The following is a 72,089-nucleotide window of genomic DNA, read 5'->3' on the forward strand; positions in this document are numbered from 1 at the left end:
TAATTATTCACTGTTATTGCTGGGTAATCTAATACTGATCTTACATTTCCTAGTGATACCTATAACAACAATGGTATATCTGTCAAAACATTCACTAGTTTTATGAGTTTTGTAAAATCCGTCTGAACCAACAGAGGTGATTGGTTGTTTTTCATTCTCAGCTACTCTAGAGCAGTGTTTCTCAACCTTTTTTTCAGTCACAGAACCCTTTAAAAGTATGTGAAATCCTGAGGCACCCCAGTCTAAAATGTAAAAAAGGTAAATGTTACTTACCAATGGGAAACCTGAGCCCAGAACAATGCACACAACCCCCTTGATTAAACGAATTTCACATGGTAAGCCCACTTTGCATAAGTAGTCCCCTCATCACATCAGAGCCCCGTGTCAAACAGAGATCTCCTTATTATATCAGAGCCCCCCTTCACATTTTAGGTCCCCTCATCACATCAGAGTCATCCCACTTCATGTCAAAAGTCCCCATAACATCACAAGTCTATCCCCCATCATGTCAGAGGTCCCTCATAACATCAGGGGGTCCCCCATCACATCAGAGCTTCCCATCACATTAAAGCCCCCCTTCCCCTCATTGCATCAGAAGTCCTCCCATTACATCTTAGTTCCTCATCATATTATTATTATTATACAGGATTTATATAGCGCCAACAGTTTGCGCAGCGCTTTACAACATGAGGGCAGACAGTACATTTACAATACAAATCAATACAGAAGGGATCAGAGGGAAAAAATGAAAATACAGTTGTTAGGTGTGGGTAGGGTAGGCTTCTCTGAAGAGAAGGGTTTTCAGGGATCGTCTTAAAGCTAATAAAGTAGGAGATAAGCAGACAGATTGGGGTAGGGCATTCCATAGGATTGGAGAGGCTTTGGAAAAGTCCTGAAGGCGAGCATGGGAGGAGGTGATGAGGGGGCTAGAGAGCAGGAGGTCTTGAGGGGAACAAAGAGAACGAGTAGGTTGGTACTTAGAGACTAAGCTAGTGATGTAGCTGGGGGTGAAATTGTGGATGGCTTTGTACGTAGTTGTTAGAATTTTGAGCTTAATTCTTTGGCCAAGCGGAAGCCAGTGGAGGGATTGACAGAGAGGAGTGGCAGACACAGAGCGATTGGTAAGGTGGATGATCAAAGATCAAAGGCCCCTGATCACCTCAGATGTCTTCTATCATGTCATAGGTCACTTCTATCAGATTGGAGTCCCTCCTTTACATCAGAGTCACCCCTTCATGTAAGAGGCCCCCCATCAAATCAGAGCCCTCCTATACATCAAAGGGCCCTATCATATTAGAGTCTACCCATCACAGGAAAGTCCCCCATCACCATAGGTTCCCCTATTACAGAGTCCACCAATCACAGAGCCTCCTGGCCACATAGACCTCCTCCATCACAGAGCTCCCACATCAGAATCCTACCTTTTGGCTCTAGCAGAGCAGCAGAGGGTGGGAGATGGAGGGGATCTGAAAGAGGTCAACTTCTGTCTTCTCCTGATTGCTGTGGGTGACCCTGCTTGCTGCCTGCCCTGGATCAGAGACCGGCATTGCCATGGTGTGGATGAGTCGGTTGCTATCATCATAACAACAAATGATGCCATGGGTCCTGGCCCAAGAGCATCATTGGTTATTATGGTGCTGGTGGCCTGCCCACACTCATCATGCCAACTCATAATGCTGATTAAGGGTAATTTGTGTCCTGTGCTCGCAGTACCCCAAGGTGCCAATGCACCCTGGTTAAAAAACACTGCTCTAAAAACTAAAGAAGTGGCTTGATACGCTATGTAATGTCTTCAATACAACAACATGCATTTGAATGTGACTAACAACTACTGGATATACCATGAAAAAAAATAAATGAGAACCTTCACAGACATTTTTCATTTCATTGTATAAATTGTGGGTAGTGGAGTTACCATCATTCCAAATTGTTTACTTTACCTTTGTTTTTTCTTGAGCGGTGGCTGGATAATGAAGGAATCGTGTATTTGCCTAGGGCTCAAATGTAACCATTCTGTATATATGAAGACTTGCTTATAATGTTAAAAATTAAATTCACTATGCATTGATTATTTCAGTGTTGATCATTTATCAATTATTTTTTATTTATGAAGCTTTAACACATCTAACAATAAGGCAAATGTCAATAGATTTAAAAAAAAATAGGGCCTGACTGTGCTGCATCTCCTTCTTTGCATAAAATAGCCATGAAGCTCAGAGACAAAAAAAATATCCGCTCCCAAGATTCTTACCAATTCTGCACTAGGTAGACATTGCTGTCAATCATCAGTATGCAGCAATAGGGTACTTTAAGACTGTCTTGGACTGCCTAATAGCTGATCTTTCAATGCAAGCATGCCAAGCACAAATGATTATTAACCACTTCAGCCCCGGAAGGTTTTACCCCCTTCCTGACCAGAGCACTTTTTACAATTCGGCACTGCGTCGCTTTAACTGCTAATTGCGCGGTCATGCAATGCTGTACCCAAACGAAATTTGCGTCCTTTTCTTCCCACAAATAGAGATTTCTTTTGATGGTATTTGATCACCTCTGCCGTTTTTATTTTTTGTGCTATAAACGGAAAAAGACCGAAAATTTTGAAAAAAAATGATATTTTCTACTTTTTGTTATAAAAAAAATCCAATAAACTCAATTTTAGTCATACATTTAGGCTAAAATGTATTCGGCCACATGTCTTTGGTAAAAAAAAATGTCAATAAGCGTATATTTATTGGTTTGCGCAAAAGTTATAGCGTCTACAAACTAGGGTACATTTTCTGGAATTTACACAGCTTTTATTTTATGACTGCCTATGTCATTTCATGAGGTGCTAAAATGGCAGGGCAGTACAAAACCCCCCCAAATGACCCCATTTTGGAAAGTAGACACCCCAAGGAAATTGCTGAGAGGCATGTTGAACCCATTGAATATTTATTTTTTTTTGTCCCAAGTGATTGAATAATGACAAAAAAAAAAAATTACAAAAAGTTGTCACTAAATGATATATTGCTCACACAGGCCATGCGCATATGTGGAATTGCACCCCAAAATACATTTAGCTGCTTCTCCTGAGTACGGGGATACCACATGTGTGGGACTTTTTGGGAGCCTAGCCGCGTACGGGGCCCCGAAAACCAAGCACCGCCTTCAGGATTTCAAAGGGCATAAATTTTTGATTTCACTCCTCACTACCTATCACAGTTTTGAAGGCCATAAAATGCCAAGATGGCACAAAACCCCCCCAAATGACCCCATTTTGGAAAGTAGACACCCCAAGCTATTTGCTGAGAGGCATGTTGAGTCCATGGAATATTTTATTTTTTGACACAAGTTGCGGGAATGTGACAATTTTTTTTTTTTCTGCACAAAGTTGTCACTAAATGATATATTGCTCACACAGGCCATGGGCATATGTGGAATTGCACCCCAAAATACATTCTGCTGATTCTCCTGAGTACGGGGATACCACATGTGTGGGACTTTTTGGGAGCCTAGCCGCGTACGGGGCCCCGAAAACCCAGCACCGCCTTCAGGATTTCTAAGGGCGTAAAGTTGTGATTTCACTCCTCACTACCTATCACATTTTTGAAGGCCATAAAATTCCCAGATGGCACAAAACCCCCCCAAATGACCCCATTTTGGAAAGTAGACACCCCAAGCTATTTGCTGAGAGGCATGTTGAGTCCATGGAATATTTTATATTTTGACACAAGTTGCGGGAAAGTGACAATTTTTTTTTTTTTTTGCACAAAGTTGTCACAAAATGATATATTGCTCAAACATGCCATGGGCATATGTGGAATTACACCCCAAAATACATTCTGCTGCTTCTCCTGAGTACGGGGATACCACATGTGTGGGACTTTTTGGGAGCCTAGCCGCGTACGGAGCCCCGAAAACCAAGCACCGCCTTCAGGATTTCTAAGGGCATAAATTTTTGATTTCACTCCTCACTACCTATCACAGTTTTGAAGGCCATAAAATGCCAAGATGGCACAAAACCCCCCCAAATGACCCCATTTTGGAAAGTAGACACCCCAAGCTATTTGCTGAGAGGCATGTTGAGTCCATGGAATATTTTATTTTTTGACACAAGTTGCAGGAAAGTGACAATTTTTTTTTTTTTTTTGCACAAAGTTGTCACTAAATGATATATTGCTCACACAGGCCATGGGCATATGTGGAATTGCACCCCAAAATACATTCTGCTGCTTCTCCTGAGTACGGGGATATCACATGTGTGGGACTTTTTGGTAGCCTAGCCGCGTACGGGGCCCCGAAAACCCAGCACCGCCTTCAGGATTTCTAAGGGCGTAAAGTTGTGATTTTTGTGCCCAGATGGCACAAAACCCCCCCAAATGACCCCATTTTGGAAAGTAGGCACCCCAAGCTATTTGCTGAGAGGCATGTTGAGTCCATGGAATATTGTATTTTTTGACACAAGTTGCGGGAAAGTGACAATTTTTTTTTTTTTTTGCACAAAGTTGTCACTAAATGATATATTGCTCAAACATGCCATGGGCATATGTGGAATTACACCCCAAAATACATTCTGCTGCTTCTCCTGAGTACGGGGATACCACATGAGTGGCACTTTTTGGGTGCCTAGCTTCATACGGGGCCCCAAAATCCAATCACCGCCTTCAGGATTTCTAAGAGCGTTAATTTTTGATTTCACTCCTCACTACCCATCACAGTTTTGAAGGCCATAAAATGCCAAGATAGCACAAAACCCCCCAAAATGACCCCATTTTGGAAAGTAGACACCCCAAGCTATTTGCTGAGAGGCATGGTGAGTATTTTGCAGCTCTCATTTGTTTTTGAAAATGAAGAAAGACAAGAAAAACATATTTTTTTTTTCTTTTTTCAAATTTCAAAAGTTTGTGACAAAAAGTGAGGTCTGCAAAATACTCACTATACCTCTCAGCAAATAGCTTGGGGTGTCTACTTTCCAAAATGGGGTCATTTGGGGGGGGGTTGTGCCATCTGGGCATTCCATGGCCTCCGAAACTGTGATAGGCAGTGAAGAGTGAAATCAAAAATTTACGCCCTTAGAAAGCCTGAAGGCGGTGCTTGGTTTTCGGGGTCCCGTACGCGGCTAGGCTCCCAAAAAGTCTCACACATGTGGTATCCCCATACTCAGGAGAAGCAACAGAATGCATTTTGGGGTGTCATTTCACATATTCCCATGGCATGTTTGAGCAATATATCATTTAGTGACAACTTTGTGCAAAAAAAAAAAAAAAAATTGTCTTTTTCCCGCAACTTGTGTCACAATATAAAATATTCCATGGACTCGACATGCCTCTCAGCAAATAGCTTGGGGTGTCTACTTTCCAAAATGGGGTCATTTGGGGGGGGTTTGAAATGTCCTGGCATTTTATGCACAACATTTAGAAGCTTATGTCACACATCACCCACTCTTCTAACCACTTGAAGACAAAGGCCTTTCTGACACTTTTTGTTTACATGAAAAAATTATTTTTTTTTGCAAGAAAATTACTTTGAACCCCCAAACATTATATATTTTTTTAAAGCAAATGCCCTACAGATTAAAATGGTGGGTGTTTCATTTTTTTTTTTCACACAGTATTTGCGCAGCGATTTTTCAAACGCATTTTTTGGGGAAAAAACACACTTTTTAAAATTTTAATGCACTAAAACACACTATATTGCCCAAATGTTTGATGAAATAAAAAAGATGATCGTAGGCCGAGTACATGGATACCAAACATGACATGCTTTAAAATTGCGCACAAACGTGCAATGGCGACAAACTAAATACATTTTTAAAAGCCTTTAAAAGCCTTTACAGGTTACCACTTTAGATTTACAGAGGAGGTCTACTGCTAAAATTACTGCCCTCGATCTGACCTTCGCGGTGATACCTCACATGCATGGGGCAATTGCTGTTTACATTTGACGGCAGACCGACGCTTGCGTTCGCCTTTGCGCGAGAGCAGGGGGGGACAGGGGTGCTTTTTTTTTTTTTTTTTTTTTCTTTATTAATTTTTTAATTTTTTTTCTTATTTTTAAACTGTTCCTTTCATTTTTATTTTTTTTTTATCATTTTTATTGTTACCTCAGGGAATGTAAATATCCCCTATGATAGCAATAGGTAGTGACAGGTACTCTTTTTTGAAAAAATTGGGGTCTATTAGACCCTAGATCTCTCCTCTGCCCTCAAAGCATCTGACCACACCAAGATCGGTGTGATAAAATGCTTTCCCAATTTCCCAATGGCGCTGTTTACATCCGGCGAAATCTAAGTCATGAAATGCTCGTAGCTTCCGGTTTCTTAGGCCATAGAGATGATTGGAGCCATTCTGGTCTCTGATCAGCTCTATGGTCAGCTGGCCGAATCACCGGCTGCATTCTCAGGTTCCCTGTTGGGCCAGGAGAGCCAGAGAAAAACATGGAAGACGGTGGGGGGGAATCCCTCCCACTGTTTGTAAAAGCAGTCTAGAGGCTAATTAACCGCTAGGATTGCTTTTACATGAAAGCCGACCGCTGGCTGAAAAGAATGATACCAAGATGATACCTAAACCTGCAGGCATCATTCTGGTATAACCACTCAAAGTCCAGCAACATACCAGTACGTTGCTGGTCCTTGTATTGTAAACTTTTTTTTCATGCAGCCTGTGGGCTGAACGAAAAAAAGATATTGATCGGTGGGTATGCCCACCATTAGAATATCTCCCTTCATCCACCCACTTCTAATGATGGGCATACATGCACCATTTATATATGCCGAAGCATGGGGGCATCCTCCCGCAAAAGGCAGGAGCAAATTGCTCCTCCACCCACTGCTGCCCCCACGCTTCGGCATATATGCTGAAGTATGTAACTGTGGTGGTGAAATCACCTCCGACAGCGCTGGAGTCATGGCTTTATATATCGTGGGAGCAAAAGCTGTTGCTGTCAAGATAAATAAATCCGCGCTGCAACTGAATGGCGTACCTGCTAAGCAAAGTAACATTACAGTATAACAGTAATACTTACCATACCTGCAAAGCAAATACAAAAAAAAACATAGTAAAAATTTAAACATTTAACGCAACCTGTGCCTACCTAAAATATATATATGCCGAAGCATGGGGGCATCCTCCCGCAAAAGGCAGGAGCAAATTGCTCCTCCACCCACTGCTGCCCCCACGCTTCGGCATATATGCTGAAGTATGTAACTGTGGTGGTGAAATCACCTCCGACAGCGCTGGAGTCACGGCTTTATATATCGTGGGAGCAAACGCTGTTGCTGTCAAGATAAATAAATCCGCGCTGCAACTGAATGGCGTACCTGCTAAGCAAATGATGGTTAACAAAAAAACAAAGTAACATTACAGTATAACAGTAATACTTACCATACCTGCAAAGCAAATACAAAAAAAAACATAGTAAAAAATAAAACATTTAACGCAACCTGTGCCTACCTAAAATATATATATGCCGAAGCATGGGGGCATCCTCCCGCAAAAGGCAGGAGCAAATTGCTCCTCCACCCACTGCTGCCCCCACGCTTCGGCATATATGCTGAAGTATGTAACTGTGGTGGTGAAATCACCTCCGACAGCGCTGGAGTCACGGCTTTATATATCGTGGGAGCAAACGCTGTTGCTGTCAAGATAAATAAATCCGCGCTGCAACTGAATGGCGTACCTGCTAAGCAAATGATGGTTAACAAAAAAACAAAGTAACATTACAGTATAACAGTAATACTTACCATACCTGCAAAGCAAATACAAAAAAAAACATAGTAAAAAATAAAACATTTAACGCAACCTGTGCCTACCTAAAATATATATATGCCGAAGCATGGGGGCATCCTCCCGCAAAAGGCAGGAGCAAATTGCTCCTCCACCCACTGCTGCCCCCACGCTTCGGCATATATGCTGAAGTATGTAACTGTGGTGGTGAAATCACCTCCGACAGCGCTGGAGTCACGGCTTTATATATCGTGGGAGCAAACGCTGTTGCTGTCAAGATAAATAAATCCGCTCTGCAGCTGAATAGCGTACCTGAAAACAAAGTGGTTAACAATAAAAAAACAAAGTATAAAAAAATTGCATACCTATAAAGCAAACATGATAAAAACATAACAATAAAACATTGCAGTATAGAATGCAGAACAATAGAGAGAGAATAGAGAGAGAGAACAATAAAACGACAACTATTTTTGGTTTTTTTATTTTATATTTTTTTTTTATTTTTTTTTTTTTAACACTTTTTTTAGTAACTTTAACTTTTAACTGTAACAGGTTTGGGTCTCTCAAAATGCGATGGCATCTTGGGAGACCCTGTGTTAGTGTGCCTAGTCTGTGCCGTGCTGAACCCTACGCTAATACTCCACTAGTGTATGGTAGCGTTCAAAACATTCACCAATGCATAGACCAGGATTGTCAGGACAGGAGGGACAACAATACCGGGTGTCACGCCTAAATCCGCGCTTGCTGCAGACACGACATCTTTTTTGGGGGGCTCGTTGGGTAGGGGTACTCGGGAGGACATAAGGAAAATGCCTCCCATGCAGCCAGCTTACTGCATCTGGTTGGGGAAGGTGAGGTGGAGCACCGTCTGGATACAGAAGGGCTCTGACGATCTCTTCCTGGAATTTAAGGAAGGATCCAGTCCGTCCTGAAGCTCTGTATAGCACATGAGCATTCAGCAAAGCCAATTGAAATAAATAAACAGACACTTTTTTGTACCAGCGTCTGGCCTTACGGGCAATTAGGTACGGCGCCAACAACTGGTCGTTGAGGTCCACCCCTCCCATATTAAGGTTGTATTCGTGGACACAGAGGGGTTTCTCCACAACACCAGTCGCCGTAGTAATTTGGGTCGTCGTGTCTGCATGAAGGGAGGTAAGAACGAAAACATTCTTATTGTCCCTCCACTTCATAGCGAGCAAATTATTATACTGCAAGCAGGCTCTCTCCCCCAGCCTAAGACGGGACTCTACAAGCCGCTGGGGAAAGCCCTGGCGATTAGGTCGCACGGTGCCACATGCTCCAATCTGATGATCAAACAAGTGACTAAAAAGTGGCACGCTCGTATAATAATTGTCCACGTACAAGTGGTACCCCTTTCCGAATAAGGGTGACACCAAGTCCCACACTATCTTGCCAGCGCTTCCTATGTAGTCAGGGCAGTTTATCGGCTTTACGTGACTATCTTTGCCCTCGTAAACCATAAATCTACATGTATAGCCTGTGGCCCTGTCACAGAGCTTATACATCTTGACCCCGTATCTGGCACGCTTGCTGGGAAGGTACTGTTTGAAGGACAAGCGGCCAGAAAACTTAATCAGGGACTCATCAACGCAGACAACTTGATGGGGAGTAAACAAGTCTGCAAAACACTGGTTGAAGTGGTTTACGAGGGGCCGAATTTTGTAGAGCCGATCGTATGCAGGGTCTCCACGAGGACGACAGAGTTCATTGTCGTTGAAGTGCATGAACCGCAAAATCTGCTCGTATCGTGCCCTGGTCATGGAGGCAGAGAACACGGGCATATGGTGAATTGGGTCAGTGGACCAATATGACCGCAACTCACTCTTTTTGGTTATGCCCATGAGGAGGGAAAGGCCCAGAAAGATCTTAAATTCGGAGACCGTAATTGGTCTCCAATCTCTGGCAAGGGTGGACTGGGGAATAGTGGCGATGTGTTGACCAGCGTACAAATTGCTTTGGTCCACAATAGATCTATAGAGATCTTCGGTGAAAAACAGCGAATAAAAATCCAGTGGCGTAAAGTCAACTGTTTCCACCTGAATTCCGGGTTGGCCAGTGAAAGGGGGAAGTACGGGTGCTGCAGAAGTGGTGGGTTCCCAATTCGGATTGGCGAATGCAGCAGGAAGGGCACTATGGGCACGACGGGCCTGTGTTCATCTTCTTCTTGGTGGCAGCGGGACACTACTTGTGCTTGCCACCTCGCCAGCTTGAACTGCACTTATGGGACTCGCCACGTCACCACGTGATACTGCAGTGCTGGATGTATGACCAGGGTGTACTAGGCCGCTGGTGCTTGCCAGTTCACCAGAAGAAGTAGCGGCGCTAGTACTTCTCTGCTCCATACGAGAGCCCTGCGGTTCTTGCACTTCAAGGACAGAAGAAGTTCGGGGTCTGGTACGCCTGACCCTAGCAGGGACCACAACTCCGTCGTCAGAGCTATCTGTCATGGAGCCGCTGTCCTCTACAGGTTCGTATTCTGAGCCTGAACTTGACAGATGAGTGACTTCCTCTTCACTATCTGTCATACTCAGAAACGTGTAGGCCTCTTCACTAGTGTACCTTCGATTTGCCATTTTGGCCTCTAAATTTAGGGGTACACTAGTGAGACTCACAGGCAAAAAAGCTCCTGACTGTTAGCGATTGATTGAAAACGCTACCAAAAAACTGTTAGCGATCGCAGGGATCAGGCCTGACTCTGCGAACGCTGCAGTTATGTGTGCTTAGTGTTTTGTAAGTGTCAGTTATCGATCGATACTGCACTTGGGTGGGCTGGGCTGGGCTGGGCCGAGGGACAAAACGCAGGTGCTAGCAGGTATCTGGGCTGATCCCGCTAACACTGTGTTTCAGGGAACCCTAAACTGCTGGGGAGTATAGATCTGATCGGATCAGATATCGATCCGTTCAGATACTATAGCACTAAGGGAGGTGTATGCTGCGTGCGTGGGTTTTAGCGGTACTGGCGCTAACCTGACGCTGCCTGGGGCGACGCAGACCTTATCTGACCCTAAAAACGTAACTTATATCACCGCCGGGCAATTAGGGGGTTAAACCTTTATAAGGTAATAAACGGCGGGTGCCCTAAAACTATAATAAACTGTAATAAACTACAAAAAACAAACTAGCTAACCAGCGTCACCCGTAACACTTATACGGTGATCGCTGGTGAAAGGGTTAACTAGGGGGCAATCAAGGGGTTAAAACCTTTAGCAGGTAGTATATGGGGGTCCCTGTCGCTATAAAACACTGACAGCGAACCTATATACTTACCTCCCTAACTAGCGTCACCTGTGTCACTAATACAGCGATCAGAAAAACGATCACTTAGCGACACTGGCGACGGGGGGTAATCAAGGGGTTAACTTTTATTAGGGGGGGTTAGGGGGGTACCCTGGACCTAAGGGGGGGTACCCTAGACCTAAAGGGGGCTAACCTAACTGCCCTAACACTTGTAACTGACACAAACTGACACCAATGCAAAAAAAAAAAAAACTGCTATTGGTGTCAGAGTGACAGGGGGTACAGGGGGGTGATCGGGGGGTGAAAAGTGTGCCTGCGTGTTCTACTGTAAGTGTAGTGTTGGTGCACTTACTTGGATGTCTTCTCTCCTCTGCGCCGGGACGAAAAGACCGGCTCGAGGAGGGATGACATCACTTCCTTTCCCTCTGTTTACATTACAGAGGGAAAGGAAGCGTTTTCATTCGCCGGGAGCGATCGGGAGGGGGTGGCCATCAATGGATGGCCTCCCCCTGACCTTTCATCGCCCGCGAACGAGAGCCGACCGCCTATGGCACCGGGGGGGGGGTCCGATCGGACCCCCCACCCGCGGGAGGCAGATCACGTATGGGTACGTGATTTTGCCTGCCCGTGCCATTCTGCCGCCGTATATGTGCGTTAGGCGGTCGGCAAGTGGTTAAAGATTTATTGATGTATTCTTACTAAGACCTGGAGTTATTGCCCATGGGTTGCCTGTACTCAGGCAGATAGGGATTCAGCTGCATGCACACTGAGTTATTAACTTGTTTGAAAAATAAAAAATAAAATAAATACTAGCAAACAGGGTAATTCCCAGTATGCCTTGCAATCTTGCCAAAGTTGCAGATTTTGCAGGGATTTCAAGTACTGCTTATCTAGTCATGTCAAGTGGGAGCAGGCCCCCAGGGTAGCCCAAGGCCACACTAAAAGAATTTTATCTTTTATGTGATCTGCTAATGGCATGAAGGATCTTTGGTTTGAGAACTGATTAAAGAAAGTCAGGGCTGACCTGCTCAAATGCACTCCAAACCCCCACAAAAATAATCAACATTTCAATGATATTTTGTTTGCATTAAATTAAAATGGTTTCTTCTGACCATAGATGAAACAGAGTTTCTTCTGCCTGGTGTGCACAATAAAGTCAAAGCCAACATAATAGCCCCAGTAGAAGTCTGACGACGAAATGTGCGTAGGGCGGGTTACGAACGCCTTGCAGCACCTCTAACAAAGGGAATTCGCTAACTTTTGGCATGCTTGATTTGTTCATTTGAAATGTGAGTACATTTGTCTATTAAGTTTTAATAAAAGTCCTCCTATGGTTTTACGCGATGGGCATACCTTCTTTCCTTTACATGTAATTACTACACCACAATACGCAAGTAAAGTTTGGGGGATATCCTTGATTGCTGCACAGTGGCAGACACTGTGACCGCGCATACCCCTGCAGGGGAAAGGAGAATCCGGTGAGTGCAAGCATTGTCAGAGCATGCAGACAAGGCACTAATTAAAGAAACCAGCACCTGGATAAGAAGCTTTCCTACAGATATTTGACCCTCAAAGATTGAACACTACAAAATACTCCAAAAAGAATTTGTTTTTTTCATAAACTGAACTTTTCCTATCCAACCAATACTGGTCACAGCACAAGAGTCACTATTTATGATGGATATTTTGCACAATGTTGTATGGATTTGTATGATTTAACACTGGTCACTTTAGTGATGCTACACTATGCACTTTTGTTGAATAATTGAAGCACCTTATGTTGCAATTGTACCTTTAACAGTAAGGACTTGGCACCAGTCACATATTTATTCATTTTTGGCACACACACTTTAGGAATTATAAAGTCATTTTAAAGAGAGGTTTTTTTTTTTTTTTTTTTTTTTTGTCTCCATAAGGGCAGCGCCATACTATTCCTGTTTTCCTTTTTTTTTTTTAACACTTTCCACCTAGATGATATTACATCTATATCCACAACTACTTTATTACTTAACTTAAAGGGCACAATGCACCTTTGTTGAACAATTGGAGCACCAGTTGTTGTATTTTCATTTTGAATAGAAATATTCACCACCAGTCAGTTTTATTCCATTTTTGAACATATACAGGTTTTAGAAGCAATTCTATAAGGATACTAGGCAATACATTCACTACAAAGAAAGAACAAAAAAAAAAAAAAAAAATTTGTCTCCATAAGGGCAGCGCCATACTACTCCTGCTTTTTTACCATTTTTAATACTTTCCACTTAGGTGGTATTGTATGTGTAGAGGCAGCAGCCATATCCATAACTAAAACATTCAATTCATTGCGCGGATTTACCCCATACACCAACATAATAGCTTACATAACAAATTTGTGTCTTTCTATCACATTAAAATGTCTGCTTTTGTCTATGAAAATGAAAGTTAAATATTATAAGGCAACAACAGATGATAGTGGTGGAAAGCTGGTGGCAGGATCTCTGTAACTGAGTAGATTACTAGCAGTGTTGTTTTAAACATTGCGCTATTGAGCTAACCCTGTGCTGCAAGTTTTACAGTAGGTAAGTTTAGAAACCTGTTTACTGTTTTTCAGTATCTCAAAATCATCAAAGAAATGTAGCTCTGACCCCCGAAGGAGCTGCTGATTTATTTGGGTCTGTACTCTGCTTTATACCCCTTTGAATATCTCAGTCCCCCTGACACAGCTGTGGTATAATAGTGTGCAGTCAGAACGAAATCACAAAGGCAAGTTCACAATACTCAATATAGTATACCTGTCTGTAGTTACCTTACCCTCCTCTCGGCTGATGATGAAGAGGAAAACAACACTCACACAGTTGTACTTAAATAATAACCGTATTTACTGTAGTTGTATTAGAAGGGTTAAACTACAATGATTGTACTGTCAGACCAACATAGTCTGACAGACAACTAAACTTTACAAAGGTACAATAAAGGTGTATAATGTCTGAAGTAATATATGAGAGGTATAACAAAGTAAATAGGATACCGTCAGAGTGAGTGTATCTAACTCTAAGCACTGTCCTATTTCCTGCGCACTTAAAGCTATACTAAATCAAATGCTTACTTGATTTAGTATAATAAAAAACTAGTGAGCTCCCTCCTATAATATCACACCACCCTGATATAGAAAAATAACCCAAGGCCTTATGTGTTACTTAACAGTCCTTCTTTATCTTCTTTTCTTCTGCTAGCAACAAGGTAATTTTGTAATCCAAGGATTAATGATTCCTTAACCTGATATATAAAGCAAAGTCCTGATGCAGCAGAGCTAAAAATAACTTTGATGCAGTGACTTAGTGTTGAAACCTCTTGACTTTGCTTGTGGGACTACAGGTCCCAGCAACTATGTCTTGTGTACACGTGTGTATAAAAGTGCGTCAAGGAACTTGTGGGCAACAGCCCTCTCACCCAACCAGAACAGTGATGTCAGAAGACTCCTTTCTGATGTACAGGGTTCTGTCTCTACAGTATCTCAGTTCGTTTGCTGCGGCCACGCCGTCACACTGTACCACTTCACAGACGACCGGGAGTCTTTGGTTACCTCCTTCAAGGGTCTCTGGAACGATCACACTGCTGCTCCAGCAGGCTGTGATGTAAGGCCGGATCAAAGACTGCTTCACAGACGACCGGGATTCCTCGGTTACCTCCCCCAAGGGTCTCTGGAACGATCACACTGCTGCTCCAGCAGGCTGTGATGTAAGGCCGGATCAAAGACTGCTTCACAGACGACCGGGATTCCTCGGTTACCTCCCCCAAGGGTCTCTGGAACGATCACACTGCTGCTTCAGCATGCTGTGATGTAAGGCAGGATCGCTGGCTGCTGTTCCGCTCCGCACAGGGTAGGCCGCAACTCTGTGGAACACGCACACCCACAGAGCCCTGCTGGCAGGCCACGCGTCCCAGGAACAAGAGACCTAAGATGGCCACTCCCAGCCTTTTTATAGGCTTCCCACAATGCAGTTCTGTTCCCTGAGGATTGTGGGAGTCACTGTGCATTGTGGGCAGGTCAAGTTAATGTCCAAATGTAAACAAACAGAAATACTTCCATGTCAAACTCCTATTCAGTAAAAATAAACTAAAGATCCAGTCCTTTTGTACTTTGGCCGCTAGATGGCGCCAGAGGATAAGATATAACATTAACATTAAGTTACATCAAAAATGTGTCCCCCTTACAGAAAGTTGTTAATAATTTTCTTTTTGTTGGTAATGCATTAATACCTGTTGATTTTGAATCCCTAAAAGTTGTCATCTGATTGATTAGCAAAAAATAACTTAGAAGCACAAAGTGTTAACCAACATATTGGGAATTAAGGCAAGGTGGCTTAGTAAAGATAGTGGACATTTGGCAATGCGTAAAAAAAAATTATTTGGCTTGAGACTTTTGAAAACGTCACTTTAGATTTGGCAGATGCGCAATTGGAAGCCATTACAATGGTTACAAAACCAATGTATGTGTACAAATGACCGCACATTTATTACGTTTGCTACTGATAAATAGAGAAGCTATTGATAGGGAAAATGAAATAGCCATTTTATTTATCAAACATTTATTTCTGATTAAGCAGATATATTGGATGTATAGGTTTGTCAGAAGTCGTATTGTGTAACAGCTGTATTGCGTGTTAAAATGTTATTTACACCTCCAGCTGGGAAGATAGCTATCTCGGCCTTTGAAGACCTGGCCCCCAAAGAGCCACTGGAAGTGACAAGCTTATGTGAACAACTTTTCCGCATCTCAATAAGTTCCACCAGAGACACATATGAAACTTCAAAGGAAGTCAGATAGCTAGGTCCCACCCGGAGGCTGCTCTCTAATTAGGCAAATTAGGTGGTCGCCTAAGACCTCGCACTCACGGGGGCCTCGCAGCCACCTAATTTGTCTAATTGAAGAGCTGCCTCTGTAGCAGAGCTCCCTGCTCTATCGCACTGACTGCTATGTTTCGCATGCCCTGTCCTTGGCCTCGGCCAGCTCCTCCTGGTTCCTGTCTCCTGCCTAATGCAGCCCCGCTCAGCTCAGTATCCTCCCCAGCCAGAGTCCCGCCCCCCCCAAGTCGGCTGCATACATTCCTTTCTGCAGTGCTCTGGAGATGCTCTGTACACTTCCCCCGTGCAAAGGAAGTTTAAGTACACATGTGCAGCAGCCCTATGAGAACCAGAGGACACTGCAGACTTGTCTGCCAGCCCCCACCTCCTCCCCTCATCATACACACATCTCTCTGGCCTCGGAGATATGCTGTTGCTGATCGCTGCTGGAGGGAGCCCAGGCAACCATGGATAAGTGCCCTGAAGCTTGGTTATAGTGAGTGAGCTGACCCCATATCCCCCACACACCATCCCATACCCCACTTCTCCTCCCCTGGGGACAGGGCCCCCACCATCTTCCCTGGGGACACGGCCCCCACCATCTCCCCTGGGGACAGGGCCCCCACCATCTCCCCCTGGGTACAGTGCCCCCACAATCTTCGCCGGGGACAGGGCCCCCACAATTTTCCCCCCGGGGACAGTGCCCCCACCATCTCCCCTGGGCACGGGGACTCCTTCTCACTTGGGGACTTGGATGCCTTCTTCTCTGAAGACAGGGCCCTGATCTCCCTTGAGGACAGGGCCCTGATCTCCCTTGAGGACAGGGTCCCCACCATCTTCCTTGGGGACAGGGTCCCCACCATCTCCCCTGGCAACAGGGACCCCTTCTTCTCTGGGGACAGGGCCCCCGCCATCTTCAATGTGGATGGGAACCCCATCTCCCCTGGGGATAGGGATCCCTTTCCACTTGGGGGAAGGGACCCCTTCTCACTTGGAGATAAGGACCCCTTCTCCCCTGGGGATAGAGACCCGATCTCCCTTGAGGACAGGCCCCCATCATCTCCCCTGGAGACAGGCCTCCCCATCATCTCCCCTGGGGAAAGGGCCTCCCAATCATCTCCCCTGGGGACAGCCCCCCCATAATCTCCCCTGGGGATGGGGCCTCCATCATCTCCCCTGGCAACAGGAACCCCTTCTTCTCTGGAGACAGGGCCAACACCATCTTCCCTGGGAATGGAGACCTCATCTTTCCTGGGGACTCCATCTCCCCTGCGGACAAGGACCCCTTCTCACTTGGGGACAGGGCCCCCATCATCTCCCCTGGGGACAGGGCCCCATCATCTCCCATGGGGAAAGGGACCCCATCTCACCTGGTGATGGGGACCTCATCTCACCTAGGGACCCTATCTTCCCTGGGCATCAGGACCCCATCTCCCCTAAAGACAGGAACCCCACCTCTAGACCATGCTGGCTGGCAGGGCTGGTGTCAGCCACCCTAGGGTGCCAGGATGGGGGTGGGGGCAGTAAAATCCAAAGAAGAGATTAATTCCTTTATATACAGCCACCCCCGCCGCTCCTCCTATCCAGCTTTCTTCCACTGTCCCCTGTTTGACCCCCCTCATTCCCCGCAGCTCTACTGGGTTCCCCCTCTCCTGCTGGCTGCTGCGGGGGATCTGTCAGGATGGAGAATGGGGAATGGGCCAGTAAATGTGCCATTTTCCAGCCCCTTCTTTTTCTGAATGGAGAGTCAGTGACCTGTACAAATCACTGACTCTGTCCATTCATAACTGTTACATAGTAAACTGTGTTTTCTGTGCTTCAGTTTAGGATTTGACAGGAAATTCTGTACAGAGCTACTGTATTCCTGTCTATTCATTCTGTGCAGCTGAGGTTGCAGAGATGGAGATTGAGGGGTATGTCTTCAGTCTCCTTCTCTGTCTCAAAGGTGGAACATCAGAGGTCTCTTTAGAACCCTGATATCTCATCAAAGCCCCCCAACAGGGTTCCTAAAAAACTTTAAAACATAATAAAAAAAAATTGTAAAAATAATAAATAAAAACTACCGATACCAGTGGCGGAACTACAGGGTTCACAAAGGTCATATTTGTGACTTAGCCCTGGAGTTCCACCACCGGGCTCGAAGAGAAGGGGCCCAGCGGGGGTCAGGGGGGCTCTTCATGGTTTCTTGCACAGGGGCCCTGAAGGTTCTAGATATGCTACTGATGGAAAGCACAGTGCAATCATCACCATTCTCTGTATATTAGCGCTCTGTGTACAAATCTCAGAGTGATCACCTCCTTCTTATATGGAGATCCTAAACAGTCAGGTTTGCTCAGTCCTCTGCCAGTGTCCCAGTGTGCCTGCCTGTGATTGACAGCCCGGGTCCCCCTGACCCCCCCCCCCACCCCACCCTCATCCCTGGCCACCCTCATCCCTGGCCACCCAGGGCTTTACTGTGATGGTCGGAAGGTCCCAGCTCAGTCTAGTGCCGATCCTCAGCCATGGTGGGCAAGGTGCTCTTCATTTTGCAATGGTACTACTCATGATCGGCTCCTCTCACGGCTATCCCCCACCAGGAGCTCTTCCACTGCAGGGAGTCCCAGGGGGATCTGCTGCTGCCTGACAGGGATGATGAGACCTCTGAGGTGGTGAAACTTGCAAACCCCCTTCTCTTCTATGAGGCCTAGTACAAGGAGCTCTATGTGAGTACAGCACTGATAGAGACAGAGCACTGACATCAGCACTAAGAGAGACAGAGCACTGACACCAGCACTAAGAGAGACAGAGCACTGACACAGCACTAAGAGACACAGAACACTGACACCAGCACTAAGAGAGACAGAGCACTGACACCAGCACTAATGCCCCATACACACGAACGGAATGTCCTACAGAAAAAGTCAGACGGGAGCTTTTCTTATATTTCGATCGTGTGTATGCCTTATCGGACTTTTTACGTCAAAAATTCTGACGGACCTAGAAAGAGAACATGTTCTAAATATTTTCGACGGAACCAATTCCTATCGGGAAAACCGCTCGTCTGTATGCTGTTCCGATGTACCAAAAATGAAGCATGCTCTGAAGCAAGTACGAGACGGAAGCTATTGGCTACTGGCTATTGAACTTCCTTTGTCTAGTCCCGTCGTACATGTTGTATTTCACCGCGTTCTTGACGGTCAGACTTTGGTGTGATCAGTGGAATTCCGTCAGAACTCCATCGGAAAAACCTTCGGACGGGAAAAACGGTCGTGTGTACAGGGCATAAGAGAGACAGAGCACTGACACCCACTAAGATAGAGAACGATGACTCCACCACCGAGACAGAAAGCACTGACTCCAGCACATGACACCAGCACTGAGATAGAGAGCACTGACTCCAGCACTGAGAGCATGTCAGCACTGACACTGGCGTTGAGATAGAGGACACCAAGGACTCCAGCACCAAGACAGAGTGCACTAAGAAAGAGTGCCATAACACAGAGATAGAGCACCCTGACACCAGCGTGAGATAGAGGACACTGACACGAGCTCCAAGACACACTGTACTGAGATAGAGTGCCCCAACACCAGCACTGAGAGCAAATGGATGCCAGCGTTGATATAGAGGACACTGACACCAGCACTTTAAGGTTCTTAAAAAGGAGGTCCAGCCTGGGTAAAAAAAAATAAAAGTCAGCAGCTACAAACACTGTAGCTGCTGACTTTTAATATTAGGGCACTTACCTGTCCAGGTAGCACGCAATGTCAGCACCCCAGCCGATCTTTGGATCGACTCCTGGGTGCTGGCGCCGCCATTCCTAGTAAAGGTACCAGGCAGTGAAACCTTTTGGGCTTCACAGAAACCAGCATGACAACTATGCAAGCAGATTCCCTTGGCGAGTGACTCATGCTCACCTGAGGCACAGGGTCTAAGCACTAACTGGTCTTCACCTGAGCCCCTGATGGTAGAGATGAATTTCACTGCCTGGTCCTCTGAAAGTTTGCATTTCAAGGCTGTAATTATGCAGGCCAGGAAGTCCCAATTCCTTAGCCTTAGCTCAAAATACTATCAGCTCTGTATATGTTAATTTCTTGAGGAACCCCTAAAGAAAAATGTATATCCAAGGAGCACATGGAAGAGCGACACATGTCAAACAAAAAACAGGTCGAGGCCCTCAGGGTTGCCCCACAAGGAGGTAAGCAAGCCAAAGTGCAGTAGCAGATGTAGTAGGTAGGGATCAAGCAGAAGCAAAGTTGGTAAACAAGCCAAAGGTCAGTATCAAGTGTTTACAGGTTGGGATCAAGTGAAGGCATAGTGGAGGAACGAGCCAAAGGTCATTAACAAATGGTTGCAGGTGGGGATTAAGCAGAAGTGTAGTTGAGAAACAAGCTAAAGGTCAGTAATGAATGGTAATGCAGATGCAGATGGCAGCAGGAATGTAAGGAGCAAGATTTTGGCTGGAGAAGTTCACAATAATCTGGCAAACAGGACATGCAAAGGTATGGTTTAAATAAGAAGGAGGGAGGAGTAAAGAGTTCAAGGTTCACCAGAAATTAGATAAAAGGTTAGTTTGTCCAAGGGGGTCAGTCAGGGTGCTGCCCAGTATTTCAGGTGGCACAGCAAGAAGCCAGATGTGACAGAGGTCCTGGGTTCAGATCCAGGTCCTGACATTTACTCACAGAGACCTGGAGAACCCCCTGTGACATACAGTACACCAAGGTCTGAAAGTGCCAAAATGCTGAGCTCAGTGCACAAAAGTGGCATATTAGGCTAGCTGTTCAATCTTTTGTCCAGTGGGGTTCAGGTACAGCATCGAAAACTGTTGCTGAGGATATGCTGTTCTGGATAGCTCCTGTATAGGGGCTAGCTTGAGCAACATTTAGAATTTTTGATCTAAAAATCTACAGAGTTCCTTTGTTAGTAGAAGAAAAAGTAAGAAGAAGAACAAGGGGCGTGTCCGGGATGGCAAAGGGAGCAGATGTGTGAGATCTGAGCTCCCACAGATCGACTTTAAAATCCTTTCTTCTGGGGTGCAGCGGCCCACAAAACGACCCTCCTGTGCCCCCCTAACTCCTGAGACACCCCTGGGGTATGCACAGGAGGAAACCTCAACAAAAATCTTGGTACAAGGCCGAAGCCGCAGCCTCACCTAAGTCTCCTGCCCAGATGGAGAACCAGGCCGGCGGATTGAACGACCCGGAGCGGCTCCCGGACCCAGCGGCGGACTTCAAGGCTGTGGCCATAACTTCCCTGACAGAAAAAGTGGACCACATACAGACCCATGTGAAGTTCATCAGGAAGGATTTTGATACCCTGAGAGCATAAGGTGGAGCAGAGGGTCTCCCATAATGAAGATATGGTACGTGATCATGGGGCTGATTTACATGTGCTGCAAACCAAAGTTAAAGTGCTGGTGGCCAGGGCAGAGGACACCGAAAATCACAACAGAAGAAACAACTTGCGAGTTTTGGGCCTTCCAGAGGGGGTAGAGGGTATGGACCCCACTGCATTTGCTGAACGTTTATTGCAACAATTGCTCCCTTCGGCACGGTTTTCCCCATTCTTCACCGTGGAAAGAGTACATCGCATACCCTCCACCAGGGGCCCACAGGGGGCGCCACCCCACACCTTCATCTTTAAATTACTCCACTTTCGTGATCGTGACACGGTGATGAAGGACAAACTCCTGATCTTCCCAGATTATTCGCTGGAAATGCAGAAACAGCGGAAATCATTTGACGCAGTGAGGGCCAGACTCCGAGCCAAGCATATCAAGTACAGCATGCTGTTTCCGGCCAGGCTGCGAGTGGAAGACGGTGAATCGGTGCGATTCTTCACTTCTCCTGAGGATGCCTCCACGTGGATTGACACGTTACCTCGCAGATAAGTTACCCTGAACAAGGGAAGTTGTTTATTTCTAGATAAATGAGCCATGGACAACTGGTGCCTTAAAGACGTGCCTCCTTTACTCACTGGCCTGATCACTACTCCTGGCCCAGAAGGCTCCCCATGTGGTACATGTCACCTTGCCTTAAGGTAGATGGGAACCAGGGGTTTCATTGGTCCCCAATCTATCTCATAGTTCCTTGAGATGTTCTAGCTGGGGAGGCAGGAGTCAACTGTTCCTTTGCATATCCTCCCCTCCCCCTCTTCCTCCCTATCTATGTTGGTCATGGCCGGGAAAATATAACTGTTCCTGCAACGTTGAACTTCAAGTTTGTACCCCCGGCTGTTGCCGGGAGACTGCACCCGTTTCTTATGATCTGATCTCCAGCAGAGGACTGAATGTTCTTCATCTGACTGCTGCACTGTGGATGCTGTTCCGCTCATGGTACCCCATTACAGGCGTGTTCACCTTGGTTCTGAATTGAGATCCTTAGCCTCCCCGGGGGTTTGGGTCGGGGTTGGCGGGGTGGGGGGTGGGGGGGCATGGTTGGGAATGTTCTGTTATAACCTGTTGTTTTATTGTTTTTTCACAAGCGATGCACTTATGTTTGTCACAAGATTTGCACAGTGCCACGTTTTGACCTTTTTGGGGGTCCGGACCTTGCATCTGCTCTTACATGGTAATATGTGGAGAGAAAATGTGATACCAGGCATGGATGGCTGATTGTACCATAATCTCATGGAACACCAGGGGTTTGAATTCCTCTGTTAAAAGGTCACTGGTATTCCAGTTCCTTAAAACATACCACCCCCAAATTTGTATACTACAGGAGACCCACCTGATGGGAAGCAAACTTCTGAGTCTTAGACGACCCTGGGTGGGACACCAATACCACTCCATGTATACCAACTACTCCAGGGGAGTCAGCATCCTAGTACATAAATCCTTACCGTTTAGACTGCTGGCGCTGGAGCTTGACCCTGATGGTCCGTATGTTATATTGCATGCCATAATAGACAGATTAGAGCTGGTGGTGGTGGGATTGTACCTACCCCCCTGGCCTCTATAAGAGTACTTAACAAACTTATATATAAAATAGCCGCCTTTGGCATAGATAATGTGGTGATACTGGGAGATTTTAACCTGGTCCCGGATCCTGCGATGGACAGGCTCACGCCCGGAGGGGGCTCGCCTTCCGAGCTGTTCTCATGGGCTGAGGCATCTAATTTGACCAACGTATGGAGGTGGCATCACCCTTTTTGATGGGCCTACACATGTCACTCAGCCTCACACAAGACCCTATCACGTATAGATCTTACATATGTGGGGGGGTCTGTCCTGACCAGGATTCGGGACATTAATATACTTCCCCGTGGCATATACGATCATGCTCTGCTTGCCTTAAAGCTTTGTGTGTCCAATGCTCCCAGGGAGAGTCTATTGAGACTGTACAGATTTTGGCTGTCCAACTCCAGGATATCTGAACCATATAGATCCGAGGCGATACATTATTGGTGGGACCTAGACCATTCTGTGACTCTGACCACATCCTGAGACGCATTTAAGGCCTTCACTAGGGGAAGCTTACAAACACACATCCGTAGGATCCGGAGAGATCTGAGGAAGGAAACACAAAGGGCCGAGGAAAATGTAGCAGCACTAGAGGCGAAATATTCCACGACGGAGTCCCCTGGCGTGTACTCAGACTTCCAGGCAGCATTGAGAGATGTTCTTCTACTACGCACGGCAGCCACAAAAAACAAATTCCTACACCAGTCCCAAAGATTTTTTGAACACGGAGAAAAAACGGGCAGTATGCTGGCATGGCGGGGAGGGAAAGCTCCTCCCCGGTGACTATCTCAACCATATGCAATTCGGACGGGACGACCTTGACTGATCCCGCAGATATTAATAACAGATTCGCATCATTCTATCAAGAGCTCTATGGCTCCCGGAATGGGGGGCTCAGATAAGGAGCTGACAAAATACCTCGACGAGGTGGAGCTCCCTTGCCTGACATCCACATGTAGGGAAGCTTTAGATGGCCCGATCCTACTAGAGGAAATTCAGCGGGCAGTAGCCTCTTTACAAAAAAATTAAAACACCAGGTCCAGACGGCATTCCAGCCGAATTCTATAAAACATACGCTGAAGAAATACTCCCATCGTTTAGATTAATGCTCCAAAAAGCCATGGAAGGTAACTCACTGCCCCTGACAATGGCTGAAGCGGTTATTGTGGTCATTCTTAAACCTGGTAAGCCCCCTCGTATCGGCCAATTTCACTCCTTAACGTTGACGCCAAGCTATTGGCCAAAGTATTGGCTGGACGATTGAACACTGTGATCACGGCACTGGTCTGGATTTATACCAGGAAGGGGGACTGATATCAACATTAGACGCCTCCTTACACATCTTTCCAGGGCGGGCAGGGACAGACGGTCCGGAGGTGGTAGCCTCTCTTGATGCTGAGAAAGCTTTTGACTCGGTTGAGTGGCGCTACCTCTGGGCTGTCCTGCGCAAATTTGGATTCGGCCCTCGCTTCATTAGTTGGGTGCAGATGTTATACCATAATCCCATGGCTCGCATACGTACAAATAACTCGCTGTCATCGCCCTTCCCTCTATCTAGGGGTACTAGACAGGGCTGTCCGCTCTCCCCCGGACTGTTTGCCCTGGCTATGGAACCCATGGCTGCCCGTATCAGATCCGCCCCCTCAATACAAGGCATCTAAGTAGGGATAGTAATAGACAAAATATCCCTATATGCCGATGATACCCTTCTCTTGCTCAAAGACATCTCCTCCCTCTCACCAGCACTTCAAATAATAGACACATTTGGCACGTTCTCAGGAATCAAGATAAACTGGGGGAAATCAAATTTTTCATTAAACGCATCCAGTCAAAACCCACCGACAGGTACCCCCCTAAACTGGACACCTGAATTTAAATATTTAGGAGTAAGGGTTGGAGCTCCACTGTCTTTGAGCTGAACCTCCAACCATTACTCAAAAACCTCTCTCAGAAATGTGCAGCCTGGAAAACTCTCCCCCTCTGGGGGGTGGGGGGTGGGGAGGGTAAACTTAATTAAAATTATATACTTACTTAAATTTCTGTACTTTTTTTGGAATTCACCCTTGATTCCCCCCGCCTCATTTTTTGCCAAGCTGAAAAGTATAATATCCTCCTTTATCTGGAACGGAAGGCCCCCAAGACTGGCCATTGTTACCCTCCAGCTACCCATCACTCAAGGAGGTCTATCTCTACCGGACTTCCAGGTCTACTTCTGGATGGCTGTCCTGGTGATGGTTAGATGGTGGTTCTCCCAACCACGTGACAACCCAGTGGTGACCTTGGAGGCCGCTATCATGCGTTCCTACTCCTCTCTCAGCAATGTGGTGTTCAGAGGGATGAAATCCCACCCTGGCATTACGGAACTGATGAGCACTACAATCGCAGTTTGGAACAGGGCTAGGGCCCGCTTTAACACCCCAGGGACATTCTCCCCATGCATTCTCCTGTGGGGCAACCCTAGACTACCGCACATGGAATCAGTTCCAGATCCCCAAATCTGGGCAAGGAAGGGAATTGTTAAGCTAAAACACATCGTTGTGGGTGGTAAACTAAGAACCTTCTCTGACCTCAAGAATGCTTATTCACTACCTGAATGGATGCTGTTTAGATACTACCAGCTCCGGCATGCTTATAGGAAACAGTTTCCATCTCTCCTTAAGTTAGAGTCAGGCCCTGTGGAGAGTCTACTTACCGCTAAGCTCATAGATAAGCCATTATCTTCTATATATTTCCATTTGTCCATTTGTCCAAAGAAACTTGAGAAAACTCTGGACAAATTTTAAATAGACATCCCCGATTTGTCAGAGGATGAATGGGAAACATGTGTATCCTCCTTTGTTATCAATGTGATTTCGGCTAGAGATCGATTTATGCAGGTCAGGTTCCTCCACAGGGCCTACTACACCCCAAGACAACTGACAATTATGATACCTAACACCCCGGTGGCCTGTTCCAGGTGTGGTCTAGAGTCCGCCTCCTTTCTTCATATGGTGTAGTCTTGCCCCTATTTCCGACTATTGGTCGGAAATAGTTAATACTCTCGATCAGGTTACCTCCTTAGATGTGGAGGCTCACCCCAAAGCGATGCTGTTGAATATTTTCAATCCCAGTGTACGGGGCAAATATACCAAACTATTTCTGAGTTATGCTACATTTTATGCCCGGAAAGAGATATTCCTCCACTGGAAGGACGCATATGTTAATCGTAACTGCCCTAAAAAATTTGACAAGATATGGTCAGGATGGATAGATGCATGGGGTGCTGGGGCTGTGGACGATATCAGCGGTGATGCTGATGTACCAGCTCCATGATTATACATCACGGCTAAGATCTCTTAAGTCAGCACCTATTGTTTTTGCTAAGTTAAGCTAACGAGGTACTTGTGGTTCCTCCCTTGTCTCCCCTCCCCCCCACCCCCTCATCTTTCATCTATCCTTTATCCCCCCCCCCTCGCTCCTTCCCACAATACCTCCTTGGTTGATTCGCTTTACCCTGATGCCTCTACGCCCATATTTTGCTGCAATGTCATGTAATGCTCTCATACTTCTTTCTACTGTCTAAGTGAACAAACTAATTACCTACCTTGTGACTACATATGTAATAATATTACTATATCTAACTGTGTCTATGCATCGCTTGTACTGTTCAATATCTTGAATAAACATTTTTTCTTGTGAAAAAAAAAAAGAAGAAGAACAAGATGAAAAGTTTTGCTCAACAGAGCCGAGGAAAAGACATCCAACCTTCTAGGACACAGGCAAAAAGTTAAGGAATGATAGTTGGAGGTGGAGTTATACAGGAGGCTGCCATAATGTTTTTGTTTGCCAGTGTCCCAACCTCCTTTGGCAGCAGTAGAATCCAATTGTCAAAGATTATCTACAATTTTTGTGTCCCTCAAGGGTCAATCAATTTCCTCAGCAGTGTGTGTGGGAAAGAAAGGACTTTGTTGCCTGTAGTGCAAATGTGGAAGAGGACTGCACTTTTCTGTTGCATAACCATGCTGCATGTGATGTGACAACAGCATTATCTTGTCCACAGTGTGCTTTGTGCTGGGATATGCATAAAAATCACCTCTGAACATAGCACACTTCACGTTGCCCTGCATGGAGTTTTATATGAAGGTGCAGTGTGGCAGTGTTGGTTACAATGTTTAGTGGTAGTCATATGACTTATAAGTGGGGCCCCAAAAGTAATATAAAAAAGCTTATCACATTTTGTTAATTGAAACTGCTTTGCAGGGGGTCTCTAGTGGACCAAGTGTGAGATTTTCAGATCTTTTGCTAAGGATCATCACATCATTTTTTTATTATTAACCTTGTTTACACTTTGGTCCGAGAGTCTATAAAGCCGAGATCTTATGACCTGAGGATAAGATATATTATCTCTGTTGGCTATATGAAGGAAGTCTGTTTCTGGATTTGCAACAATTTGAAAATGTGTTATTACTACCTTGTTTCCCCGAAAAAAAGCCTGGGTCTTATATTAATTTTGGCAACAAAAGACCCAGTAGGGCTTATTTTCAGGTTGGGCTTGACGTGCTGCCTTCTCTCCCCATCTCCCTCCCTGCCTGTCAGACCAGTGGAACTAACTAACTAAAAGTGCGTGTAAAAAACCCCAAAATGCACCGTATTACACAATGCAAACCGTGCATTTCTCTGCAATCTATCTGTGATAAACACCATGTTACAGCGCCATGACCCACCAGTCCTCTCTTCCCGCACTGACTTTAATTTTCTGGTGCAGTCCAGGGCATGCTCCAAGCACTGCAGAGGGAAGAAGAGGTGAAGAGGAGAGCAGTGGGGATCAGCTGAGCCCCGCTCACATGGCCCGCTGGAGCTTGCTTTCCCACTCCGAGCACTGCAGAGGGGGGCCGAGATCCCCCGCTGACAGCTGGGAGAAGAGGAGGAGAGCAGCGGGGGGAAGGCATTAATCACACATAGATCACAGCAACATACCACACACAGTTCACACTATTTAACACTGCAATAAAGTGCATTTTAGGATTTTACAACCCTGTCAAACTAGGGCTTAATTTCGAGGTAGGACTTACATTGCAGCCCTCCCCAAAAATCACAGTAGGGTTTATTTTCGGGGAAACACGGTACTGTTCTATTGATGTAATTTACAATACAATGTTTTATTATTTCAATAAAAAATAATTGGAATATAATGTGTATCTAAACTCAAGAACAAAATTGTAATATATTGCAACTTAATAGATAAACAGTATTTTTTTTTAGGCTGTTTTACCTATTTTCACATAGTGATCCTGCCATTAACACACCTCCTTCCTTAGGGTAACTTATTAACTCACTGTACTCTATCTTTGAAAGAGCAATAATGTCACTCTAAGCAGGAAGATAAGACTTTTTTTGCACTTCCACATACAGATATGAAAAAAAAAAAATTTTAATAGTATAAAAATATATGCCTAATTGTTATCAACCAAGCATTAACAGGGCTCCATATGAATAGTATAAAATATTCAAAAATATGATAGTTCATATATTGCAGTAAAAAGTCCTCTCATGTAAAATCACACTATCCATAAACAATAATGCCGCGTACACACGGTCGGACTTTTCGGCTACAAAAGTCCGACAGCCCGTCCGACAGACTTTCGACGGACTTTTGGCGGACTTTTGGCGGACTTGCGGCAGACTTTCTAATGAACGGACTTGCCTACATACGATCACACAAAAGTCCGACAGATTCGTACGTGATGACGTACAGCGGACTAGAATAAGGAAGTTGATAGCCAGTAGCCGGTAGCCAATAGCTGCCCTAGCGTGGGTTTTTGTCCGTCGGACTAGCATACAGACGAGCGGATTTCTGGGTCCGGCGTAGTTACGACGTAAAGATTTGAAGCACATTTCAAATCTAAAGTCTGTCAGATTTGCGGCTGGAAAAGTCAGCTGAAAGTCCGGAGAAGCCCACACACGATCGGATTGTCAGCCGGCTTTAGTCCGTCGGCGTCCGTCGGACTTTTGTAGACGAAAAGTCCGACCGTGTGTACGCGGCATTAGTGGTGATTTTCATTGAAATGTCCATTAATCAAATAAGCATAAAGAAATGTGTAAAGCGCACGTCTCCTATTGACAGTTCAGTGAAGTGAAATATATAAACAGTCAAGATGTGGTGCTGTGCTTCTGATCCGACCAAGATCTTATACTGACTATGAATCATTTGCTATCACACCTTCACCATTCCACCTCGTGCACACCCCTTTGTGTATTTGCTTACCAGAGGTAAGTGTTAAGTGGACCTGTAGAATCCTTCCAACTGTAAGGCTGCAACGCTCCTACTGGGGAATCCGCTCTCCTTTCTGAAGCAGTCATTACAGGAGAGGTTGTGTCGAATAGTGTCCTTCCAGCCTCAATGATCCCCCTTGAAGAAAGAGAAGAGGGTGCTGATCTCGTAAAAGAAGGATTCTACAGGTCCAGTTAACACTTACCTTTGGTAAGCAAATACACAAAGGGGTGTGCACGAGGTGGAATGGTGAAGGTGTGATAGCAAATGATTCACAGTATAAGATCTTGGTCAGATCAAAAGCACAGCACCACGTCTTGACTGGTTATATATTTCACTTCACTGAACTGTCAATAGGAGACATGGGCTTTACACATATCTTTATGCTTATTTGATTGATGGACATTTCAATGTTTATGGCTAGTGTGATTTTACATGAGAGGACTTTTTACTGCAATATATGAACTATCATATTTTTGAATATTTTATACTATTCATATGGAGCGCTGTTAATGCTTGGTTGATAACAATTAGGCATATATTTTATATTGGATTTTGTATTTTATAATAGCGGCTGAAGGTGCAGGTTACATATTGTGATTGAGCGCTGGGTGCAGGAGTACCGTGTATTTTTGATTTTTATTTTAATTGTAATGGTATATTTAACGAAATGGAGACAAAAAGAAAAGTACATTTTTAAATCTTCTACATATACCTTATGTCAGCCAGAATAGTCTTCAGTCATCAAGTCTAAACAGTGTTCAGCTACTTACAATACACAGTAATTACAAATACCTAAAAGTAAGAATTTTGCTTCACAGTAAAGCCAGTCATAGTCAGATACGTATCTTTAAAAAAAAGTCTTTAGGAATCTTGCGGTGTCTACCTTTTTAACATTTTCAATAAAGTTTTTCTTACACTGCTCAAAAATAACATCTCCTGCCAATCAGTGAAGGAAATCTCTATATGATATAAATAAAAGCGCAGTTAAATTAAACTGAAAAAGAATTCATCTTGACATAGACAATTGACATAGACAATTGATATTGTTGTATGTACAATCGTCAGCCCCTAGCTTATAGGTAAAGTGCCGTCTGAGTAGATTAGCTTCTCTATTTTAATCCAAATAATCAAATTTATTTCCATTACCAAACCATTATTTCATACTTTCTTGTGTCATATGGACATAGATACAGGAAATGGCGATAGACATCTATGGCTGACTGGAACCTTGTCTGTATAATGAGTATTGATCCTAAGAGAGACGGTTTTACTACCTAAATAGCTACAAGCCTTACATTTGCAGGCTATATTGCAAGTGCTGGCATCATGTGTTTTAGAAATAAAAATATGTAAGCTGTTTGTACTAAGGTTTTTGAAAAATTACAGCTAAGGGCCTCAGATCTAAGTGGATAAAAAGTGGTCAGGGCCATCACAGTTTAAAAGCAGCACTAACAGAAAATGTAGGGACACAAACCACAGGCTGCTTTCTTCCTAAAATAAATTAGAGCTATAGCATTCAAGTAGTGGTGGTGGGTAAAAAATGGGCAGTTGCACCTCACTTTGATGGCAGTATCAACAGTCCTAAAAGTAGAGACACAAGCCACAGGCAGTTGTCTTCCAAAAATAAATTAGAGCTTTAGCATTCAGGTGGTGGTGTGTAAAAAATGGACAGTTGCACCACACTTTGATAGCAGTACCAACAGTCCTAAAAGTAGAGACACAAGCCACACGCAACCATCTCCCTAAAATGAATTAAAACTACAACATTCAAGTATTGGTGGCACCAACATGCATGCCATTAGCGACACAAGCCACGGGTAGGCACCTTCCTAATTTCATGGGGGGGTGGGAGATGGCTAAAGGAAAGACGAGAGGTGCCAAGAACAGCTATGTTCATAGTTGGCAACACAAGTGCTCACTTCCACGGGCATAAACAGAACCAACGTCAACAACAGGGGAAAGTACAATGTCCTGTCCCTTTTAAACAGAAAAATGTAAAATGTAAAAAAAGTAAAATGTGGACTGAGTTCCCGGAAAAGGACTCTTATGCCGCGTACACACGGGCGGACTTTCCGACCTGACTGGTCCGGCGGACTTTCTGACCGGACTGGTCCGATGGACTTTCCGATGGACTTTTGACGGACTTTTGAATGAATGGACTTGCCTACACACAATCACACCAAAGTTCGACGGATTCGTATGTGATGACGTACGACCGGACTAAAATAAGGAAGTTGATAGCCGGTAGCCAATAGCTGCCCTAGCGTGGGTTTTCATCCGACAAGCGGATTTTTCGACCGGACTCGAGTCCGTCGGACAAATTTGAAACATGTTCCAAATCTAAAGTCTGTCAGATTTTTGACCAAAAAAGTCCGCTGCAGGTCCGATGGAGCCCACACACGGTCGGATTGTCCGCCAGATTTGGTCTGTCGGACCAGTCCGGTCGGAAAGTCCGCCCGTGTGTACACGGCATTAGAGACAGAAAATGCTATTATTGCTATTACTGTTCCCTGTTGTAGACACTTCCTCTCACTTCTTGTTGGGTCACTGAACAAGTAAGGGTAAATTTCCCTATTGAAGGCAGCAATACATACCTGACAGAGTTACTATCCTTTCCCCACTCTTCCCAAAATATATTTTCAGGAGTTTTACTTTAAGTTAAAATTCTTTACTCAGTGCTTAAAGAATTTTATGTATCTCCTCCGTCTTTCAAAATTTTAACAAGAGACGGTAATATTGAAATATTCAAAAAAAAAGGACAAATCTGCTGACATCTTTTAAAAGGCTGGCTATGAATAAAGATAATGCCTTGTATTTTAGAAGATTTTATTGCTCAGCTTGCAGTCTGATCAGGTCAATGAAAAAAATTTGAAGTAGCAGCAGGTAGTGCCCTGTATGAAGGGACCTATTTTTCCTTTTTTCAGCTTGTCTCTGGCATTATTTTGATGATGTACCATCCCTGTCTGCAGAGCAGGCTCTCATTAACTTCAATAAGAAGTGAAAAGAGCGGGCGTCCAATTCAACAATGCAGAAGCAAGATTAATGCTGCAAACAAAGGATAATTCACTGCGGCTTTCGCTTCAGAGTTTGCCTATTTGATCACTGATGTTTTACATAATTCTAGGTTAGAGAGATTAACCTTGTGTTTGTTAGGCCTTTAGCAGAACAGCTGGTAACTACAGCTTTCCTGCAAACCAGTCAAACTCCCTCTTTGATTATATAGCAGAACAGCACTAGAAAGAAATAGTGTTGTAATTTGTATTTTCAGATTAAATTAATATATTGCAAATGAATTACATCAATCATTGAAAAAGTATGGGGTGTCTGGTTTCCCATTTTCCCTATGTAATGGTCACAAGGGCTTTCAAAATTAAAGCTGATCGCCAGACAGATATTAAAGACACATATCAATGAAATTCTGTATTCATGAATAAATTGATAATGATAAAGTTTAGGTATAGCAATGTGTACATGTAAGTATGTATGTGCCATACCTGTTGGATTCTTGTAGAAGCTGGAAATCCCTGTAGTAGGCATCAGGTTCCATGCTAAGCACAGGTGGTCATCTGCTCAGTGAAGAGTATAAAATAGTCTACGACAAATTGGACATTCACAAGCAGTCGAAATGTAGGGTGGGCAAAGCCCCTAGGAAAACAGGCAGATATAAAATGTATGGAAGATAAATAACACATTGCCAGGACACATCCTCAAGATAAGGATTCCCAATGCTTAAATGAGAAAATGAAGATGGACTGCTGTAAAGAAGACTGTAGGAATATTTCTAACATGATGGGAAACCACAACAGCAGTAGAAAGCCTACAATATCATTGGTAACCCTGAAAAAAAAGAGTACCATGTTATCCTATAGATTCTGGTGCGACCAGAATTGTGTGGACTGCAACAGAGTGAACCAAGCATGCATAAAGTGAAAATATTATAATTTATTATAAGAAAAGTAAATAAACAAAAGTAAATGCACCTCAAATATGACAAACAGTGACTAACCAGCAACCAACCCCAGTGACACACAATAAATAACTGCCTAAACCAAAAGTATATACAGAAGTAAGATGCAATCATAATCGTGAACAAGCCAGGGTCATACATGGAAGATAAAGCAGAGATCAAGATAGGGCTGGGAACAAGACAGGACAGGGAGAGGGTAACAGGAGACAGGGGGAGCAGGCGAAAGGGATCAGGCTGCAGGGCAGGGGTCCAGGAACGGATACAGGATAACAGCATAACAGGATACAGGATAACAGGCTAGTGAACACAGGTCAGGGCACAAGGAACAATACCAAGGCGATGATTGTAGGCATCTGCTTAGTATAAGTACACCTCCTGCAATCAGTCTCAGGTGATACCTGATTGCAGGAAATTATGTCGGCTCCAGACTGCCGGGAGACACCCGCTGGTGGACACCGGAACTGCGGCCCATAGATCTAACCAGCAGGTGAAACCTTTCCTGACAGTACCCCCCCCCCCTCTAAGAAGCGACCTCTGGACGCTCCAACTAGTCGTAGCTGAAAAAAGTCCATGACATCAAGCCGATCTTTGGTTAAAGGATCATCAGAGGTGGGCTGGAACGCCGGCATTGAATTATCAGGCTGGGCGACGGCAGAGGCACATCAGGCTGGGCAGCGGGCAGAGGCACATCAGACTGGACGGCAAGCAGAGACACTGAAACATCAGGCCGGACAGTGGGCACTGGAACATCAGGCCGGGCATCAGGAACTGGATCATCAAGCTGGACTTCGGGTATCTGATCATCAGACTGGAGAGCAGGCACTGGAACATCAGACGGGGCACTGGAACATCAGGCTGGACAACGGACACTGCAACATCAGGCTGGACAATGGGCACTGGAACATCAAGCCTGACTGCAGGGACTAGGACACCAGATTCGGTATCAGGAACTGGATCATTAAACTGGACATCGAGTATTGGATCATCAGACTGGACAGCAGGCACTGGAACATCAGGCCGGGTAGCGGGCACTGGAACATCAGGCCGAATAGTGGGCACTGAAACATCAGGCCAGACAGCGGGCACTGGAACATCAGGCTGGGTATCAGGAACTAGATCTTTAAGCTGGGCATCAGGCATTGGATCATCGGACTGGACAGCGGGCACTGGAGCAACAGGCTGAACAGCGGGCACTGAAGCAGCAGGCTGGAGAGCAGGCACCGTATCAGTAGGCTGGGTGATGGGCACTGGCCCAGCAAGCTGGGTAATGGGCACTGTCTCAGCTAGCTGGGTGATGGGAGCCGGCCGAGCAGGCTGGGTGATGGGCACCGGCTCAACGGGCTGGGTGACAGGCACCGGCTCAACGGGCTGGGTGACAGGCACCGGCTCAACAGGCTGGGTGACGGGTAACGGTTCCATCAGAGACTAGCCTAATCCCATTGGCAATCATAAGGGCAGGCTGGAGCGGATCGGCTGGCGTGGAGGCAGGCTGGAGCAGATCGACTGATGTGGAAGCAGGTTTAAGCTGATTGGCTGGTGTGGAAGCAGGCTGGAACAGATCGGCTGGTGTGGAAGCAGGCTGGAGCAGATCGGTTGGTGTGGAGGCAGGCTGGGATAAAGGCAAGATTGTATGGGTTGGGAAAAACTTCAGTTTCTTCTTTGGTTTAGCCACTGAAGTTCTGTAAGTGACTGCAGGGCTGTAAGTAGGGGGTACAGCTGATTGAAGAGAAGGGCTGGAGTACGGTAAAGAAGAGGGAGCAGTGGCTAAGGGGGATTTTTGTGGGATTGTTGCAGGCAGCAGAGAAGAGGCAGATGGGTTAGAGGCAGGGTAGCTGCGTTGGAATTATGTAATGGACTGGTGCGACCAGAATTGTGTGGACTGCAATAGAGTGAACCAAACACGTGTAAAGTGAAAATAATATAATTTACTATAAGAAAATTAAATAAACAAAAGTAAACGCACCTCGAATATGACAAACAGTGACTAACCAGCAAACAACCCCTGTGACACACAATAAATAACTGCCTAAACCAAAAGTATATACAGGAGTAAGATGCAATCATAATCGTAAACAAGCCAGGGTCCTACACTAGAGATCAAGCAGATAGGATCAAGAGCAGGCGGAAGGGATCAGGCTGCAGGGCAGGGGTCCAGGAATGGATACAGGATAACAGGATACAGGATCACAGGCTAGCGAACACAGGTCAGGGCACAAGGAACAATACCAAGGCAATGAGTGAAAGCATCTGCCGGGTATAAGTATACCTCCTTCAATCAGTCTCAGGTGATACCTGATTGCAGGAGATGATGTTGGCTCCAGACTGCCGGGAGCCACACGTTGGTGGACACCGGAACTGCAGCCCATAGATCTAACAGTGCCACCAGCAGGTGAAACCTTGACAGATTCCCTCCATATGGCAATGGTAAGAAATGTGATGTACTGTATGTAAATAAGGTAAAAAGGTTGCACCCTGTTGGCGGAAAACTTTTAGGCTTGGTTCACTCTATGAATCGCATATGAATTGCACAGGAACCCCACCACATTTCTGTGCCATTCACATGCATTTCAGTGCAGTGTGAATTGAGCCTATTCATTTTGAGTGTGTGCATCTTTTTTGAGCCTCACGTAACCATATCACATGGTTAATTTTGTAATAAAATATAAATGCGACAGCGCTGCATCAATAAATATCAAATTTACAATAAATGGTGATAGTGATACTGTGAAAAACGTATATAGCTGAAAATAAATGTTCAAAAATATTAGCGATGATGATATTATGCAAAACTGAATAAAATAAAAAGTCCAATAATACAGTGATGTTTTCCTCTGTTATCAAACATAGAGATGCAAAGTATTTCTTTACTTCATACAACCTCTAATGCCGCATACACATGAGCGGACTTTCCGGCATACTTGGTCCGGAGTACCGGAGTCCGTCGGACAATTCGATCGTGTGTGGGCTCCAGCGGACTTTTTTTTTCTCAAAAGTTTGACAGACTTAGATTTGAAACATGTTTCAAATATATCCGACGGACTCAGCTTTCTAGCGTACAAACCGGTCGTCTGTGTGCTAGTCCGACGGACCAAAACTGACGCATGCTCTGAAGCAAGTACAAGACGGAAGCGCTCGGTCTGGTAAAACTAGCCTTCGTATTGAAGCTAGCACATTCCTCTTCTGTGATCTTTTAATACAGCGCATTCTTTTTTTCTTTATAATGCGAGAGGAATGAAGCTGTTTTATATTCACACAGAGTTCTCACAAACTACTTTATTCATGATTTATCCTCATGCCATGACAAGGGATGAGCTTCGAGTTCGAGACAAACTCATGTTCGACTCGAACATCGGCTGTTCGCAAGTTCGCAGAACAGCGAACAATTTGGGGTGTTTGCAGCAAATTTGAATGCCGCAGAACACCCTTTAAAAGTCTATGGGAGAAATCAAAAGTGCTAATTTTAAAGGCTTATATGCAAGTTATTGTCATAAAAAGTGTTTGGGGACCTGGGTCCTGCCCCAGGGTGATTTTAATAATGCTTAAAGTCAAACAATAAAAGTGTAATATCCCTTTAAATTTCATAGCTGGGGGGTGTCTATAGTATGCCTGTAAAGGGGTGCATGTTTCCCATGTTTAGAACAGTCTGACAGCAAAATGACATTTCAAAGGAAAAAAGTCATTTAAAACTACTCACGGCTATTGCATTGCCGGTCCGACAATACACATAAAAGTTCATTGATAAAAACGGCATGGGAATTACCCACAGGGGAACCCCGAACCAAAATTTAAAAAAAAATAACGTGGGGGTCCCCTTAAATTCCATACCAGGCCCTTCAGGTCTGGTATGGATATTAAGGGGAACCCCGGCCAAAATTAGAAAAAAAAATGACGTGGGGGTCCCCCTAAATTCCATACCAGACCCTTCAGGTCTGGTATGGATTTTAAGGGGAACTCCGTGCCAAAATTTAAAAAAAAAAGGCGTGGGGTCCCCCCAAAAATCCATACCAGACCCTTATCCGAGCACGCAACCTGGCAGGCCGCAGGAAAAGAGGGGGGGACAAGAGAGCGCCCCCCCTCCTGAACTGTACCAGGCCACATGCCCTCAACATTGGGAGGTTGCTTTGGGGTAGCCCCCCAAAACACCTTGTCCCCATGTTGATGAGGACGGGGGGCCTCATCCCCACAACCCTGGCCGGTGGTTGTGGGGGTCTGCGGGCGGGGGGGCTTATCGGAATCTGGAAGCCCCTTTAACAAGGGGACCCCCAGATCCCGGCCCCCCCTGTGTGAAATGGTAAGGGGGTACAAAAGTACCCCTACCATTTCACAAAAAAACTGTCAAAATGTTAAAAATGACAAGAGACAGTTTTTGACAATTCCTTTATTTAAATGCTTCTTCTTTCTTCTTTCTTCTATCTTCCTTCATCTTCTTCTTCTTCTGGTTCTTCTGGTTCTTCCTCCGGTGTTCTCGTCCAGCATCTCCTCCGTGGCGTCTTCTATCTTCTTCTCCTCGGGCCGCTCCACACCCATGGCATGGGGGGAGGCTCACGCTCTTCTCTTCATCTTCTTCTCTTCTTCATCTTCTTCTCCGGGCCACTCCGCATCCATGCTGGCATGGAGGGAGGCTCCCGCTGTGTGACACGTCTCCTCTTCTGACGGTTCTTAAATAACGGGGGGCGGGGCCACCCGGTGACCCCGCCCCCTCTAACGCACGGGACATGACGGGACTTCCCTGTGGCATTCCCCGTGACGTCACAGGGAAGTCCCGTGAAGTCACCCCCCGTTATTTAAGAACTGTCAGAGGAGGAGACGCGTCACACAGCGGGAGCCTCCCTCCATGCCACCATGGATGCGGAGCGGCCCGGAGAAGAAGATGAAGAAGAGAAGAAGAGAAGAAGATGAAGAAGAGAAGAAGATGAAGAGAAGAGCGGGAGCCTCCCCCCATGCCATGGGTGCGGAGCGGCCCGAGGAGAAGAAGATAGAAGACGCCGCGGAGGAGATGCTGGACGAGAACACCGGAGGAAGAACCAGAAGAGCCAGAAGAACCAGAAGAAGAAGAAGATGAAGGAAGATAGAAGAAAGAAGAAGCATTTAAATAAAGGAATTGTCAAAAACTGTCTCTTGTCATTTTTAACATTTTTGACACTTTTTTTGTGAAATGGTAGGGGTACTTTTGTACCCTCTTACCATTTCACACAGGGGGGGGCCGGGATCTGGGGGTCCCCTTGTTAAAGGGGGCTTCCAGATTCCGATAAGCCCCCCGCCCGCAGACCCCACAACCACCGGCCAGGGTTGTGGGGATGAGGCCCTTGTCCTCATTAACATGGGGACAAGGTGTTTTGGGGGGCTACCCCAAAGCACTCTCTCAATGTTGAGGGCATGTGGCCTGGTATGGTTTAGGAGGGGGGGGCGCTCTCTCGTCCCCCCCTCTTTTCCTGCGGCCTGCCAGGTTGCATGCTCGAATAAGGGTCTGGTATGGATCTCTGGGGGGACCCCACGCCGTTTTCTTTTTTAATTTTGGCACGGGGTTCTCCTTAAAATCCATACCAGACCTGAAGGGTCTGGTATGGAATTTAGGGGGACCCCCACGTCATTTTTTTTTTTTATTTTGGTTCGGGGTTCCCCTGTGGGGAATTCCCATGCCGTTTTTATCAATTAACTTTTATGTGTATTGTCGGACCGGCAATGCAATAGCCGTAAGTAGTTTTAAATGACTTTTTTCCTTTGAAATGTCATTTTGCTGTCAGACTGTTCTAAACATGGGAAACATGCGCCCATTTACAGGCATACTATAGACACCCCCCCAGCTACGAATTTTAAAGGGATATTATACTTTTATTGTTTGACTTTAAGCATTATTAAAATCACTGCTCCTGAAAAATCGGCCGTTTTTAAAACTTTTTTTTGCATTGATCCATGTCCCCTGGGGCAGGATCCAGGTCCCCAAACACTTTTTATGACAATAACTTGCATATAAGCCTTTAAAATTAGCACTTTTGATTATTCATGTTCGTGTCCCATAGACTTTAATGGTGTTCGCGTGTTCGAACGAACTTTTTTCCTGTTCGCATGTTCTGGTGCGAACCGAACGGGGGGTATTCGGCTCATCCCTAGCCATGACTAATATTATATTTTTTAAAAGCCAGATCTCCAGAAATAAAGTAGATAAATATTTTTTGGACTCATCTTTATTTTTTTTAGATTTAAACAATATATGTGTGTGCTAAATTATACAAAATGTTAGTTTTTTTATTTATTTATTTTTTTGAGTTTCAAGTTACCACAATAACCTTAATATTTTTTATTGTTTTAATGAACCTTAATGAGGTTGGTGTCCCTTGTAAATTAGACATAGGGGAGTTATTTTCAAAAGGCAAAATCATTTTTCACAATTGTACTTGGAATTGCACTGAAAGAGCATTTGGAAGTGCATTCGCTGTGTATCCAAGGGGCACATGCAAGGAACCCCCAAAAAAAAACATTTCTCTTGCACATGATTGTATGATAAAATCAGCAGAGCTTCCCCTCATTTCAGATCTTCCCCTCAGATTTACAGCGACTGCACTTCCAACAAGTGCACTTGTGTGCCTCTGGTTGTGTACTTGGGCAGGAGGAGGAGGAGTAGCAGGAGGAGTGGCTTCATCTGCTATATAGGTTGTTTGAGTAAGCTCCCCTCTCAAGCCCTTCTGATATGCTTGAAAAATAAGACCCTCACAGAGGAGGCGTTGCCCCTTTTCTAGTTCCAGCAACCTGGTGGCCATATATGTTTCATAGGCCTCTTCAGCATTGGGTGGTGTGCTCAGAATTTGGCTGGCTTCCTGAATGAGGGCTAGTGATTCCTCCTTTGTTCGGGTCATCTTCCTGGGCCTTTTTGTGGTAATGCGGAGGGGAGGCACCTGACATTCCGTGAGGCTTCTACTGGGCCCAGCCACGGCCTCCTCCTCTCTCCCACTGGGCAAGGCCTCCTCCTCTATACCTCTGGGCATGGCCTCCTCCTGGCTGAGCTCATCCTGGGTAAAAAAAAGGGGCATACTGGTAGTTGTAATTTTGTGTTATGCAATCACACACAATTTTCAGCTCATGACTTGCAAATATAATTCTAAACAAATAGTAAAGGCTATCTTTTTGACCCCACCATTATTGTATCTGCTCACCAATATTTGAAGTATATTTTTGTCCACTACTGTCTAGTGATATGTCTACATATTAATAATTGTGATGAAGTCATTTTTTGTGAAGCACTTCAAAATTTTTACGTTTATATCATTAATAATTACACAATCCCAAATTCACAAAAAAGTATACCTGGCTGAAGCTGGGCGCATCCACTTAATCAAGGATGAAAGGGCCCAGTTCTTCCTGGGACTCCTCATCTGGGGTGGAGGGAAGGGTGGAGGTGGAGGGAAGGCTGGAGGGAAGGGTGGAGGGAAGGCTGGAGGGAAGGGTCGAAAGTGATTGCCTTGCTTCTGTCTGGTCATCCAGAAATCACAGTTTTTGTTAGTACCACAGCTTGGGGACATAAACCTGGTCTGCTGCTGCTCCGGATCTGCGGGACTCCTGGATCTTATTGTGTTCCCGCCTGTACATATTGCGCAAGATACCAATTTTACTGTCCACAAACTTAAGGTCTGCCTGGGGGACTCGAGTCTTCACAAATTCCAAAAGTGTGCCCAGTGTTGCCTTCCTTACATCTCTATTAAAATATAATGGGTGCTTGACCTCCTACAGGTTTCTTTTTTCTTGATACAGAGCAATGAAGCATGTCAAAAATTCAGCATCCTTAAAGGGATTCATTTTTGCTGAAAGACAAGACACAAGATAAAAACTGTAATGTCAGTCCAAACTCCCAGTATTATTTTTTGCAGAATCTAGGGTACACATATACACACACACACACACACACAAAACACATTCACCAAACACACACCCACGTTTAATCTTACCTTAGTTTCTGATGCTCGCTACTTCCGCTCGGGCATACGCAGGCCAGCGTAATAGCTTTATATACACTGCGCATGTGTCATGCTACGCCTGCGTCATGCTACGCCTGCGTCGCCCGTCCCTGAAGTTCTTTAGTATGATTTGTCCCCACCCCTTCACTCTTCATTGTACAGTGGGAGTATACAGAGAAAGATGACGGAGAGATTATCTGCAAGTAGCGCGGAGGAAAGCCCGGAGCCACAGCTATCCAGATCCAGGAGGAGATATAAGGCCACCAACATGGCCTTTGAAGAGATGGTGGAGATGGTGTCCATATTGAGAAGGGAGGACTATGATGGCAAAAAAGGACCGTACACCCAACCCAATATGCGGAGGGACAAAATAATGGCCTCAGTTGTCCCTGCTCTTGAGCAAAAATTTGGCATTAAACAGGCTAAAGAACAATTGAGGAAGCGGTGGTCTGACCACTAGGGAGCCTGAACAATATTGGCGAATAAAGAAGCTGCTTAAAAAAGTAAGTACTTGTGTGTTCCTATTGAGATACTTAACCACTTGCCGACCGCCTAACGTAGATATACGTCGGCAGAATGGCACGGGCAGGCAGAATCACGTACCTGTACGTGATCTGCCTCCCGCGGGCGGGGGGTCCGATCGGACCCCCCCCCCGGTGCCAGCGGCGGTCGGCATTTGACTGGGAGCGTTGGGAGGCGAGGGGGAGACCATCCGATCGTGGCCCCCCCCTCGCGATCGCTCCCAGCCAATCGGAATCCTCCCCTGCCTGTGTGTAGTTTCACACAGGCAGAGGATGTGATGTCATCTCTCCTCGGCTTGGCAGTTTCCGTTCCAGCGCCGAGGAGAGAAGACATGTAAGTGCACAACACTACACACAACACAGTAGAACATGCCAGGCATACTTTACACCCCCGATCCCCCCCCAATCACCCCCCCCTGTCACAAACTGACACCAAGCAGTATTTTTTTTCTGATTACTGCATTGGTGTCAGTTTGTGACAGTTACAGTGTTAGGGCAGTGAGTGGTAGCCCCCTTTAGGTCTAGGGTACCCCCCTAACCCCACCTAATAAAGTTTTAACCCCTTGATCACCCCCTGTCACCAGTGTCACTAAGCGATCATTTTTCTGATCGCTGTATTAGTGTCGCTGGTGACGCTAGTTAGGGAGGTAAATATTTAGGTTCGCCGTCAGCGTTTTATAGCGTCAGGGACCCCCATATACTATCTAATAAATGTTTTAACCCCTTGATTGCCCCCTAGTTAACCCTTTCACCACTGATCACCATATAAGTGTTACGGGTGACGCTGGTTAGTTTGTTTATTTTTTATAGTGTCAGGGCACCCGCCGTTTATTACCGAATAAAGGTTTAGCCCCCTGATCGCCCGGCGGTGATATGCGTCGCCCCAGGCAGCGTCAGATTAGCGCCAGTACCGCTAACACCCACGCACGCAGCATATGCCTCCCTTAGTGGTATAGTATCTGTACGGATCAATATCTGATCCGATCAGATCTATACTAGCGTCCCCAGCAGTTTAGGGTTCCCAAAAACGCAGTGTTAGCGGGATCAGCCCAGATACCCGCTAGCACCTGCGTTTTTCCCCTCCGCCCGGCCCAGCCCAGCCCACCCAAGTGCAGTATCGATCGATCACTGTCACTTACAAAACACTAAACAAATAACTGCAGCGTTCGCAGAGTCAGGCCTGATCCCTGCGATCGCTAACAGTTTTCTTGGTAGCGTTTTGGTGAACTGGCAAGCACCAGCCCCAGGCAGCGTCAGGTTAGCGCCAGTACCGCTAACACCCAAGCACGCACCGTACACCTCCCTTAGTGGTATCTGATCCGATCAGATCTATACTAGCGTCCCCAGCAGTTTAGGGTTCCCAAACACGCAGTGTTAGCGGGATCAGCCCAGATACCTGCTAGCACCTGCGTTTTGCCCCTCCGCAAGGCCCAGCCCAGCCCACCCAAGTGCAGTATCAATCGATCACTGTCACTTACAAAACACTAAACGCATAACTGCAGCGTTCGCAGAGTCAGGCCTGATCCCTGGGATCGCTAACAGTTTTTTTGGTAGCGTTTTGGTGAACTGACAAGCACCAGCCCCAGGCAGCGTCAGGTTAGCGCCAGTACCGCTAACACCCACGCACGCACCGTACACCTCCCTTGGTGGTATAGTATCTGATCGGATCAATATCTGATCTGATCAGATCTATACTAGCGTCCCCAGCAGTTTAGGGTTCCCACAAACGCAGTGTTAGCGGGATCAGCCCAGATACCTGCTAGCACCTGCGTTTTTCCCCTCCGCCCGGCCCAGCCCAGCCCACCCAAGTGCAGTATCGATCGATCACTGTCACTTACAAAACACTAAACAAATAACTGCAGCGTTCGCAGAGTCAGGCCTGATCCCTGCGATCACTAACAGTTTTCTTGGTAGCGTTTTGGTGAACTGGCAAGCACCAGCCCCAGGCAGCGTCAGGTTAGCGCCAGTACCGCTAACACCCACGCACCGTACACCTCCCTTAGTGGTATAGTATCTGAACGGATCAATATCTGATCCGATCAGATCTATACTAGCGTCCCCAGCAGTTTAGGGTTCCCACAAACGCAGTGTTAGCGGGATCAGCCCAGATACCTGCTAGCACCTGCGTTTTGCCCCTCCACCCGGCCCAGCCCAGCCCACCCAAGTGCAGTATCGATCGATCACTGACACTTACAAAACACTAAACGTATAACTGCAGCGTTCGCAGAGTCAGGCCTGATCCCTGCGATCGCTAACAGTTTTTTATGTAGCGTTTTGGTGAACTGGCAAGCACCAGCGGCCTAGTACACCCCGGTCGTAGTCAAACCCGCACTACAGTAACACTTGGTGACGTGGCGAGTCCCATAAGTGCAGTTCAAGCTGGTGAGGTGGCAAGCACAAGTAGTGTCCCGCTGCCACCAAAAAGACAAACACAGGCCCATCATGCCCATAATGCCCTTCCTGCTGCATTCGCCAATCCTAATTGGGAACCCACCACTTCTGCAGCGCCCGTACTTCCCCCATTCACATCCCCAACCAAATGCAGTCGGCTGCATGAGAGGCATTTTTATGTCCTCCCGAGTACCCCTACCCAACGAACCCCCCCAAAAAAGATGTCGTGTCTTCAGCAAGCGCGGATATAGGTGTGACACCCGCTATTATTGTCTCTCCTGTCCTGACAATCCTGGTCTTTGCATTGGTGAATGTTTTGAACGCTACCATTCATTAGTTGAGTATTAGCGTAGGGTAAAGCATTGCACAGACTAGGCACACTTTCACAGGGTCTCCCAAGATGCCATCGCATTTTGAGAGACCCGAACCTGGAACCGGTTACAGTTATAAAAGTTAGTTACAAAAAAAAGTGTAAAAAAAAAAAAAAACACAAACAAAAATATAAAATAAAAAATAATAGTTGTCGTTTTATTGTTCTTTCTCTCTCTATTCTCTCTCTATTGTTCTGCTCTTTTTTACTGTATTCTATTCTGCAATGTTTTATTGTTATTATGTTTTATCATGTTGCTTTTCAGGTATGCAATTTTTTATACTTTACCGTTTACTGTGCTTTATTGTTAACCATTTTTTTGTCTTCAGGTACGCCATTCACGACTTTGAGTGGTTATACCAGAATGATGCCTGCAGGTTTAGGTATCATCTTGGTAACATTCTTTTCAGCCAGCGGTCGGCTTTCATGTAAAAGCAATCCTAGCGGCTAATTAGCCTCTAGACTGCTTTTACAAGCAGTGGGAGGGAATGCCCCCCCCAACGTCTTCCGTGTTTTTCTCTGGCTCTCCTGTCTTAACAGGGAACCTGAGAATGCAGCCGGTGATTCAGCCAGCTGACCAGAGTGGCTCCAATCATCTCTATGGCCTAAGAAACCGGAAGCTACGAGCATTTTATGACTTAGATTTCGCCGGATGTAAACAGCGCCATTGGGACATTGGGAAAGCATTTTATCACACCGATCTTGGTGTGGTCAGATGCTTTGAGGGCAGAGGAGAAATCTAGGGTCTAATAGACCCCAATTTTTTCAAAAAAGAGTACCTGTCACTACCTATTGCTATGATAGGGGATATTTACATTCCCTGAGATAACAATAAAAATGATTTAAAAAAAAAAAAAAAATGAAAGGAACAGTTTTAAAATAAGATGAAAAAAATAATAATAATAATAATAAAGAAAAAAAAAAAAAGCACCCCTGCCCCCCCTGCTCTCGCGCTAAGGCGAACGCAAGCGTTGGTCTGGCGTCAAATGTAAACAGCAATTGCACCATGCATGTGAGGTATCACCGCGAACGTCAGATGTAGGGCAGTAATTTTAGCAGTAGACCTCCTCTGTAAATCTAAAGTGGTAACCTGTAAAGGCTTTTAAAGGCTTTTAAAAATGTATTTAGTTTGTCGCCACTGCACGTTTGTGCGCAATTTTAAAGCATGTCATGTTTGGTGTCCATGTACTCGGCCTAAGATCATCTTTTTTATTTCATCAAACATTTGGGCAATATAGTGTGTTTTAGTGCATTAAAATTTAAAAAAGTGTATTTTTTCCCCAAAAAATGCGTTTGAAAAATCGCTGCGCAAATACTGTGTGAAAAAAAAAAATGAAACACCCACCATTTTAATCTGTAGGGCATTTGCTTTAAAAAAATATATAATGTTTGGGGGTTCAAAGTAATTTTCTTGCAAAAAAAAATTATTTTTTTATGTAATCAAAAAGTGTCAGAAAGGGCTTTGTCTTCAAGTGGTTAGAAGAGTGGGTGATGTGTGACATAAGCTTCTAATGCCCCGTACACACGGTCGGATTTTCCGATGAAAAATGTGTGATAGGACCTTGTTGTCGGAAATTCCGACCGTGTGTAGGCTCCATCACACATTTTCCATCGGATTTTCCGACACACAAAGTTTGAGAGCAGGATATAAAATTTTCCGACAACAAAATCCGTTGTCGGAAATTCCGATCGTGTGTACACAAATCCGACGGACAAAGTACCACGCATGCTCAGAATAAATAAAGAGATGAAAGCTATTGGCCACTGCCCCATTTATAGTCCCAACGTACGTGTTTTACGTCACCGCGTTTAGAACGATCGGATTTTCCGACAACTTTGTGTGACCATGTGTATGCAAGACAAGTTTGAGCCAACATCCGTCAGAAAAAATCCTAGGATTTTGTTGTCGGAATGTCCGAACAAAGTCCGACCGTGTGTACGGGGCATTAATGTTGTGCATAAAATGCCAGGACAGTTCAAACCCCCCCCAAATGACCCCATTTTGGAAAGTAGACACCCCAAGCTATTTGCTGAGAGGCATGTCGAGTCCATGGAATATTTTATATTGTGACACAAGTTGCGGGAAAGAGACAATTTTTTATTTTTTTTATTTTTTTTTGCGCAAAGTTGTCACTAAATGATATATTGCTCAAACATGCCATGGGAATATGTGAAATTACACCCCAAAATGCATTCTGTTGCTTCTCCTGAGTACGGGGATACCACATGTGTGAGACTTTTTGGGAGCCTAGCCGCGTACGGGACCCCAAAAACCAAGCACCGCCTTCAGGCTTTCTAAGGCCGTAAATTTTTGATTTCACTCTTCACTGCCTATCACAGTTTCGGAGGCCATGGAATGCCCAGGTGGCAAAAAACCCCCCCATTTTGGAAAGTAGACACCTCAAGCTATTTGATGAGAGGTATAGTGAGTATTTTGCAGACCTCACTTTTTGTCACAAAGTTTTGAAAATTGAAAAAAGAAAAAAAAAAATGTTTTTTCTCGTCTTTCTTTATTTTCAAAAACAAATGAGAGCTGCAAAATACTCACCATGCCTCTCAGCAAATAGCTTGGGGTGTCTACTTTCCAAAATGGGGTCATTTGGGGGGGGTTGTGCCACCTGGGCATTCCATGGCCTCCGAAACTGTGATAGGCAGTGAAGAGTGAAATCAAAAATTTACACCCTTAGAAATCCTGAAGGTGGTGATTGGTTTTCGGGGCCCCGTACGCGGCTAGGCTCCCAAAAAGTCCCACACATGTGGTATCCCCGTACTCAGGAGAAGTAGCTAAATGTATTTTGGGGTGCAATTCCACATATGCCCATGGCCTGTGTGAGCAATATATCATTTAGTGACAACCTTGTGCAAAAAAAAAAAAAATTTGTCACTTTCCCGCAACTTGTGTCAAAATATAAAACATTCCATGGACTCAACATGCCTCAAAGCAAATAGCTTGGGGTGTCTACTTTCCAAAATGGGGTAATTTGGGGGTGGGTTTATGCCATCTGGGCATTTTATGGCCTTCAAAACTGTGATAGGTAGTGAGGAGTAAAATCAAAAATGTACGCCCTTAGAAATCCTGAAGGCAGTGATTGGTTTTCGGGGCCCCGTACGCGGCTAGGCTCCCAAAAAGTCCCACACATGTGGTATCCCCATACTCAGGAGAAGCAGCTAAATGTATTTTGGGGTGCAATTCCACATATGCCCATGGCCTGTGTGAGCAATATATCATTTAGTGACAACTTTTTGTAATTTTTTTTTTTTTTTTGTCATTATTCAATCACTTGGGACAAAAAAAATGAATATTCAATGGGCTCAACATGCCTCTCAGCAATTTCCTTGGGGTGTCTACTTTCCAAAATGGGGTCATTTGTGGGGGTTTTGTACTGCCCTGCCATTTTAGCACCTCAAGAAACGACATAGGCAGTCATAAATTAAAGGCTGTGTAAATTCCAGAAAATGTACCCTAGTTTGTAGGCGCTATAACTTTTGCGCAAACCAATAAATATACACTTATTGACATTTTTTTTACCAAAGACATGTGGCCGAATACATTTTGGCCTAAATGTATGACTAAAATTGAGTTTATTGGATTTTTTTTAGAACAAAAAGTAGAAAATATCATTTTTTTTCAAAATTTTCGGTCTTTTTCCGTGTATAGCGCAAAAAATAAAAAAGGCAGAGGTGATCAAATACCATCAAAAGAAAGCTCTATTTGTGGGAAGAAAAGGACGCAAATTTCGTTTGGGTACAGCATTGTATGACCGCGCAATTAGCAGTTAAAGCGACGCAGTGCCGAATTGTAAAAAATGCTCTGGTCAGGAAGGGGGTAAAACCTTCCGGGGCTGAAGTGGTTAACTTGCATGCTGATCCATATGCTTTTCATTTATACAGCAACGTTCGTAAAGACAGTTCTTTTGAAAATACATATGATACTAAGAAAATGACGTTTGTTTTTCGCCAAATACAATGGTACAGGGTTGGACATACTTTTAGGTCTTGATAATTTGTCGTATTCCAAAAATGTGGTGATGTTGTGTAGATGTGTTTGAAACTATAATGCTTCTTCAAAAATGATTCAGTGTAATGTAAGGACAGGACACAGCAGCTGTTTCCACATCTGGACTCACGAGCACTAGTGTACTATGTGACACCAGATACATTTTTTGAGGCTAATACATATAGGGGATAACTGAGGTGTCTGCATCTGTGAAACTTGCATTAAAATGTGTATTGTTTTGCATTTTTTGTCAGAGGGAATTTTAATCTTGTCTTCAAAATTTTTTGGGAAACAAAATGACAATTGTCCCCAACTTCTAACCAATGTTTCATATTCCTTTTTCATGACTCAAATATCACTGTGTTTTAACTATACCTTTTGTTTACTTCTCATAGGGGAGAAAAGACTCAGACAACAGTCCAAGGATCCCAGGACCTCCCCAAGTCACCAGCCTCAGGCAGCAATTAGCCCAAGCCCAAGCCCCAGCCCAAGACCACGCCCACCCGACGAGCTGGAGGAAGGAGAGTTGGAGGAAGTGTGCGATATTTCCACCCCACCAAGTGAGTGACTGACACCCCAGCTTAAGTTAATCTATTTAGGCGTGCATATTTTTATAAATATTTTTGTCCACACATTTTAGGTGATGATCTGGTTGTGGAAGGCCAAACGGCGGAGCCATTTAGCACAGACAGTGCGCAAAGACTGATTGGGCAGATAATGGTGTGGAATGGCCAAATTGACAGCATGAGAAATCGGCTGGACACCATGCAACAAGAAGTGAAGAACATGATTGATGTTTTGGGCAGAATCTAATAACTTTTTGCCAAAAAACATCAATCATGTTCTTCATTTCATTGTCAAGTTTTATTTTTTTTAAATGTTTGAAGTTGTTAAATACTAATCTTAAAATTTAGCAGATGCACACGGTGTGTCATCATGTGCTATTTTCCATCAGGGGATATCAATGTACTTGTTTTGTGTTTGCAACCCCTTCGTCAGAATAATGTTAGTTTGTGAGAGGAACAAAGGGATTGCACACACAAAACACATCCATTGCCCCCCCATGATGGGAGATAGCACATGTTGACTAGAACCTTTTTTACTCCCAAATTGTGAGCATCTGCAAATTTTTTGTTTTATATGGGTGACATCACCAGCACCGTTATTAACATGTTGAACTTTGTAAGTTCCTGTTATTTTTTGTTCTTATGTTTTTAAAAACCCTGTTGTCAAGCTAATTTTGTAAACAATTTATATTTTTACCAAATATGCCTAAATTAAAAAAAAAAAAAATATATATATATATATATATATATATATATATATATATATATATATATATATATTTATATATATATATATATTGTACCTAAAAAAACAAAAACAAAAAAAAAAAAAAAACACGTTCAAACAGAATGCACCTTTCAATGTGCTCATAGTAAAATGTTTTTACTACTACAATGTGTGTGGCTTATTATTTATCACTAACAGATTATTATTATTTTGTGTAGTTACAGTGACAAAGGACTTTATTAACTAAAGGGAAATGCACTTGCCACTACAAGTGCACTAGGAGACAGACAAAACTAAATGCAAACAAGAATCAAAACAAGAGATTTTTGCCAAAATTTTTTTTATTTTTTGGAATAAAAGATTAAAGCTCTTGTTGCATTGCAATGGCCCCCTGACCATTAAAATAATCGACATATCTGTCACGCACTTGACGGGCGGTTTGGGGGTCCAAGCCAATACGGCCACTATCCAGGCCTGTGAGTGGATCTTCACCACTAAGTCCGACCTCAGGCCCAACTGATGTAGGATATGTCGATGAATGACGTCTCAAAAAATTATGCAGAATGCAGCAAGCCATGATAACATAATTGATCTTGTATTTTGCAAGATTTATTGCGGAGAGGAACAAACGGAACCGGCTGGCCAGAATCCCAAAGGCATTCTCCACAACTCTTCTTGCTCTGGCCAGCCGGTAATTAAATACCCTCCTCTCAGGGGTGAGGACCCTTTGGGGGAATGGCCTCATCAAGTGCTCGCCGAGAGCAAATGCTTCATCAGCGATAAAAACTGAGGGGAGTCCATCCACGTTCTGGTCATCAGGTGGCAATCCCAGGCCACCAGTCTGGAGACGCTGGCACAACTCGGTCTGTGCAAAGACTCCTCCGTCCAACAGCTGGCTGTTCTTCCCCACGTCCGCGAACATAAATTCCAATTGTGCCGAGACTACTGGCATCAAAACTACACTATGAAACCCCTTATAGTTATAGTAATAAGACCCCGAATGGGGTGGTGGCACAATGCGGACATGCTTCCCATCGATCACCCCGACACAGTTGGGAAAGTCCCAACGGTCAGCGAACTGGGAGGCCACAGTCTGCTGTGTGTTCGAAGGAAACTGTGGAGTCAAACAAGAAACAAAAAAATATAAGTAGTTTTAAACATAACTTTGATATCAGATTACACAAAAACATTCTTGAACAACAGCAGTCGAACATTATTAATATGTGTTATTTGTATAAAAAAATTACAAAAACATAAGGCCCACTTATAAGATTACTCACCCCCTCTGATGGACCATTGATCAATTTGTATGTGGGGGGAAGGGTTCTAATTTGGGCAAAAAAAAACCTGACAGTTGCAAACATTTGAGGGGGTGGGGGAGGGGTTCTAAATTGGGCAAAAAACACACCTGACAGTTGCAAACATTTGAGGGGGTGGGGGAGGGTAAAACAGTACAATGGAGCTGACAATATACATTGTTCAAGGGACTATAGGCTAGAGGTATAAATGGACCCAGGATTGCATGGTGGGGAGTTTATTGAAGGTAAATATGCATGTAGGCCAAAAAATGATTAATATAAAAAAACAGGCATGCATGAAGATAAAGGGGACATTCACAGCATATTCCAAGCATGGTAATTAGGTAACAAGGACATTTAGACAATACATTAGCAAACATTAAATACATATCATGTAATGTTAAAGGATAAAACTTACCTTCATATAGTCCTTCTGCTGGACCTGAATACTAGCAGAACAGGTCTCTGGGATTATGATCCCCAGAGCCTGGGGGGAGATCCCTGCCAAGAACTTCAAGTCCTGAAGACTTCTCCCAGTTGCCAAGTAACGTAAAGTGGCAACTAGCCTCTGCTCCACAGTGATGGCTTGCCTCATGCGGGTATACTGCCTGCAGATATAAGGGGTCAGCATAGCCAGCAAACGTTCAAAAAAGGGGTCTGTCATCCTGAGATAATTCCTGAAATCCTCAAGATTATTCTCACGGATCTCACAGAGCAAAGGCATGTGCGAGAATTGGTCACGCTGGCGCAACCAATTCTTCGACCATGAACTCCTCCTCGCCCTGTTCATGGACTGGATTCGGATCAAAGTATTAACCCCAACCCCCACGCAACACGAACTCGAGAACGAGTATGTCCATGCAACATGGCTTCAAAACAGTTGGCTGGTCAAACAAACAAACTTAGAACAAACGCACTGAAGAACAGCAAGGCCTATGAAGAGCGGCCTGAAGATCAGGAAGGAGCGGACCAGAACGGCCTGCTAGGCAGGTTATGAACTGACCAACACGCACTGCAAAGCAGATACAAACCTCACAAGCACAAACTGAACCGCAGAAAATGATTGAAATAAGCTGCGTGAAAGTGTGAAGTGTGAAAAGCGCGAATCGTCTCTAACCAAACTTCTACTAACACGAGATAAACACGAGATTAGCAGAAGGAGCCCAAATGGTGGCGTAGTGGGGCTTGAACTTCCTTTTTCTAGTCCCGTCGTACGTGCTGTACATCACCGCGTTCAAAACCATCTGACTTTTGGAGTGATCGTGTGTGTCCAAGTCCGTCCGTTTGTAAGTCTGGCGCACCTACGCTACAAAGTCCGTTGTAAAGATCGCCGGACCAAGTATGCCGGAAAGTCCGCTTGTGTGTACGCAGCATTAGTGTATAGTGCCCCCGCCACCACATGCAGTAGTCGCTCACCTCCTTGCAAGACCCTGAGGGGTCAAACACACCTTAAACCATGTGCAGTAATCCTTTCAGGAAAAACTCCACTGCTCCTTGTTGACTTCTAGTTAGACCTTCAAGAGCCCAGGTAATGGTATAGAAATGGTGAAGATTCCTTCCACTGTGCTAGTTCCAACTTAGATCAAATTCAATCCACAGTGGCCATTGATGGTTTATTTCTGGACATCTATTTTCAGCTATATACGTTTTGCACAGTATCACTATCACCATTTATTGTAAATTTGATATTCATTGATGCAGCGCTGTCACATTTATATTTTATTACTGTTATTTTATGTGGGAGCACTTTTAGTGACAGCAACAGCATTTCTGGTTGTTTATATAGATTTATATTTTCTCACTGCATAATAGCTCACAACTACTCTACTTTTAATTTGCATGGTTAATTTTGTATCATGCGATCCAGTGCAATCTGGTGTAGCCAAACGCACTGCTTTTGTGACCTTCTTTTGGGGTGTCTTTAACTTTGTATTGACACCTGCAGCTGATGACAAGGGCACTGTATTTGTATGCGGTGTGGGAAACACGCAGAAATCGATGCGTTTCCTGCACTGCATAAGTGTGAACCAAGCCTTATGGGGCGTACACACGGTCGGACTTTTCGGCTACAAAAGTCCGACGGACGCTGACGGACCAAATCTGGCGGACAATCCAATCGTGTGTGGGCTTCCCCGGACTTTCAGCGGACTTTTCCATTCGCAAATCTGACGGACTTTATATTTGGAACATGTTTCAAATCTTTACGTCGTAACTCCGTCGGACCCAGAAATCCGCTCATCTGTATGCTAGTCCGAAGGACAAAAAGCCACGCTAGGGCAGCTATTGGATACTGGCTATCAACTTCCTTATTTTAGTCCGGTGTACGTCATCACGTACGAATCCGTCGGACTTTGGTGTGATCGTATGTAGGCAAGTCCGTTCGTTAGAAAGTCCGCCGCAAGTCTGCCGCAAGTCCGCCAAAAGTCCGTCGAAAGTTTGTTGGACGGGCTGTCGGACTTTGTGTACGCCCCATTAGGGTGTAGAATACTGATTGTTTTCAGGAAAAGGGTAGGAAATAACCCTGAGGGGTATAGATCATGGAAGATAGCAGGGAGAATATGATGCCCTATGCTATGGTAAAAGATACAAAATACAGAAGTATTGGAAGCGGATTCCTATAGATTAGGAAATATCTACCAAAAGATACAGAGCTTGTAACTGAGCATCACAAAGTAGTAAAAAGCCAATAATTGGAAGAAACTCAGAAAATAGTGAAGAAGTAAGTAGGATAACACACTCTAGGGTACATATAATATCCAAGCAATATAACATTTACCCAAGAAAGCCTGGCAAAAAAGACAAAGGTCATCTGAAGATACTTGATTAGAGTTTCAGAAAGCAAGGAGCTACAGGGTAAATCTTGAGCATTCCAACTGTCAGGATATAATTAAAAGAAAAAAAACACAACAGTCTCCCACTTGAAGGGCCAACGGGGAAAAGTTGAGTATTTATGGCCTCTAGATCTGCTGCTACAATGAGAAAAAAGTGTACAGTATGTCTACAAGGAACTGTTTTAAAAGCAGATGAACAATGAGAGTGATCCACCTTATCAATAGATTTCCTATGAAGGTGAGAGTGTACACTCTGAGTAACATAGGGACCAGAAATAACATAGTCATTGTCAGAGCCCAAAAGTGTCTATCCTTGAAGTAAACTAAATGCACCTTAAGGGCAACATCAGCTTCCCAGGTGCAGTGCCAAAGTTCTCCTGGAATACGAATGGACATTAGGCCCATTTAGGCAAACTTTTTTGGTTGTAGGAGACTGTCACAACTAAAAAGTAGGGCTTTAGACTTTTTGTTTAAAAGTTCCAGGATCTGCCCTGGAGATAGCAGGGTCTCATTTATATGAGTCAATTTATTTAAGCATGCACAAATTTGAGTTACAATATGGGACAAACAGTTCTACTGGACAACTCACATTGATACCTGAGGACAGAGTGGAAGTGAAAATCAATAAAAGCCTTGAATGTGAGAACATCAGCACCTGTTTGGTAGTATGTTCAATAAGACAGATGACAGGATCATCAACAGTGGGTAGAGACCACTTCTTAAAAAATTCCCTTGACAAAGGAAAGCACTTCTCCATATTATTAGAGGAATCCCATGACTACACAGGTAGATTCCAGTCCTTAATAAAGGAAGATTTTACATAAATAATTTAATAGGAAGGTCTTTGCGGTTACAGCTCTTTAAGACCCAATGCCTGGAAGAGGAGGCTGATCCTCCATTAGCATGGTAGAATGATATTAATTAAAGGATCAATAACTTCTTGTAAAGCTGAGGCACATGGGACTTGTTCAAAAACAGGCTCTTCAGGGGAAAGCTGTGGAGGCTCTGAATCTAAATCAGAGATAATAATAGGAATCGTAGGTACATTAAGAGCTGCAGTAGTGGGTTTAGATATAGTACATAACAAGGTACGCTTAGAACCATTACAAGTAGATGTTTAAATTAACTGTGCATAAACTGACAAACTATCAGAAGTGGATATCAAGGGTTCTGTGGCTATATGTAAGGGCTGGAACTCAATTTGCAAAGCTATAAAAGACTCAGGAGAAGACAACCCTATGGTCAACATAGCAGTCCTTTGTTGGAGGTGTTGGTCACTTCTTGGAGAACTGAGTAATTTCTGGTATTGGTAATAGGGAAGTATGGGTCAAGGTCACCTGTTACAGCAAGCACACTGTGGGTCTACGAAATTACGTTTTGCACCACACAGCAGCAGCAACTAGGTTCAAAGTGGGGCAATGGCTCACATACTCACAAAACCAAGCAACTGATGTTAATGAAGGTAGCAAGTGGCCATAGGTGAGCAAGTCTCAATAGGAAGGCAGTGGTAACAGATTGGAGACCAGAAAATTCTGAAAGATCTGTGGAAGCAGGAGTCACATGCTACCTAGTGGATGACATTGGCATTGAGTTTCCTCAAGTTTCCTTAATTATAACCATGCTAAAGAGAAAATGGAACAAAAATAGAAAAAGTCTGCAAGTGTATCACCCATGAAGTAATTTGCAGTATGTCTGCCTGCTCAGATCTACTTACTAAATGAACTCTTAGAGACCAGGTATGCCAGAGGTAATGCCACTCTCTGCATCAGTTTGTAAACTGTCACAGATAACCCAAGCACTCAAAGACACATTCCGCGCAAGACCGCAATCCCAGAAGCATAGAGGGGTATGCAAACATTAGTATAAAACACAACATGGTTCAAAACCAGACAAATATATTCACTAGATGTTTGTGAAGAGACAGGGTCACAATGGAAGTTGTAGGCGAGTGCTCTGCATCTAGTACCGTATACCAAGATTAGTGATTGTCTAGTGCTTTGATAGAGAGCTAAGGGAAGGTTGTGGAATATAGCATCCCTCGAAACCCTTGTTCAGTCGGGTGCTGAAAAGGATTCCAAGCTACAAAGAGAAAGAGCTAATATATTTTTGCTTATAGGGCTGCTTCACAATAACACAACCAACAGTCGTGCCACTGCTCTGAGCTTGGAGAGGGGCTCTGCAGCTTACTGACACAGAACTGAAGGTCCAGAAAGCTCTACAATGCACAAGTCAGTGTCTAAGATATCTTATCAAGTTTATTTTTGCAACAACCATAGTTTCACTAACAAAGTGATGTTTCAGAAACTGGGTCGAACCAGTACCTATGCCACTGCTCTGGATGCTTGGGTGCTCTGCAGCTAACTGACACAGAAATGAAGGCCTAGAAAGTGCCACAATGAAAAGCTAGGTGACAAAGAGGACTTACAAAGTTTATTTTCTCCACGACCAAAGTTTTTACTCACAAACAACGTTTTTAGAACTGGGTCACACTAGAGGTTGTGCCATGGCTCATGACCTGGAGAGTGCTATGATAATAACTAACACAGTAGAGTAAGGTCTGGAAAACACCACTGGCATAGCCCAGTACCTGGAGGACACATTACAGGCAAGTCCTGCTATCTTCAGTCCAGCAGGATCTGGGTACAGTCTCCAAGGAATCACCATTGCCAAGACCTTAATCTAAATACAGTAGCTGCTGTAAAGAGGCTAGTTCTATCAACTGTTTTAAGGTCTTTATTGAAGTTACTGATGAAAAAATATAAGTGACAATAAATATTGACGAGAAAAAAGTATAAAAAAAGTTGAATTTGTTTTTTTCGCAGCAGACCATCATTACCAGAGTCAGTGGGGTATCATCTATGTGTGCAGTGTGTGCTGGGAACATGGACCCCAAGGGAGGGGGGACCCACAGTGTCCTGACCAGGGTTGCCAACCGTCAAATCAGTAACTTTTACAACTGTCCTTAAATATCAGGGGTTGATAATTTGTCATGTTGTGTTCATTTTTGTCAGCGTAAACCAGGAAAATTATTACTTGTTATGTGTATTTTCAGTGTTTCCATATCATGTTGATACTGTTTAAATATTGATTGTCTTAGTTTTTAACCACTTGCCGACCACAATACGCATATATACATTGCAATTTGCAAGTGGTTTACCGGGATTATGGCTGAAGATATCAGCCATAACCCCATATAGTTTTTTTCAGCCAGTGGCTGGCTTTGTCTTAAAAGTGGCTCATGAGCCGCTGGAACGCTTTCAGAAGCGGCGGGAGGTGACATCCCTCCCTCCTGCCACTCGCCTGTGTTTCTCGGGCTTACAGCCAGTTTACCCATGAAACGATCCGATGGTACGACCGGCTGGTCCTATAGGCGATCAAAGAGCAGATCCTCTTTGATTGCCTTTATGGCCTTGGAGGACCAGAGTGACGTCATGACGTAATTTCCGGTCCACACTGGAAGCACATTTTTTTTTAAAGCAAAAAATTTTAAAAAATATTTTTTTTTTTGACCTTTGATATTTTGCTTTTAAAGGAAAAGAAGAGATTTGGGGTCTTTTGACACTAGATCTCTCTATAAAGAGGGTTTGTCATCCTTTCCTTTTAGGGATGTTTGCATTCCTTGTAATAGGAAAAAGTGGTAAAAGAAAATTAAAAGGACGGTGTAAAAATAAAAAATAAGAAGTCAAAAAAATAAAAAATAAGTATATATTGTGTTTTGTATTTTTTTTTCATTAAAGTGTATTGTTTCCCGAAATAATGCTTTTGAAAAACTGCTGCCCAAAATACTGTGTGATATAAAAAATTGCAAAGATTGCCATTTTATTCCTTAGGGTCTATGCTAAAAAATGTATAATGTTTGGGGGTTCTAAGTAATTTTTTAGCAACAAATACTGAAAAAGCCTGGTCAGCAAGTGGAGTTCTGTATTTTTTCAGGTTGTCAGTTGTACTCCATCAGTAAATTCTCCATGTTTTGTCAGTAAAAAATGCCACAGGAGGTTGGCAAACCTGGAGAAAATAGCACTACTTCCATAGCATTTTTCTTGGCCCCATTATGCTGCTTGTAGGCATTATAATTCCATCAGTAGAATAGGGTGAAACTGTGCTTAGTGTTCAAAAATATAAAGCAGCCAGCACTACAAGAGACAGCTTGTGCAAAAAAGAGAATATAGAAAGTGCAACGCTAAAACATAAATCATACAAATGTGAATTGATATAAATCATAAGGTGAACAATTTGTTCAAATAAATATATAAAAAAACTCATAAATTCATACACAGTTCATGTTTTGAAAAGAGAGTCCATATATTCGTGATTCAAATGTTAATGTTCAATCACCCAAGTGAAAAGAAATCCTTGCTGTGAAAACCTTCTGCTACCAAACCTTACTGGAATAGTGGGACCCTATTTAGCATATACCAAATGGGTCAAACGGACTTTGGTGTCTCAACACCTGAATAGGGAATCTTTGCTGGAATCATCACCAAATGCCGACAACCACCGTAACCAATGGAATAGTATATAGACTTGTAGAACCTTTCAAAGTGTGGAGTTCTCTCATCAAATACTGTGTTAAGACGTGAATCCATGGAGAATAGATAGGAGACTAGACATAGTGTAAAACTGTATATAAAATGTATTTATACTGTCATGTAACCCCTGAAAACAGGTGTTCATGCTGTCTAACACAGCCTCTAATCATCTTAACGTTTCCGGGGTCATCAGAAAAATGGAGCCAAAGCGTGTGCGTCAAGCCTCAATCTGAAAATGAGGTAAATAAGTCAAGCCTCGAAGTGAAGCGAGGTTAAAGACTGGAAATGACGACAATGCGGAAGTGTGTCAAGCCTTGTTTGGAAACCGAGGCATAGACTAGCCCACGTCGCGTCAGACATGGCCCAATGTACATCATTCTAGCCCCTATGTGGAGAGACAGGATAATGCGACTATCAGCGTCAAACAAAAAGGTCAAGCCTCGTCCAAATGTCAAGGCAAAAACCAAGCAGGATGATGCCTACATCACAAGACATGCTTCTAAACAGAAACTGGGCAAAACAAAAACAAACTGACAAAAAGTTTAAAACAATAATACAAACTTAAAATCAATAAAAATTGCTAAAATAAAATAGAACATTTAGAAACCCCTGATTATTTGTATTGAAATACTATATACGCTATATTTTTTACGCTTGAATAATAAAAGCCTTAATATCCAACTCTACGTTCATCCGGAACGGAGAGTATGAACAAAGTTGGTAAATCCAGAATGTCTCAAGTCTCGACACACCTCTGGTAATGGCCCCTCCATGCCAGGGTGGTATGTAATGATCAATGACCAAAATTTGTGTACCCCTAGGATCTCGATTATGATATTTGCGATAGTGCTTAAGAAGACTATGATTAGTCACTCCCTTTTTTATACTGGCTATATGTTCGTTACCTCACACAGAGAATGAACGGATGGTAAAAAACGTATTCCCCTAAAGAGTATGGCTGAATATAGTTCCCTCTCTTCTAATCTCCAAACTCATCTGGAGAAGGAGGAGAAAGATCAAAGAAATAAAAAACAGAAAAAGTAGAGACTAGAGACATGGGAGACTATAAAACAGGAATAGTGTTTAATTGGCAAAAAAAGATCTCTTTGTAAACCATCACAAATGACTCTTCTGGCATTGTGAATGCTCAGATGAATCAACCTGGAATTGGTGCTGACCCCTCTTCCAATAATGGACCTACACAGGTTCATGGACGAGGAAGACCCAATCAGAGGGACAGTTCCTCCTTCCAACGAGGAGGGCACCCTAGTTTCCATACCCCAAACAATCAACAGAGGGGCAGAGGTTCTTATTCTAACAGAAGGGGTGGTAGGGGCTCCCACAGGGGTCACCAACGCAATCATAGCAGTCACTATAGAGACAATGGTCATGAAGGTCACTATGGGAGAGACTCCTCAATAAGGTATGATAATTATCAATTATCAGGTTTTTCCCAGGGACACCCAGGGGAGAAAAAGAGGGCCAGACCAAAGAGAGGCTCCCGAGGGGGGAGACGACTTCAGAGGAAAAAAAAAAAAGGAGAGTGTAATTAACCAAGGAGTATTTAACCTTAGTAATAAGGAACTCAGTGAACAAGAACAATTGGTCCTCAATAGAAGTCTTAAGTTTGCCCCTCCTAAAAAGTTTGACAAATTTGGGACCTTTATAGACATACATAAATAGATTTGCATATTGAACATCCAATGTTATTTAATTTCAAATCCAACCAGGACATGTCAAATGGTAATTACATCAAGAACTGTCCATTCGGTTTATCCAACCCATCTCTTTTTAATCCTCCAGTACCTACAGCTCTGGCAGTCACAGTCTTAGAGATTTGGTTCTCAAAGATCTAGACTCTCAACCTTTAAAAAAAATTTTTGGTCAAACAAGAATGAATATCGCATTAAAATCCTTGTGTGATAGGAAGGACCTGGTTATCTGCCCCGCTGATAAGGGGGGTGGTATCGTAGTCCTTGATAAAGAGGACTATCAGAGTTGAGTGATCATGAAACCTATAGAGAACTGGCCAATAACCCCTCTTTTCTATATAAAAGGGATCTAAATGCCATTATTGAGAAAGGTTTCAATAAACACATATTGAATAAAAAAGAAAAAGCATTTCTGGTGCCACTTGCCCCTAGAATACCAACCATGTATTATTTACCAAAAGTACACAAGAATCCCTTACACCAGCCAGGCTGCCCTATAGTTAGTGGAATTGACTCCATTACTTCACGTATAGGGTGGTACATCGATTTTTTTCTGCAACTGCTTGTTAAAAAAACCCTGTCTTATCTTAAAGACACTAAAGATACTATTAGATTATTAGAGAATGTCAATATTCAAGGAGACTACATCATGGCTACAGCCGATGTAGCCTCCCTCTATACTTGTATACCCCATCAATTAGGCATAGCGGCTGTTGAATATTTTTTGGCCCAAGATAATTCATCTCAACGCCAACATAAATATATTATAGAACTTTTGAATTTTGCCACTAAGCATAACTATTTCTGGTTTGACGGCAAATATTATTTGCAACAAAAGGGTGTGGCAATGGGGGCCAAATTTACCCCCAGTTTGGTCAATCTCTTCATGGCCAAGTGGGAAGAGGATGTCGTCTAGGCTTCCAAAAGCTCTAGTCTGGTCCTTTGGGCCAGATATATAGACAAAATACAATGTAGCTTCCTCACTCCTGAAGTAACTTCTGAGAGTAGAGGGCGGGGCTGTGTCAGAGCAGGTTTGTATGTAGGTGGCAGCGGTCGGGCAGAGATCCGATGCAGACTAGTGCAGAATTACCACTACTAGTGATAAGATTTTAACATGCATATAGTACAGTGACACACAGGCTACAGTGTTTAGTATATTATTACTACTCTTGACAGGAGTAGTAATAGTATACAGTGCAAACACTGTTTGCACCAATTAATGATACAGCCAGAGCACCTGTAGTCTTCATCATGATAATAAAGATGATCACAGGTGCTGTGGCTGTATCATTCATGGGCACATTCACAAAGATCTGCAGCCCACAGAGTGTTTTGGGGTGCAGATTAGGGGGCGGTGTGATGTATGTTAAATGGTATCACACATCCCCCCCTTTTTTTAAACACTTCCCACTCGGCGACTGTATATAAACGACCAGGTGGGACAGCAGCATAATCCTTGATAGATCACAGATCGGGTGATCGGGCTGCTGTGATTGGCATTGGACCAATCACAGCAATTACATTACCAGTAGTAAACAATGGCTGTCATTTATGATGCCATTGTTTATTACTTTGATCTCTGTGATTGGTCACAGCAATCACATGGTACAAGGCCAGTTGCAGCAGTCCTGTACCATGTGAGCTGGAGAGTCTTAAAAATGATTATTTATACCGCCATCATGGCTGTAAAAGCAATCGTGATCACCCCTCAGAGCAGTACACTGCTCTGGTGACATGCAAAAAAAAAAAAATTATAAAAAAATTATTTTTACATACTGTCACCAGTCACAGTGTCCCAAACCACCACAGCACCAGTCAGTGTTCCTAATCTCTGCCACACCAGTCATAGGCGTTGATTTACTAAAAGTAGAGAGTGCTAAATCTGGTGAAGCTCTGCACAGAAACCAATCAGCTTCCAGGGTTTATTGCCAAACCTTAATTGAACAAGCTAAAGTTAGAATCTAATTGGCTACCATGTATAGCTGCACCAGATTTTGCACTCTCCAGTCTTAATAAATCAACCCCACAGTGTCCCTGATCACCTCCACAACAGCCACAGTGTCTCTGACCACCTGCACACCAGTTACAGTGTCGCTGATCACCCCTACACAAGCCATTTGGTTGCCAAACCAGTGTAATCCGTGTTCCTGATTGCCACCACATTAGACCAGTGCAGCAATTAACAGTTTTGCTGATCACCACAACACCAGTCCCAGTGTCACCAGACAAGTAGTAGTCCTTGATTGTCGCCACACCAGTCCCAGCATCATCAGGCAATTGTAGGTCATCAGCAGTGTTCCTGATCGCCACCAAACAAGTCGCACTGTCACTAGACCAGTGCAGCCAGCAACAGTGTTCATGATCACAGCCACACCAGTGCAGTGTTGCCTGTACTAACCCTGGCATGTTTATTGACCACATTTATGCCTGCTGCCTGGACCGATCCTTTGCCTGTTTGCTGGCCATGTCTCTGCCTGGAGCCTGAACTGAACCATCTGCACATCCTGCTGACTGTTTCCTTGAGAACCTAGTCCTAGCCATCCCCTGTGGACTACTGCACTCCTGGAACCACAGGAACTCTTTTGTTCTTCCTATCTGCAGCCTCCTGAACTTCCTGGTCAGTGAACATGGAATTCCTGGGGTCAGCCACATACCACTAGGCTAAGCTTGCTTGGCTTATAGGAAATGGGACTGCTTTGGTTGACGCTACACTAAGATATATTCCCTGATCACTAGTATAGAGGTGACTATTACAGTACATTGGTTTTGACACAATTGGTTGATTTATGTGATACACAAGATACAATATCCAGTACTTAAAGCGGAGTTCCACCCAAAACTGGAACTTCCACTTTAAGCACTCCTCACCCCCTTACATGCCACATGCTAAAATTTTTTTTGTGGGTACCTTATTTTCAGTGGGACTTACTGTCCTACTTCCTCTTCTTGGCTGCCTAGGCGACTCCTCCTCTTGCCCTAGGTGGCCTCTCTCTGCGAGCAATCTTCTGGGACACGTCCCAGAAGATTGCCTGGCCAATATCAGAGCACATCGCGACTCGTGCATGCGTAGAGCGCCCCCGGCTGTGAAGCCGTAAGCTGTCACAGCAGGGTGCAAACAGTTGCTATGACGACGCCATGGAGAGGAGAGGGGGAGCGAGGATCCGGGCGGTCGCATCGCTGGACCGTGGGATAGGTAAGTGTTTATTAAAAGTCAGCAGCTACACTTTTTGTAGCTGCTAACTTTTAATAAACTAAAAAACGGGTGGAACTCCGCTTTCATAAGTCCAAACATTGAAATAGTCTCACATGTGGTATTGTCATACTCAGAGGGAGTAGCAGAATGTGTTTTGGGGTGAAATTCTGAAAATGCCCATGCTGTGTGTGAGAACTATTGTATTAAACTTTAAAACTTAACTTAAACTTAATTTTCCTTTCTGCATCCAAAAACTTATGGAAAAAAAATGATATTTTCAAAAGACTCACCATGCCTCTTAGAAAACACCTTGGGGTGTTTGCTTTCCAAAATGTGGCCATTTTGTGGGTGTTTCCATTGTCTGGGTGCCTCAGGGCCTCCAAAAATGTGATAGGTAGTCAGGAAATCAGATGCCTAATTTATGACCCTAGAACCCCCGAAGGTGCTTCTTAGATTTTGGGTGACTCAATGCATCTAGACTGTAAAGAGGTCTTACATGTGGTATGGCCATACTTATATGCCTATGATGTGTGTTAGAAATAAACAGAACCAGGCCTATTTTTTACACTTGGTGTTTACAAGTTAAAATCTGTTTTTTTTCTAGAAAATTACTTAGAACCCCCAAACATTATATATATATATATATATATATATATATATATATATATATATATATATATATATATATATATATATATATATATATTTTTTTTTTTTTTTTTTTTTTCAGACACCCTAGAGAATAAAATGGCAGTCATTGCAATACTTTATGTCACACTGTATTTGCGCAGCGGTCCTACAAGCGCAATTTTTTGGAAAAAATACACTTTTTTTAAATAAAAAATAAGAAAACAGTAAAGCTAGCCCAATTTTTTTATATTGTAAAAGATAATGTTATGCCGAGTAAATTGATACCCAATATGTCATGCTTCAAAATTGCATCCGCTCGTGGAATGGCGACAAACTTTGACACTTAAAAATCTCCATAGGCGACGTTTAAAAATGTCTACAGGTTACCAGTTTTGAATTACAGAGGAGGTCCTTTGCTAGAATTATTGCTCTCTCTCTAACAATTGTGGCGATACCTCACACGTGTGGTTTAAACCCTGTTTACATATGCAGGAGCGACTTACGTATGCGTTTGCTTTTGCGCGCAAGCACACGGTGACAGGGAGCTTTAAATTTTTCATTTATTTTCTTCTTATTTATTTTAATTTTTATTTTTTATATTTACACTGTCCCTTTAAAAAAAAAAAAAAGATCACTTTTATTCCTAATACAAGGAATGTAATCATCTCTTGTAATAGAAAAAAGCATGACAGGCTCTCTTTAATGTGAGATCTGGGGTCAAAAAGACCTCAGATCTTAAATTTACACTTAAATGAAATAAAAGTCTTTCTTTTTTTTCAATAAAAAAAAATGTCCCTTTAAGGCCATTGGGCAGAAGTGACGTTTGACGTCGCTTCCGTCATCCAACGGCATTGAGTCGAGTGAGGGCCATCATTTCCGATGAATCAGGTAAGCGGTGGAGACGACCGGGATGCAGCAGCAGGGGGGAGGGACCTCTCCCGCTGCTGTTAAAAGTGATCTTGCAGTGAATCCGCCACAGAGACCACTTTTTTCTTAAAGCGGACCGCCCGCTTTTGAAGAAAATACCAGGGTTATGGCAGCTATCTGCTGCCATAACCCCGGTATTTAACGTCGAAATACCGACGTATAATGACGGCGAGCGGTATGGAAGTGGTTAAAAATTACAACTTCGTAAAAAAAAAAATAATTTTAAGTTCTTGTAAAGGCAGGAGGTTTCTTACTTTAATGCATTCTCTGCATTAACCGCTTGCTGCCCGCCCACCATCATATGACAACGGGGTGGTGCTGCTCTCGTCCTGGGCGGGTGCCATAGGACGTCCGCTCAGTTAAACAGGGCATGCGTGTGATCGTGTGCACGCAGCTCTGTACTCTCGGTGGCGGCATGTCACCAAGCCACCGCTCGTCACCGACGGGGGTGAACAGCCATTGGCTATGGATGTTTACCACGTGATCCCCCTTTCAGACAGTGAATGCGTGCAATCGCGAGCATGCTGCGCTTGCACGTCGTGGCGGCATGTTCCCAGGAACACTGCTCATCATTGACACTGGTAAACAGCCATTGGCTGGAGGCTGTTTACCACATGATCGGCTGTGATCCATTCACAGCCGATCACTAAATGTAAACACAGACCGGTAACTAACTGTTACCAGCTCTTCCCTCCTCACACACCATTTCCAGCGTGAAGAGCTAGGAGCAGTGAGTTACAGATCTGTGTATTGTAGTGTCTGCACCAAGCACCTGAACATCGCCCCCCTCCCCCGTTGCATCTGCTGTCACCCAACAGTCACAGCATCAGTGGCTATCAGCACCCATAAAGTGCACCTGTCACCCATCAGTACCCATAAAGTGCACCTGTCACATCAGAGACTGCTATCAGTGACTGTCAGCTGTGCACCCATCAGTGACCATGGCCACTCATCCGTCACCCATCAGTGACCATCGCCAGTCACCTGTCAGCCATCAGTGACCATCGCCAGTCACCTGTCACCCATCACCCATCAGTGACCATTGCCAATTACCCGTCACCCATCAGTGACCATCGCCAATTACCCGTCACCCATCAGTGACCATCGCCAATTACCCGTCACCCATCAGTGACCATTACCAGTCACCAGTCAGTGACCGTCATCAGTCACACCGTCATCACCCATCAGTGACCCTCACCTGCCACCCATCGCACAGCCATCAGCGTCATGTCCAAAAGAGTATATACCATTGAGGAGGCGTTCCAGATCCTCTCCTTGATTGATGAGAGCAGCGGGAAGTTCTCATCAGATTCCAATCAAATTCAGCATTTGAACCGTTTGATAGCAGCAGATTGGCAAATGATTCGGAGGAAGAATGGGTCCCTTCTAAAAGGGCACAATGTTCAGGAAACCAGGCAGCCACCAGCAACCAGGATTAGGCCTCAAGAACAAATACCCAGGCCCAGTACCAGTGCTGCCACCAGGAATAGGCCCCGGGAACAAATACCCAGTGCCAGTGCTTCCACATCACGCCCAAGTACCAGCACAGGAATTTCAAATCCCCCAACTACTGGAGTGTCACATCCCCCTAGAGCCAGGGCCGCTACATACATGCCAGATTGTCTTGCCAACCCAGCATGGCTGCCTTCCAACTCGGAATCACCAATTATTCCCCCTTTCACTGCACAGCCAGGTGTGCAGGCCAAAATTTCACAGAGATTGATTGCTTCTATCTGTTTTTGCCCTGTTTTTTCAGAGATTGGCACCATAGCTTGTAGACTCTATAACTTTCACAAAGACCAAATAATATACACTAATTTGGGTTATTTTTACCAAAGATAAGGATAAAACTGCGCTATACCATGAAAAAAATTGAGTACATAAAACTCAATTAATGCATGCCAAAGTGAAATAAAAAACAGAAAATATTGTGAAAAATATCTTGATATATGAATCCATGAGATCATAAGTGCACAAAATAATTTATAACAAAAGTTCATAGAGTGGAGAATTCAAACAGTTCTTCTATGGAGGTGAGAAAAAGTCCCCTGATGTTTCTCAATAGAAGCCAGTGTGAAAGTGGGAAATAAAACACCGCTCACAGTGATCCTCCACCACATAAAATTCAAGCTTACCAGAATGCAAACAAAACAAGCTTGTATGTGGTGTATGTGCCAGTGCTGCCACATCACACCCAAGTACCAGCACAGAAAATTCAAATCCCCCAACTACTGGAGTGTCACATCCCCCGAGAGCCAGGGCCGCTACATACATGCCAGATTGTCTTGCCAACCCAACATGGCTGCCTTCCAACTCAGAATCACCAATTATTCCCCCTTTCTCTGCACAGCCAGATGTGCAGGCCAAAATTTCAGGCCAAAATTTGCCCAGCTGACCATGAAGCTTCTCTGTGTGCAGCGTGACTGTGGATGTATAAATGGATGGTACACCGACCCAAACTCAAGGACATGAGGATAAAGAAAAGGTGGCCATAGCATAAATCCGATAAAACTATTTATTGTAAAAAGGTAGAACACTTACAAGCATGAAGTTAAAAAGAGCAGTTCGCCGGCCGGCATAGCGAGCGCCCGTTCACAGCAAGGTAGCGATGACGTCAGAGTGTCGATCTCCCGACGTACGTTTCGTCTATAACTGACATCGTCTGGGGAACGGGCGATGCTCTGACTCATCGCGATATATAGACAGGTAAAACCACGCCTCGTTGTGACCTCCCAATGGTGTGAAACATGAGCGACCAATCCACTGAGTGTATTGGAACGAAACCAGGAAACACTCAAACAAAAGGCTTCCTTAAAATTTGTATAACATAAAAAATAAAAAATGAGATTGGTAACAAGGACTAGAGCTTAAGGGGGAGTTTTAGACACCTGAGATATTAGATGCATCATATAGATACTGGGCCGTTGGGTGAAAACCCATACCAGCACAAATCACCATAGAAATAAAATAAAATGTATATAGAACAGCATTTCACCATCTTGTGGAAACAAAGGAAACTGCCACTCATAAAATAAAAATTAAAATATTAAGCGCATATGCAGTGACCATATCAATGCTCAACCATTAGGTCAAACCCACGTTAGTACAAATTCATATAAGCCAAGAGCGTATATGAGACAACACTACGCCATCCTAGAGGAACAAAAGGAGCAACCACTTTCTAAAGGATAGTCCAAGGGTTATAAATAAGTTTATAAATAGATGTTATTAGAAAATAATTATCCTCAAAAAAATGAAACAAATATCTTCCAGGGATATAAGAGACATACATAATGATATCATCCTAATACAGGAATCCTTTAAAATTATGAATGTACAAATTATAAATAAACCAAATATGGGTATCGAATAACGCCATTGAGATGTCACACCAAGTTCACATCGACACATAGGATGGCAATAACACATATTATCAATGAGATATGTAATGTATAGGATGGCAATACTAGACATTATCAATAAAAGCATTGAGATCTATCTCTACATTCAACCCAAATGGTGTGTAGCACTTAATTCTGTGTATCCATGCCATTTCTAGGCGCGAGATACCTCACACCAAGGATCCACCCCTCCAATAGCCGAAACGTATGACAGGAGATCGACGCTCTGACGTCATCGCTACCTTGCTGAGAACGGGCGCTCGCAATGCCGGCCGGCGAACTGCTCTTTTTAACTTCATGCTTGTAAGTGTTCTACCTTTTTACAATAAATTGTTTTATCGGATTTACGCTATGGTCACCTTTTCTTTGTCCTCATGTCCTTGAGTTTGGGTCGGTGTACCATCCATTTATACATCCACAGTCACGCTGCACACAGAGAAGCTTCATGGTCAGATGAGCACCTGCACTTGGGCCCATATACAAGCTTGTTTTGCTTGCATTCTGGTAAGCGTGAATTTTATGTGGTGGAGGATCACTGTGAGCGGTGTTTTATTTCCCACTTTCACACTGGCTTCTATTGAGAAACATCAGGGGACTTTTTCTCACCTCCATAGAAGAACTGTTTGAATTATCCACTCTATGAACTTTTGTTATAAATTATTTTGTGCACTTATGATCTCATGGATTCATATATCAAGATATTTTTCACAATATTTTCTGTTTTTTATTTCACTTTGGCATGCATTAATTGAGTTTTATTTACTCAATTTTTTTCATGGTATAATGCAGTTTTCTCCTTATCCTTTTTGTATTGTTCTGTATATCTCACAGTTGTGTATATCTCAACTGCTGCTTCTTAGGGTTTTTTTTCTGCGGTAGCGCGGTGATTTTCTGTTTTTAATGTTTATTATTTGATATTTTCACTGCAGCTTTCCTTCTTTTTTACATGTGGTAAATCTGCATGTGGTTTTTCACTCTTCTATTTTATTTGTGTTTATTTTTGTAGTAGTTTACACATTATGGATATTTTTGAATACAGGGCCTCCAGGGTGGTCAACATTGAGGGAGTGTTTAAGACATACAAAGGAGACGAGGGGGATTTAAATGGCCTCTTTATGAGGCTAAAGAATCTGACCAACTCTGAACTCCATACCCAGTGGGACATTGCCTATCCAGAGACCTATATTAAGAATAGAATGGTCCCTCATAGTCTCAGGTGGGAGGTTAGTCCCCAGAAAGGGGATATCCAACTTGAGGACTGGTTCGCATATTTCAACACAGCAGGGATTGATTTCCTCAAATTCCTCGTAAGAAGGAAAAACACGAAACTTACTCGGTTAGATGAAGAGATTAAAGTTATTAAAGAGAACGAGTCCTTTGAAAGAAGGTGCTGAGTATCTGGATAAGCCCATGAGCAACAGAATTATCATTATAACAATGGTGGGGCTTTTCCGTACTCTTGTGATCCTGGATACGGGACTTATTCCCATTTTGCATATGACACCCAATATGGGTCCAGACCTGACCATCCAGATAGATATGGAACCCAATTTGGTCATTTTGAATCTAATGCAATCTATGAAAGGAGAGATGAGGTTGACTATAATGTGAGTACATTTAACAACTTTTATCCATTACAGGATTTGGAAGGCCCCAATGAGAACACTAATCCTATTAGGGGGGTTAGTTTGTCTAATCCACCACAGTACTCCAGGCCTGGTATTAGTGGTGGCTCAGCCAGTCTTGGCCCCTCTAGCCAATTTCAGCATTGGGGTTTTCCCAAACCGACTCAGGGCACAAAAAGGCCAATAGACCAAAAAGAGGGTCCAGAGGATGGAGAAAGCTACGAGCTAAAGAGAAAAAAATCATAACCGACAATGGGATATTTAACCTGAGCACTGTCACTCTAACTGACTCTGAGAAACTTGTGCTAAGTAAGGGTTTAAAATTCACCCCCCCACGCAGGCTGAATAAATTTTAGACTTACATTGACATACACAAATTCATTAGGAAACTAAACATTAAGCACTACATAGCCTCTAATCCCATGCAGGGTAGTCAAATTTCACCCAATGGGTTCAGACATTCAGGGCTTACTAATGCTTCCCTTTTCAACCCCCCTGGGGTTTTAGCTCCTTCTCTGAAGGTTTTCCGGGATGTAGTCCTCAGGGATTTAGACCAATTGCCAGTCAATAAGGTAAAAACTGATATGGAGTTTGTTGCTGGTTTGGATTCCCTGTGTGAAAATAAGGGTCTAGTGATCAGACCGACTGAAAAGGGTGGTGGGATCATTATTCTTGACAAAAAGGACTATCTTACTGAAATGCATAGAATACTGAGTGATGGTGACACGCAGGGCTTTTTTTCAGCTGGAACGCGGGGGAACGCAGTTCCGGCACCTCTTGGACTGACTGTATGTAATGGCAAGGGGTGCTGGGGTGTGCTGCAGGGTATTGATGCTCACTGCTGGGGATCTATTTTTGCAAGGGGGGTCTATTGTTGCTGGGGAGGTCTATTGTTGCTGGTGGGGGACCTATTGTTGCTGGGGGGGGTCTTATGTTGCTGGGGAGTCAGTTGTTGCTGAAAGAGATCTACTGTTGGTGGAGGGGTCTATTGTTGATGGCAGCCAGACAGACTATTAATGGTGGCTGTGCGGAGATCTGTTGATGCTGCGGGGAGTCTTTTGTTGCTGGTGGGGAAATTTTGTTGTGGTTGGCCATTGTTGTTAGGGGGATCTATTGTTGCTGGCTGCAGGGGATCTATTTTACTTCTTTTCTTGATATCATTACCAAATTCCATACAAATTACTTAGCACCTCAAAATGAGGTTCTATATTGTCTAAAAGGGATGGTACTGGGAGGTGGGTAGGGGCGGAGAAAAGGGGTGACTCGGAAAGGGGGCGTTCCTGCACCTATTGTCTGAGAAAAAAGCCCTGGTGACACGTACACCCTTCTCAGGTCTGATCCTAAGGTCAGATTTAAAAAAGAATTAGAAATCCTTGTTCAAAGGGGTTTTGAATTGGGAATTCTTAATAAGAAGGAGAAGTTACATCTTCTACCAAGGGCACCGCGGACACTGGTGATTTATTACTTACCAAAGATCCATAAACACTCTACCTGCCCCCCAGGTCGTCCGATTGTAAGTGGCATTGATTCTGTTACATCCCGGGTGGGCAGGTATATTGATTTTTTTCTCCAACCAGTAGTCAATAAAATGCCTTCCTATAAAAAAGATTCACGTCATGTGATTAATCTATTAGCTGAACATACCCCTAGGCCAGGATTGTGGATGGTGACAGCTGACGTTACGTCCCTCCACACTGTCATACCGCACAATTTAGGCCTTTTTGTGGTGGAATATTTCCTAAGGCGTGACTCTGGCCTACTAGATGAGCAAATGTCTTTCATTCTGGAGTTGCTCCAATTTGCTACATCTCGCAGCTATTTTTGGTTTGGGGGCCAGTTTTACAAGCAGGATAGAGGGGTCGCCATGGGGGCTAAGTATGCCCCTAGTTTGGTGAACCTCTTTATGGCCCTTCGGGAGGAGGATGTCGTTTATGCCCAACAGAAACCCCAGGTGGTTCTGTGGGCTAGGTATATAGACGACATCCTCCTCCTATGGGATGATGATAAGGTTGATCTGGACTCCTTCCTTGGGGAACTTAACATTAATACTAGGGGCATTTTCCTCAATTATGAAGCCAGCCAGCATGAGATCCACTTTTTAGATCTAACCATTAAAGTGAAGGATGGTCAGTTTGCTACTGCCACCTTTTTTAAAAGCACCGACCGTAACTCATATATCTCCACTAATAGTTGTCACCATGAAGCTTGGATCAGGTCGGTGCCCAAAAGTCAGTACATCCGCCTGAGACGGAACTGTTCTGATAGGGACGAGTTTCTCCTGCAGGCGGACGTTTTGACTAAACGTTTTTTGGAGAAGGGCTATTCAGACACACTCCTCAAAAACACTCTTGAGGAGGTATTATCCATCGATAGAAGTGAACTGCTGAAGGAGAAAATGCCCAATGCCAACAGGGTGCTCTCTATTCCCTTCATAACGACATATTCCATTCAGCACAGGAAAGTTGGTCAAATG

This window comes from Aquarana catesbeiana, linkage group LG06 (assembly GCF_042186555.1).
Source record: "Aquarana catesbeiana isolate 2022-GZ linkage group LG06, ASM4218655v1, whole genome shotgun sequence".
Taxonomy (NCBI): domain Eukaryota; kingdom Metazoa; phylum Chordata; class Amphibia; order Anura; family Ranidae; genus Aquarana; species Aquarana catesbeiana.